Below are 65,629 nucleotides of genomic sequence, written 5' to 3'. Positions count from 1 at the left end.
TGATGTCTTGGAAATCTACCAGCGCACTTGGGACAACTTAGACCATGATGACCCCTTGAGTCTACCGGTGCACCGCAAATACAATGATGCTGCTCACATATGTCGCAGCCGAGCCTTAATGCTACTGCTATTCTCAACGAGTCATCGTCCAAGAGGGTGCCCATTTGAGGAGACGGCAACGCGTGAAGCCAAGAGCCCGATTCAGGTTTTGATGAAGCCCTCACTCTCGCCAAATCTACACCTATACTGCTCTCCATAATTTTGTCCAAAACAGATTTGCACAGAACATCATCCCAGGCTTTCTGGACATCAAGGTGATCAGGCAATTCTTTTCCAGGACATTGAGCTTCCCAGCCCTCTAAAGCCTCAGTAACAAAAGGCAAGCGGAATCCGTCACCATTAATCGATAAGATCCGAGTGACAAGATCCACTACGCCGTGCGCCGAGGATAGGAAAGCCGAGAGACCGGTCTCTTTGACTCGTCTTATGCCCAGACCACCGTGTCTGATCGGTAATGCTGCTTGTCGCCACTGATCCCCCTCCAATTTGATGTTAAGGACTTGCTCCAGGACATTTTTGATACAGTTATCAATATTAGCTATGTTTGCTGGGAACAACCAAACTGGAGAAGTCCTCAGAGCATATGTCAGCTTCGGCATAGACAAACAGCAGCGAAAGATTGTAAGCGCAACATGGGCCGGTAACTGCTTCAATCCACTCACTGTCTTGTTGATTCCCTCCCTTTTGCCATCAAGTAGTGGTGGAACACCTTCAGGAAAAATAGGGGCTCCCAAGACAGTAAAGTTTGCCTTATCCAACAGTTTGATTCCTGGGACTAGATTTGTTATGGGGGACAAGTTGGGGATATTCGGGCTGCAACAGAAAAGTTCACATTTGTTACTATTTAATTCAAGACCCATTTCCTTAAACATGTCTATAATAGCTTTCATGTCTTTTTCCACCGTATCGATGTTTCCACCAATTGTCCCGTCATCCAAATACCACACATTCAATGGGGAAGCTAACGATTTAACGACATCATTAATGGCTAAGCTAAAGATTAGTGGTCCTAATGGGTCCCCTTGTTGCGCCCCAACCTGTGACGATATGGACTCAGAGTCATAGAACAGCTGGCTGGGCAACGAGTAACACTGGCTCAGAAATGGATAGAGAGTTGGAATGTGCTCCTGTATTTTTGATAGCATTCCATCTCGTTCAATGCTGTTGAATACGTTTTTCAAGTCAACCTTAAGAATAATGTCATTAGATGCATTTTCACAACCTGTCATGGCGAAGCTACGAGTGGCGTGAATTGCTGCCTCACATCCCAAAGCAGTGCCATACCCAAGTTGATGAGGTTGTAGAAATACAGACATCTCCGATTTAACTGCTCGACCTCCAACCTTAGCAACCAACCGGCGAAAAACCGATCCTACTGCAATCGGCCTTATTCCTCCATCTGATTTTGAAAGAGCGCACAATGAGGCTCCATACAAGTATGGACGAACTTCCAGGTTTAGCATTCCCTTCAGTAGAAAGTTGCAGAGTCTAGTTAGAGATTCTAACAATTTGTGCCCATTATCACCTGCGGACACCGAGATCAGCTCCTTCTGCTGTGGACGCAAGCCATCTAAACCAGCAGCTGACCCACTGTAAAAGGAATCAACAGCATCAGCAACATCAGAAACAGTGACGGATAAGAAGGGTGAAGAAATATTTGGCTCAGGCGGAAAAGATAAGGGGCGCGAAGGTGTCGGGTGTTTTCCTTTTAATGCAGTTATAGTTTCAGGAGTCCTGGGAGCCAGAGAGCTATCGGAGGTTAACAATCTGACTGCCCCACGTAAATCCCCATCATAGACTTTCGCTTCAATTGCTCTGTAAATTGAACCCTGTCTGTGTGTCAAAAAACTGTCGTCAACTATCGGTTCAGCAGAGCCGTTAACATTGTCCTTAACTTTAGCTGTAAGAGATCGCTGATCGACACTACTGGGAACCCTCAAGGCTGAATAAGGAAAGGTTAACAGATCATACCACTCCTGTCTGCCGTTACTTTCAACACAAAGGTCAATAAGATGAGACAACTTTCCAGCTGCCATACACCTTGCACCTTTAGGTATGTGTTTCAGCACCCGGATATTTCTCCTCATAGAAGCGAAGAGAATAGTATGTTATCGTTAATTTAGGATACGTTACGATATTCATATTCATTTGTATCCTCAGTATAGAACCCATCCCATAAGAGAGTGAACTAAAATCGCTTAGATAATTATGGTAAAACGCTGTTAACCATCATCATCAATTAACAAGTGTCCATAAATTTGGATTTAAGCCTTTCCTAAGCAGGAAAATCTAATAACACTTGTTGTCGCAAATTCAGCAGACAGACAAGGTTTTTTTTTAAATCACACATATTTTTTGTTCACAATGAATGTCACGAAACTCACGAAACCACCCTTGATAAATTACAAAGTGTATTCCCGTGACAATAAATGCGACACCCATTTATTTTCACTCTTATTGACAGTTTGTTCGTAAAATTACAGCCGAAATGTATGCGGGTCAAATAGATATACTTTCTTTTTCATTGCCTTAATTCGGATTTCCTTTACCGAACTGCTTTGTATGTGTTTTTTACGCTCACATACACACACACACACACACACACTCACGCCTTGTACTACTGTACTCCCTTGCGGGGTAGGCAGAGGTGCATTGCTGCACCCACTTTTCGCCAGTGTTATGTTTAGTCCCAATGTAATAGGGGGCGAGCCTATTGCCATTTTACGGGCACATCCAAGACCCGAGAACAAATATCTGTGTTTATACAAATATCTGCCCCAGCCGGGAATCGAACCCGGGACCTTCAGCTCAGTAGTCAGGGTCACTAACCACTACGCCATTCGGCCGTCACACACATACAATACGAATTTAAAGCGTAATGTTTTGTTTTCGGTACATTTTTTTAGGAAGATAAAATACTTACAGTTGCAGAGATTATATTTAGTATGCCCAACAAAAAGTCGCGACTGTTACAGAACTTAATCGAACACATAGGTACAGAATAGATGACCGTCTTATCGTTTTTTTTTCTAATTTGTGTGCACTAATTCCTATAATATAAACTACTAATGCTCGAGCTTATAAAAAACTAAGTTTCGGAGCGCTGTTTCGCTAAACCACTACTCAGTGTTGTATTAAACATGATAGAGTAACCCTCCAGTACTAATCTCGAAGTGATAAATGACCAGCTCAATTCCCATCTCGCCCGATCAATTCCTCCAAATGCCTCCAATCACTATTGTTATCTGTGTCCTGACTAATGCACTGAAAATGAGCTATTAATTTGAAACAACATCTAGATTGGACAGTGATGGAGTGTTTGTCGACGGGTTTAGTTCAGTTTCAGCTAAAGATTTTGTATTTTTTGTTGTTGTTTTACTTGTGATGACAAAACCTGTGGCTCTTGAATTTTATTCTTAGGTTTTTAACTGTTTAAAGTGATACTTATGTAGTTACGTTTTCAATCTTAATTTTGTTACAATTACATGTGACGATAAAAATGTCGTGCGCCTGATTCCAACATCGAAAACGTTATCTCCGGGATAAGTTGTGTGCACCCTTTTCCGCTTAGTATACAAATTTTGCAACACCCTGTATAACTATAGTATCAAAATGACTGTTGTAAATTTAGTTATACATATTTACAAGTAATTACGAACCTATATAATATAATGTACTCATTCCAATATTAACAGGGTAAACTAGCCCAGCCTATGTACATATAATCTTTACTCAAAGAAATTTTCTGTTCAATTTTCCAAGCTTCAGTGTAATGGGAAATAAATAAGCTGTCAAATGGTTTATCGCTGGTATTGGAAATATATGAGGTGCTTACGAAATTGAAATAAAACGCTCGAGGAAGCAACGTATTGAAAATTACATGTAATGAGAAGGTACAATGGAAATGTGAATTTAGTAATATTTTTAACAAATGCAGATTAAATACATAACGTGCTAGGTACTAAGACTTTTTTTCTAATTAAAACCAACAAGATACAGATATTAACAGTAGGTTACAGCTCTCGTTTGTTCGTTTTTCGTCAGTATAGACTAACTGGTGCCTACTGTAGCGTTAGTTCGTAATGAAGTAAGTTTTGCACCATTACTAGACCTAAATCAATACTAGACACAGTTTTCGCTGTTGAATTTACCTGACGTCAAGGCAGCAACTAGGAACATTCATCTTGTGGTCGGCAGTTAACCCCTTTACCTGAATCTTGTAACGTTCGACCCTTTTCAAAATGACGTTATGGATTATGCCCCCAGCCCGTGGTCTTGTTATAAAACCTCAGAGCTTTATCCACTGCCGCCGTCAACGATGCGCCGAGTTTTGATAATACACTTGCTAGCAATGGAAAAGTATAACATACATAATGCCGACATTAAATGGCCTGAATTGTTTAATACATTTAATTGAAATTTAAACACAATATTTACCTTTTTGGTTGGTAATTTTCTGATGCTCTGATAAATAAACTTCAATAGTGCAGACGGCGTCACTTTCCACTAAAGAAATTTCTTGTTATATTGTCACTGAATCTTTTTCATGAGTCGCGAAAGTTCATATTCTTCTGCTCAGCGTGTCGCTGACAAGCAATAGAGCTGAACTAGGGTTTGCCAAAGTCCTCCACTTTAATCAATGAAACATTAAAAATACAAAGAATGTACAAAGGCGGGCTTATTACCAAAAAGCAATTTCTTCGAACATTAGCAATTAACAATCCTTAAGCATTTTATTAATACATTTTATTTGTTTTTTTCTCTTTAAAGACTAACTTTATATATTTTTTTCTATAGCGACAAAAAAGACGATATCGCACATGACAATCCGAACCGTCATATCTTGAAAAACGTAGTTTCGAGATATCGCGTTTTGAAAGTTTGGTGTCTCATAATTTAAAGAATAATAAATATATTCCTTTTGTGATTGGTAGATTAACTCTTTGCCAATAAAAACATATAGTTTAATTGAGCCTAAGTCATTTCATTTTATATCTACAAGTGTTTTTCTGAGGCGGTCCGAAGATACAACGGTCTTGCCTGTCAAAATTTTCAATTTTCATATTTATGACTGTATAGCCCGTTTTTTTGCTTACATACTTGCTGGTAATTTGTCATATGTCGAGATAATACATACGGTTTATCTTCTTTTAGGGAAAATTCAATAATAAAAAGCGATTGATATATTTTTTTCTATGGAAAATCGGTCCTTTTATTGATTAAACACGAATTTTAAAAACAAGAAATCTCACTTTTAGAACAATATTTGATATTTTTAGACTTAATTACAAAAAAAAACAGAATTTAAACCTTTCATTATCTAAATACTATGTACTCTTTCAATGAAATTATTAGGAACTTAGTAGAGTGCATAGTTTCTTAAGCCGTAGCGAAGAATGATACAAAAACAATTTTATTATTTATTGCTTTCCATAATAGATGATAGAGACAAACTATGAAAGCAAATTGTGAGTAAGATTTCGTCAGAATAACAGGCCCTCACCAAGCGTATAAAGAAGCTGATACGAAAAGACCTTCGTTGCTACAATACACTAGTTATAGAAGCAGCTATAGAGCTAAATCGCGGGTGAAAGTATTCGTTCAGCAGCATGGGAGATCGTCAACAACTATCTACGAAGTATCATACGAAGACACTGACCGAACACCATCACCAATATCGAGCTCTGGAAGGTTACGAAACAAAAGCCTATAGACATAGACGTCCAAGAGCGAAAATGGCGATGGCTGGCCACACACTGAAAAGACCTGATGATCATATCCCGAAAGTGGTCCCCCAATGGAAACCCCAGGGCGGTTCAAGGCGACCCGGTCGACCAGCTCATACCTGGAAGCGGTCCATATTCAGCGAGGCCCAAGAGAAAGTGAAGTCGTGGCCAGAGCTCAACTTGCTGGCGCACGACAGAGAAGGATGGAAGCGCCTGGTGTCAGCCCCAGGCTCCTCGGAGAAGTAGCGGGATTGAAGAAGAAGAAGAAGCATGGGAGAATTTGAATAGCCCTTGAGCAGCTATAAATCAAAAATAATCCTGGTGCAGACAGCATTACCTCATAGCTTCTGAAACCTGGAGGTATTACTAGTCTCGAAGCCTCGGACAGCTCAAGAAGTAGTGCAAGTCGGTTGCTTGTACTGGTATAACACCGAAGGCATCGTACGAGAGTGTCGTGGTATTTTTTCAACAATGGTAAACGTTCTAAGGAACTTTAAATAAAAACCGTTCTATGGAACTATAGACCGAGGCTATATAAGTGAGATTTATGTACGTTCTCAAGGATCATTTAGAACCGTTTCACTAATTAGTTTGCCGAATTCTTAATCACCATAGATCATCAAACAGTAAGGCTAGAAATAGTGCTCGACCGATGGTCAGCGCTGACCGTCGCTTGACGTAGCTATATCTATGCAAGTCTATGAGTGCAGCTACGCTGACGGTCGGTGCAGCCGTCGGTCAGGCTCGTCGGTCAGCGTACGTGTCGGTCGACCAACGAGCTATGAGCTTTTAGGGACGCTTTCAGTGCTTCGCTGACGGAGCGACCGACCGCGTGACCGACCGCATGGATTCAACACGTATCTCAGGCAGATTATACAGAAGACCAAAGATTACAATTAAACTTGGTGGCCTTGGTTGACCAAAAGCTTTGGATATTTCATCGAGACGTGGACACTTCTGGAAACCATGCAGAGATGTCAAATTGAATGTCGCTATATCGATGTGTTGAGGTATCTGTAAAACGCCGCTACTGGCACAGCATCGACTGTGTGCTTGTCTAGGACCACAAATCATGACTGAATTGCAAAGAGTAATTCAACAGAGGGATTTAATATCGCCAAAACTGAACAGAAGTGCACTGCAATATGTATTTAAGAAATAAGTCTTATTTAATTGAATGCTTACATTTAACCAAATTCGGTGGTAGTTGCATGGGAAGCCAAAGATCAAAGTTGCTCAGGAATTTGTCAGTCAGTTATTATTATTATTATTATTATTATCGATGTGTTGAGGTATCTGTAAAACGCCGCTACTGGCACAGCATCGACTGTGTGCTTGTCTAGGACCACAAATCATGACTGAATTGCAAAGAGTAATTCAACAGAGGGATTTAATATCGCCAAAACTGAACAGAAGTGCACTGCAATATGTATTTAAGAAATAAGTCTTATTTAATTGAATGCTTACATTTAACCAAATTCGGTGGTAGTTGCATGGGAAGCCAAAGATCAAAGTTGCTCAGGAATTTGTCTAATTTGGGCAATGGGCAGACTATTAAACTAGGCAGAAGACAAGCATACTATAAGTTGACCTGCATAAGGTTAACTTCGTCACACATTTACCTTGACATTTACCTTTCTAAAGTCTGAACTCAAAGGTCTTCAATCAGTGCACCCTGCCAGTGATGACGTCTGGTTCAGAAACGGCTGTGACTGTTGGACTCCTCCAACGGATTAAAGTCGCTTATCGAGCAATAGAAACAGCTATGCTCGGCGTTTCTCTGAATAACTACATCAGAAATAAGGTAATTCATAAGAGATCTCAACCAAGCTTTTAAAATCTTCCTCAAGCTGAAATGCCAGTGGGCCAAACATTTAAAGCAAACATCAGACTTCAGAACTGCTATGGGCATACTCGCAATGTTGCTGTTGTTGCTCTGGAAGATTCGGAGAACTTGGACAGAGTCACTATTTCTTCGACAGGTTTATACGTAAGTAGGGTCAACCAAATCATCGTCAAAGTCATTGTCTGGAGTCTTAGGTTCCTTAGCTGCAATACCCTTCAGGTTCAAAGCCTTTTGTTCGGAGGAATTACCGTCAAAACTAGTTTAGCAGCACGTTTATGTAGCTTCATGATTTTACTACAACTCAAATATTCCATGAATTATTACATTAAAAACCGTACAAACCGTATTATTTCTCTTATGACATAGAAAAATTATTGATTTAACTGGACAAACAGTATTATCTTGACGAATCCCATAGCTAAACCGTCACATAAAAACATACAACAATCAAATTAGTAAAAATTCAATAATAAAACAGGCAAGATAGTATTATCTAGAAATAATACAATAAAAATTCTACGTGCGAAACAAGCAAAATAGTATTATTTACATTATAATACGTTTTGATTCATCACATTTTGCGTATTTCGTAACTAAACTTGTCTTAACTTAAGATAAAACGACCGGAGCCCGCGCTTCAGACATGATCAGCGTATTAATCTAAAATATGACTGTTTGTCCATCGACAATGCGTGTGCATCACAACAGGCAAGACAGTCGTATAGGTCCATATCTCGGCCCAGAAATGAGCTACAGATATGATTGTTTTACCAGATTGTAGAGCATGATCTGTAGAATGCAAAAATGTAATAAAAAAAAATTGCGATTTTGCAAGATATGACGGTTCGGATTGTCATGTGCGATATATTTTTAGTGTTGTAAGAATTGAACTGAACCTATGTATGTTTACGCCTTTACGGTAGTGGTAGAATGAGGAAGGCTGATGTTTGAGTGTTGTTGAGGCTTTAAGGTAAGCGTCCACCTATCGCATCGCACGCAGTATTCTTTATACAGAAATTCACAAAAGTGATCGGCATTGCCGACGCTGTTTCTCCATAATTTTTATGACAATCCGTTTGCTGTGATACGTACGACACCGATAGGTGCGATAAGTGGACGCTTACCTTTAAGTGTAGATGATGATAACTTTGACCGCTAGTACAAAATTAATAGAAAACGAGTGTTACAATAAATCAGATTTCGTTTGTTTATAAAATTAGATAATTAACTATAATGTTACTGTGAAGTCCCTATCCTGGGGGATATATTCCAAATAAAACCAGGGAGCTGATGTTCACCGAGTGCACTTTATTTCCAGAATGAATGACACATATGCTACCCTCAATCAATATTCGTAACTCACTAAGCATACCCTACAATACCCCCACACCAATTACACAACTAATTCTAAATTTAAAGCGTTTGTCTTATCTTTAACAATAACAAAGGAATGCATTAACAATCAAACAAAAGACGTAAGTTAATCCTATACATATATATAGCATTTAACATTCGTAAAATTAAAAACATAAGCAACGTTTGTAGTTATACTGGGCAATACTGATTACCTATTTATTTAACTTTAGTTGTTATCAGTTACACAATAATCTAAGAACCAATAAAACACATAATTACATGTAAGTATTCTTCGTCTATACACGTTGAACATAGCAATAACAATTGACTTATTCTAAAATCTATATTTAGGGTTTTTATGCAAATTGCAAGTACGTATAGGACGAGACTGGGGCGGCACACTGGCGGGCGATGACTCCGGCGATAAGAACTGATCAGCTGATTCTTCCGGCGAGCCGGACGGAGTTGCCGGCGGAGGGGCCTGCGCCCGCGCCGGCGTCACGGACCCCGCGCCCCGCTCCGACTGAGCCTCCGACCCTCGAGGCGAAACGCCCACCGTTACAACATCTGCTGTGTCAGAAGTGTTCACAACGTTTGGGTTCTCTTGTTTATCTTTTGCTGGGAAAACAAGCGAATTCCTAGATCTCCGTCTTAACTGGTCTACGTGCCTATGAACCTGAGAACCATCTATGCCCCTAACCTCCATGTTTTTAGGACCTAATTTATTAATGACCTTTCCCGGTTCCCACTTTTCGCCCCTAAGATATTGCCTATACCACACATCCTCCCCCGCGTGTATTTCGCGATTGGCCGCCCCCGAGGCGGCGCCCCCGAGCTGGCGGTGCTGCAGGCGGCTCACGCGGCCGCCCACGTCCGCCCGCAGCGCGTCCAGGCGCGTGCGCAGGCGCCGGCCCTGCAGCAGCATGCTGGGACTCTGTCCGGTCGTCGCATGTTCCGTATTTCTATAATACAATAAAAATGTGTGCAAAGCCCTATCTATCGACTGTTTTTCATACATGGCCTTTTTGACAACTCGTTTGATAGTCCTAACTGCGTTTTCCGCTGCCCCGTTGGAGGATGGATGATACGGTGCCGCAAATATGTGATCTATGCCGTATGATCTAGTAAACTTCGCAAATTCGCTACTAGAATATGGCGGGCCGTTGTCGCTGACCAACTGCTTAGGAATGCCCCATCGTCCCCATAATTCAACGAGCTTGTCTATCGTCCAATTGGCTGCTGTGCTAGGTACCGGAAACACCTCGATCCATTTGGAAGTGGAGTCTACAACTATTAAATAAGTCTTTCCGAATATTGGTCCCATGAAGTCGAGGTGTAGCCTCGTCCACGGGCGCGCCGGCCACGGCCAGGGCGAGTGTGGCACCCGCGGCGGCGCGTCCGCCTGCGCCGCGCACACCGCGCACGCGCGACACACCCGCTCCAGCGCCTCGTCCACTCCTGCCCACCACACGTAGCTGCGAGCTATCGCCTTCGACTTCACGACGCCCATGTGGGGCTCGTGTATCATATTTAATACTTTTTCCCGACATTTTTCTGGTACTACTAGCCTGTGTCCCCACATTACGCAACCCAACTCCTCATACAACTCGTTTCGCCTATTAAAATAGGGTTGCATACCCACTATGTCGCAACTGTCAGGCCAACCGTTGCGAACATAATTTAGAACCCGACCTAGAATCTGATCTTTAGCAGTTTGACATTTAATTTCATTATATTCTAATAACAAGGCTTCCTGAGCAAAATGTAAATATGTCTGCTCCGGCAGTATACAGTTTTTACTATTCTCACTACTAGACACGGGTAGTCTCGATAAACCATCAGCACCATTGACGTCCGTCCGTACGTATTCTATATCGTAATCGTAAGCTGATAGAATAATAGCCCAACATTGCATTCTACTCGCGGCCATTACCGGGATACTGGCGTTGGAACCGAAGATAGAAACCAAGGGTTTATGATCGGTTCGCAGAATGAAATGACGCCCGTAAATATATTGATGGAACTTCTTCATACTGAATATTATCGCGAGCGCCTCACGGTGTATCTGTGAGTAATTTTTTTCAGCGTCCGTGAGTGTGCGTGACGCGTAGGCCAGCGGCCGCTCGACCCCCCCGCGCCCCGCTGCGACAGCACCGCCCCCACCCCCTTGGCGCTCGCGTCGTACGTCACTATCAGCTCAGCTGATGGGTCGTAATGTGCTAGTACCGACGAACTGACCAATAAATTTTTCACTTCTTTAAATGCCCGCTCACATTCCGAGCCCCACCGCCACTCACGGCCTTTTTTTAATAAATCATATAACGGTACTAAAGTAGCACTTATGTTTCTGACGAATTTTGCATAAAGGTTTACTAGACCTAAAAACGATCGTAATTCGGAAACGGTTTCCGGCCGGGGAATCTTAGTAATAGCTGAAACTTTAGCAGGATCCGTTTTAATGCCGTCTTTTGAAACAATATAACCTAAATACGACACCTCATCGGTTAAGAAAATGCATTTAGACTTTTTAAGTTTTAATCCTTTACTTTGCAACCGCTGGAATACCGCCTCTAATGCTTGTAAATGCTCCGCCTCCGTCCGTCCGCCTATGATGACGTCATCAAGGAAAACTTCTACGTTTGGAATACCGCTTAATAACGTCGACATAATACGCTGGAATATGCCCGAGCTCGATGCTAAGCCGCACACTAGTCTATTGTACGTGAATAAACCTCTATGAGTGTTTATTACTGTGTATTTCTTAGTATCATCGAGTTCTACCTGGTTATAAGCCTGACTCAAGTCAATTTTTGAGAAATATTGCACCCCATTGAGTCCTACGAGTACCTCATCTATCCTAGGCAACGGATACCTATCAACCAGTAAGACGGGGTTCAAGGTCGCTTTGTAATCAGCACAAATTCTTAACCCACCATCAGCCTTTGTAACGGGTACCAGAGGAGAAGCCCAGTCGGAGCAGTCGGTGGGCTCGATGACGCCGGCGTCCAGCATGGCGTCCAGCTCGCGGTCCACGCGCTCCCGCAGCGCGAAGGGCAGCGGCCGCGCGCGGTGGAACACGGGCCGGGCGCCCTCGCGCACTCGCAGCCGCGCCGCGCCGCCAGTGTACCGACCCAGTCCGCCCGAAAACAACTCCTTATACCTGCCCAACAAAACACATATTTATTTTATAGTCTTTATTCAAAGGCTGTGAGTCACCGCTAACATTGTTACAATTGAAACTAGGTATCACTACACCTAGTTCTGCCAGCCACTGACGACCTAATAAAGACGTTGTTGCCCCTTCGATTACGAATAAATCTAAGATAGTATTTTCTTTCTTTCTTCTTTCAATAAACTTGAGACAAATATTATTTTTCTCAATTTTTCTATGTGAAAATAATTCCTCATACAGTTGTTTACTAATGCAGGATATAGCTGTTCCTGTGTCAACTTCCATTTTTACAATTTTGTTGTCTAAACACATAGGTACACTCACCGCTCTGTAATCGTTTAGACACAAGCTGTGTAACGCCTCCTCGAGATCGGCGCCCTCGCCGAGGTTCTCCTCCCAGGAGTCAGGTTCCGCGGCGGTCGCTCCGTAGTGCACCCGGCCCGGGGCGCGGCCCCCGCCGCCGCCCCCGGTCCGCCCGCGCCCCGCCGCACGCGGGCACACCCGCCTCAGGTGGCCCGTCTCCCTGCACCGGCTGCACACATAGTCCCGGAAACGACAACTATTCTCCGAATGGTTGCGCGCACCACAAGCACGACATGCCCCTCGGCCGGGCCCTGCTGCCGTCACTGCCTCGTGGCCCCGCGATTGACGCCAACCGTCGGCTCCATTGAACGCCGCTCCACCCGCGCCGCTGCTGCTGTAGCTACCAGCGCCCCGGCTGCTGTGGGGACCGCCGCCCGCGCCGCCGCCGCCGCCCCGCTGCGGCCCGCGCGCGCGCCCCTGCTGCGCCAGCTCGAGCGCATGCACCGCGCCCCCGGAGCTGGCCGCCCCGCCGCCGCCGCCGCCGCCACTGGCTCCCGGCGCCTCCACCGCTGCCGCGTTTATCTCCGCCGCTTCCAGTGACGTGGCCAGCTTCACCGCGTTCGTGAACGTCAATGTGTCGTCCTCGGCGAACAGGCGCTGACGAATGACGTCGCTCCTCAGCCCGCACACGAGCTGATCCCGGAGATTGTCGTTCAGCTTATCTCCAAAGTTGCAAAGACGTGCCGCCTTTTTGAGTGCGGCCACGTAACCCGAAACGTTTTCTTCTGCGCTTTGCCGCCTCTGTCTGAACCTGAACCGTTCCGCCCACACCGACGGGGAAGGCTGCAGATGGTCACGTAGTAGGTCACACGCGGCCTCATAGGTTATGTCCGACGGCTTACTAGGACATGCCAAGTTCACCAGTAACTCGTAGGCCTCATCACCCATACTCGCAATTAATATAGGTAGTTTTAGGTCGGCACTTATTTTATTCACTTTATAGTACATTTCGAGTCTATCTACGTATGACGACCACGTGCCGCCACGCACTTGGAACTCCGCTAATTTGCCGACCGACATTGATTTCGACGCGAATTTTTTTCGTTACACGCGCACAAATGTCCCGGCACCGATTTTTCTTCGTCGCCACTGTGAAGTCCCTATCCTGGGGGATATATTCCAAATAAAACCAGGGAGCTGATGTTCACCGAGTGCACTTTATTTCCAGAATGAATGACACATATGCTACCCTCAATCAATATTCGTAACTCACTAAGCATACCCTACAGTTATGTATTGAACAAACAGAATCCCGGATAGTCTACGCAAATCTGCGTCTTTCTAATCTCTGTTGGTCGGTGTGTTGTCGGTGCGCCTCTAAACACGGCTTCGCAACATCGATAAATGTAAACTTTCAAATTGGCTATTTCAAACTTGGTCCGCTACGCTTTATCAAGGGGAAAAGTCTGCTATTTTCTAGCTGCGCCATGACACTATGCTAGTGCCTCGACGATTCGGAGTCTTGTCAGAAAAAAAATACTTATAAAAAACAACACAGTGCGTCGACGCACCGTAGCAATGGGCCCTCGCCCTTACTGTCTATTGGAAGTTTAAGGCCAAGATAAATAGACGAAACTAAGACGGAGTCTTAGCTTAAGCACATGCTAAGAACACGAATTCACTAAAATAGACACTACTTGAGCACAGACTATGCCAGTAAGTTCGCACTCTGACTTAGCCGAGTTCGAGTTCACATTTGTCAAGACTTGGCCCTTGCTTAGCATACCCAAGTTGTCACATCTGCCACACTCTCAGGAAATTATTATTCTATGCTCTCAGGCTATCCACAGACCACATTTATACCAAATTTGCTAAAAAACTACGGAATGAAACCATGACCACAGATAAATTAATATATATTTGACGCAGATTTGACATAACAGGTTCTAAGACAGTGACTTAGCCGAGCAAACGCTAAGTAGTGTCTATTTTAGAGACTCATTGCAACTCGACTTAGTTCAGGTGAAGTCGTACTTGGCTAAGCATTAGTTTGAGCAAGTGCTAAGCAACGACTATTTATCTGGGCCTAAATCTTTTTAGTTTTGACCGTTCAATACGTATAAATAAATAATAATTCATTTAATGAGCCATGCAAATGTTTTTCATACAATATTTTTTTTACTTCTGTGGTTTCTTAAATCATATATTTAGTAGACTAGATCTAGGTGAGGCAGAGATGTAACATGCAAGCCTACAGAATTGTTCCTAAGTACTACTTTCTTGGATCAGGTAGGGATGGGTAACAATGTTTAGTATTATTAACCACGAACAAGGTCAAGCCACATTCAGTTAAGTCTGTAGTAAAAAGTACTAAGATAGGGTGAGGTGACCAACAGTTGTAAGTTTTTCAAAGCGCCATGCACATTAAATTTTTCTTAGTTCAGCTTTCTAACAAAAACTTAAGTCACACTAATACATCTAATAAGTTTTTACTGAAATAATAAACCTCCAAGTGAAGTAAGTACTTTTTTAGTTATAAAGGTTTAACTTCACATAGGTGAAGACGGTACAGTGTACAACTTGTGCACACATTGGATCATTGTTTCATCCTAAATAATATTATTAATGCGAAAGTAACTTTACTGTGTCTGTCTGTTACTCATTCACGCCAAAACTACTGAACGGATTTGAATGAAATTTGGTATACATATTTATGGTCTAGACCCTGGGAAAGAACAAAGGCTACTTTTTATCCCGGAATTCCCACGGGAAAACTTTTAAAGGCGAAGCGAAACGCAAGGGAACAGCTAGATAAAGATAAAGATAAAGATAAAGATAAAGATAAAAATTAGAGTTGTAGATATATGTACAAATAAGCAGTAAATCACAGTAGAAGAAAAGAAGGACAAACAACCGAACTTCACAATATTAATTAAACTAATAATAATATAACAAAGGGATTAATTCCAGTAAGCATTAGTAATGCTGTCTGTTTCTATTGTTCACCTGTTGAATTGATAATTAAGAACACACTGCCTTTGTCGTTTCTATTGACAAATGACTTATTCATTGGTATTGTAATACAGCTTCAGGTTCAATGATAAAATCATTTGATGGAGAATCGTAGATGACTGCTTTTAGCGTTATTATTTAATCCAAAAATAGAATATTTATCCTGGGATAACATAGGTATCTGAAGGGAGTTTGTTTCACAAAGTAACGGTGACAAGATTGCTGCAAGAAAAATAAATGTTTTTTTTATGGTGGCGGAAACGTACCGAATTTTGGTAAGTAGGTACTAGGTACTAAGATCAAACAAAATTTGCGTTTAGCATTCTATTAGTTTTTACTATCAAGAGACATTTTTTTGCGAATTTCCTAAAGTGGTTAGTAGATCAAAAGTTCTTGTTAATGATCCCATTATACGGCTTAGTACCATTACCCTTTTTGCAACACAGACACAAGGAGACCGTATTTACAAATACGGTCTCCTTGTGTCGGTGATTAATGCTAGTACTCTAGCATACGTATATTTGTTTCATTACAGCCACCTAGCACGGCACCCGGAGGTTTAGTCTACAAGTGACGGAAAACGAACTAACCAGAGTTGTCGTGAAATTGGCAAGTTTAATACCACGAGATATATATTCTAGAATATATATACCTATATATAAATGAAACTTCCTTACCGAGTAGAAAGTAGATAAAAGAATTAAAAACTATCTCATAAAAATTACCACTCTTCAAAAGGCACGGACATAAAGTCTGTGGAGTGATAACAATTTCTTAAAAAAAAAAAAAAAAAAAAAAAATACCACGAGATAGAGTCGCTGCTCGCGCAAAAGCGCTCCACAACTCGGTTTTTCATCATAGCCATTTCAGCATACATGTAGAGTGGCCCTCCAGTTGATGTTAATAAATTAAGACGACAAAGTTTGCGGCGAATCTGTATGCACGAGTGACCTTGACCCAGAAGTTCATCTGCCGTGGCTTTTGGAGACTAAATACCAGTCTCCGTGAACGTATTCATAATTATTCTGAGATTTAAAAAGAGGCTATATAATTCTTAAATGTATACAAGGTGTTACAAAAAGGCTATTTGTCCAAAATGTCCCCATGAGTCAACCCCCTTCAGCTTTTTGTAAATTTATACCACTTTTGCAGCGACCTACAGGTGTAAAGAAATAAAAGAGAATTGTTTAATTTTTAAAGTACTTATTTAATTTATTATATTTACAATACTTAAATATAATTATTAATTTATTGTTATCATCGATCACCGGTATCTTTATTGTCTTTACTGGGGTCTGGCAAAAAGAAAGACAGAAATGCAGCAACTGAAAAAAAACTCGGAAATTTTATAAGTTAAAATGTTTTTTTTTACCCTCTAAATCTCTTTATTAAATTGACTTTAGTATGTCCTTGACATGCAATTTTTTAAAACCATTGAAATTGTAAAAAAAAAGTATTTGTAGTGAGTATAATGCTACACCAAAATAAACAATGAACGATGAGTTATAAATGCGTGATTCAGGAAAAAGGAATCAGTCAATATACCTACATACTTTCATTGTTGAATCTTTTTCATCAGATTTGTTAAATTCTTACCTCCGATCCCAACAGTCAAAGTAGTAAAAGGCACAATGCATCGGTATTGGATCAACAGAGGGAACACAATATTCCCCACGACGGAACTCAATCTACAGAAGGTAAAGTTTACCGCCACAGCAGAACTTCTGCAAAGATATTTAAAAACAATCACTTTGATGCTCAGAGTGTAAATAATAATAATTATTATTGATGTACTTATATCAACAAAGAAATAACTCAAATCCATAATAGTTAACAATCATGAGCTATGGTTTAACAATAGAAAATTTCGTTTGATGCCTAAACTAGGCAAATTAATACTTAGGCATAAAACGCCCAAATGAATATTTTAAATGAATGCAATGAATGAGGTTTATTTATGGGGGGAGAAAGATAAAGCCATATATATTAATAAAAGCCTGATACACTGACGACCTTAGACAGGTGGTCGGTGATGGCTAGATGAGGAAGGTCTTAGAATTAGTGTTATGACGCTCCTTGAAAGAGAATTCTTAAACAAGTCAGCAGTAAGTGACTAGAATGATAATAATGATACCAAAATAAATAAACAACTTTACCTGATCGATGTTGGAAATACTCTTATAGTAATATTATTTAAAAAGCTAAACGCTGCGATTGATAAACTGGTAGTAAACCCTAAAGTAGCGGCTATCATTACAGAATATCTTATGAAATGAAGAGCCACTGAGCAAAACACGCATAATGTTAAAGAAACTGATATCAATTGCTTTTGAGTGAAATATTTCACTAGAAACACGCAGGATCCAATTGATAAAGTTGTTATTGCACTGATTAGTAGTATATTTTTGTATGTACTTGATCCGCTAATAACCTGAAAAGAAAATTTATAATTATTTTAATAACTTGATTCCTTTGACGGTCATGGTTTGGATGTTTCTAATTTTAGTCAGTGTAGTTGCCAGTGGCCAACAAAAGTGACGACGCACGTTAGTAATTTAACAGAAATTCTTAGTACTTACGTACACTAATGGACAATGAAAAAGTTACACTTACAAAAAATTTAAAACCTTTCATTTAGAATTTGAGACTTAGGTGGCGGGACGACCTTGTTTAATGTTTGCCAGATTGGGAGGTAGCCGCATTGGATTGGGATTAGTGTAAAATTGAAGGGGAGGTCTTTGCCCAGCAGTGGGAAAATGCAAAGACTATAAAAATGATTTGATCAAAATATTTACGTTTTTGGTGGGTAATATTGTATGGCAGACGGCGTCATTTCCGTTTAGGAGTAATTTTGTGCTATTATTACTGGAACTTTTTCATTGCTCGTGAGTGTATAGTTATACTCACTGAGACACAGGCCTCCTCTACAATATTTGTAATATTACTGGTCATCACTTGTGAGTTCTTCTGAACATAATATTCATCGATCATTACACAAAATCTTGTAGTCTCAACGTGTGTAGATTCATAATTTTCGATAATTGTTAACATCTGTGGATTCCACATTCTGATTGTGCTGAAACTGAAATGGTTTACATTATTAAAAGTATATTTTTAAGATACTGCTTACTGCCATTTTCAATAACTCTATCTTCCGATCTTAGGGCGCACGCGCGCCAACAGAACTAGGGGTCGAAGTGGTCGCCATGGCCGAAATCGGTCGGACCAATCATCATCATCATCATCATCATCTTCCGATGACTGGTAGTTACTTTCCTATGTTTTTGACAAGTTGTAACTTTTAATGTGTCAAAATAGTATGAAAGTAACTACAGTCCAACTAGGTATAAAGTCATGACAATAAAGAATGCGATTTTGCGAAGACTTTTTATAATTATCAGTTGTATACTTACATTTACATGCATTTTTAAAATAAAATACCGTTTAATAATGACTTTTTAATGGATTTGTCCTTTGATAAATATCAAACACGGCCTTTAACAATAAGTTAGGATCTACTTCCGTTTTCAGGACTTTATAGTTTTACTGTACCAGTCATCGGTAGATAGAGTAAAGGTCTTCGCACATTATAACAACTCCACGCCAACGCGGCAGCAACTCTACTCACACTCTCGATGAGTAGTCAACTAGTTGATCCACCCAATGGTCACTAGTGGACAACGCGGTGTCAACGAGTGGACAACGCGGGAAGGCACGGGGCGGACGGGTGGGCTGGCAAATGGTTGCCCGTCACGCGTCAGTCGCAAATGCATAGTCGTTGCGTGGACAACGTGTGGTCGTTGCGTGGACGACGTGTGGTCATTGCGTGACAAACGTGTCGGGGTTGACCTTTAGTGTACGATGCGTAGGCCACTCGTTGTACACTACTTTATAATCATTTTTTGAAATTAAACCTTGAAGATATATGACACAGAGCTTAAATATCAATGTCTAGCATAGAGTTGAGTCGCCGGTGAGTTGTTATAATGTGCGAAGACCTTTATTGAAACTGACAGTTAAACTCGCATTCATACTACGAACAAGAGGCTTGCAAGTGTCATCGTCGATAGGCACTCCAATTAAGACTTTCTAACACATTACATGATGACGCAGGTCTTTTCAGGGGTAAATCATTGAGAAGAGAGAGAAATAAATATAATATAATAATACTTACAACGCTGTGACCATAGTGTTCATGAGACAGACCAAACATAAAATTCCGACCAGTGGTTTTCTGAACAAATATTTTATGTTAAACACCACCATAGTCAATTGTTTTGTCACACTTGCCTTTACCACTGTATCTGTTTCTCTCATTCCAGTAAGAGATTTTATCTTAAACAAATATGAAGTAGGTAATTGCGATTAAAAATACAACGAAGTACACACTGTTTTAGACTGTGTTTATTTAATTACGATGATATAACATTGTGAAATGGGTGCGATGAGGTGATATGAATGAATGAGATGTGAAACACAAATATCATTATGTTTGTTAGCGCCGTTACCTAACTTTTGCTTATAAATTAACTACTTATTAGTTTAATGTATTATATTCTTCATATTGATATAGTAGCAACCAACATATGGTGATAAATCCTAGACCTGCATAAGGATTTCTTCGTCATACTGTGGCGATAGGATTAGCCAGTAAAATTAGTAATCAATCGCTCACTGACTAGGGGGTACTGTGCTACGACTACGAGTAACGGGAACAATTAAAACATAACTTCCTGAGGCTTCTTTCACGCACCCAATTAGACTTAATATCTACCCCATAAAAAAAAAAAACATTTATCCCAATTTTAATACATACCGGAAATGTGTCTTTGTCACTGCCAGTATTTTCTGAGAAAATCTTCTTAATAATTTCCAGTGCCTCCTCTGGCTTGTCTTGAGCCAAAGTATACTTTGGGCTTTCAGGTAAACAATAGAACTGTATGGAAGCCAGCAGTCCCCATATTGTGCATGTGAACAGGAATAATTGCCAAGAGTGTATCTCTGAAACAAGGCAGTGAAAACTGTATATACCTCAATTATTTGGACCAAGTTTGATATTTTATTCGACTGATTGATATTATGTGTATTATTGAGTGCCTGATTAGTCTATGCCGGTGCCTAGTTTTTGAAGTTAATAAGTTCGACAATGTTCAGTTTTGAATCACCTCTGATCAGAATAAAATAAATAAATAATAAATAACTTAGTAAATTTATAAACTTACCAAAATAACCCTTCCATAAAACCACGTCTAATTCGCGAGGCAAAATGGCCCAAGCGAACAAAACCACAATGATCTGTCCCATCGGGAAGAATGTGACGTACGCCACCATGATGCGGTCTCGGACATTCTTATTTGTGCACTCTGCCAACATCGTACCTACCAGGTTTATGCTGAATCCTGAGCTGAAATTATATTGATTAACTATCGTAAGCGAAATCACTTAGGATTATAAACTTCCACCTCTCGGTATCGTACGTATCGCAAGAAAAGGATTGTCATAAATGTATGGAGAAACGGCTTCGGCAATACCGATGAAAAGGACGCGCTTGTGTGAATTTCTAAACAAAGAATACTAAATGCGATGCGTAAGATGCCAAAAGGTTGACCTTTAATCTGTAAGCTGAAATGGCAGTGGGCCGGCCATTTATATGGCATAGAAGGCGATGATCAGTAGAGTAATCGAGTTTTCGAATGCAGACCAGCAACAGCCAAACATACTATAGTGTGGGACGTAAGTTGGACCGACGACCTTAGACTTGTTGACTAGTTGAGGAAAGACGAGAACAGAGTGTGGTGATGCAATCGGGACGCTTAATACAACGAAATAGAGTCGTGGTTAGCGCTGCAGTTTTGTTTTTCCGAAGCTTTACGCGGTTCTATCTAGCTGTATTAAGCTTGCCGATTGCATGACAATACTTGCTCGTGTTGCTTGACCTTGATAGTATTTAAAACATTATTTTATCGCTTACGCCATTCCTTCGCCAAGCTTCATCAACATGAGCATCCAAAATGACTGACTCAGCCCTTGAAGTAAACAAAATATTGCCATGAAGAGATTTCCGAATATCAGGAAGGGTCTTCTGCCAAATGCATCCGAAGCTATGCCTGCCAGTGGAGTGGTTAACAGCTGTCCTGAAAAATATGAAACACCGTAACTAAGTTAAATAGAATCGCTTTGCCCAAAAGAGTTTTCCTGTAGAATATCCGTGGACCGCATCAAAATCCGTTGTGTAGTTTTAAAGATACCTATAATATAGACAGACGCGAAAAGCGACTTTGCTTACACTGATAGTGATTCAAATATCTCCACAGTTTTTATAATTTGTGGCGCACAAAAAAGTTAAGACTATCTAAGACACATGTACTTAACTGACAAAACCGAAACTTCACGACCAGGATTCGAACCCACAGGAAGTACACACAAATATTAAACTATGAATTAAATTAATTCAGTTACTCAATACATACAGTCTTCTAAGCCTATCGCACTACTAATCACTTTCTCAGCATCACCAAAGGTTAACTGGTAGATGTAGGTTATGACTCTAGTATTAAGTTTGCCGTTGTATCAATTATTTGTGCAATAAAAAAACAATTAGGTATTTTATGAAATAGTAAAAATATTACCAAAAAACGATGTCGAGATAAACAATCCTTTCTCAACATTCCCAATTCCCAATTGGCACTCCGCGTTGGTCACAACATAAGATGCGGTGGTAGTGGCTACTGTGGTCGCCATATTAGAAACTAGACACACCAGTAGAAGCCTTAAGTGAAAACGTCCGAATTTACACAATACTAGCGCATCCTCCAGCTGCTTCATAGGGTCAAGTACATCTGGCCCTGAAAGTAAATGATATTTGTAAAATATTTCAGTTATAATGCTTGGATGGAAGAAATCGATTTAAGCGATCAGACCACCGATTTTGTAAATTCGTCCTGTTGAACTTCTTTTGAATAACTTTGGATTTTAAACGCATTTAACACCATAAATCATAGGAAAACGTGGACTCGGGTGTGAATGCGTATAAATTATTTACTATGAGCTGCCACAAGTTAAACCCTTTGAAACGGTCATCTCAATAAATCATTACCTTTCATGTTTTACCACAAGCTATTTACGTATCCGAAAAAAATAATTCAAAGTCAAATTTTCACTTCACAGATTTAACCACGCGCAGAATAATTTAGCATTTTAAATACCATTAACTACAGCCTCAAATATCTACGACTGACAGATAACAACACGTAATAAGTAAAGCATGTTTTAATAAATCTCTTATCTGTTATCAGCCTCCGTACATATTTACCTGAAAAAGATGATTAAATAATATAATATTATGTGAGTTTTCCGCAGTCTACAAATGTGATTTGTTTCATAAGATGCTCACAACTACGACTGTAATCCCTGAAGAGGTAGTCAGAGGTGGCTCGCAAGCGTGCCGCTTCTTGTTGTACTACATCTGTACTTAGGTGATAGGTTGCGAGCCGTCATTAATTTATGATTATCATGTAACCCATAATTTTATAAGATTTAGCAAACCATATCGGATGGAGTATAGTTATAGTAGAGCGACATTCTTATATGTATATTTAACGAAATCATTTATTCAAGGTCATAATATAAATTAACATTTAACTAATGAAGCCTAACCTAATTGTATATTTAACAGAATATATTCAACAAATAATTATTTTAATTTGAATTTACAAAAATGGCAACTTTATATACTTTAATAAATTTTTAAATCTGCGCTGTGACCGTTTTGTCACTTAATGTGACTATAAAGTCCACAATCGGCTTTTATTAAAGTGTCACGTATTTACGAGGTTTTCGGACATATTTATGTATACGACAGTAACAAAAATATAACGGCCCCATCCTTCCTTTTGGTTGTAAAACGGACATTCTAGATAATTCGAAAGCATAAACATAAAGATAACTTTTATTTTTATAGAGAGAATCATTTGTGGGTTGGATGAAACAGATAGCCATTGGTAAATATAATTTTAAATGAAATTTAATTATTAAATAGGACGTCTTCCATGTGTGTTTTAGTACCATCAAGTAATTCCTTGACACAAAATAACAAATTGCTCTTTTTAGTCTGTTCTTCTTATTTCAAATACATTGAGTACTTACTAATTATGTACGGTGGCCTGCGCCTAAAAGTATACAGGCGGAGTTTTTAAAATAGCGATCCCTGATGATAAAGGGACCACCTACATCTGTTATAAATCCGGGGACGTGTTGTGTGTGATGTGTGTAGCAGTGGTGTTTATGTGGATGTGCTTGAGCAGCACGTGAGCTTGAGATCGCAATTTTAAAAACTCTGCATGTATACTTTTAGGCGCAGGCCACCGTACGTACAAATTCATCGGGTGTTATATTTCATTCTGCTCGATTGATAACGTTCACGGAAACAGCAATGTGTATTAACCGATCTGTTGATCAGTATGTTACAGCCTATATTATGGTGTGACTTAGGAAAAAAATAGTTGTTCATATAGATGTTCATGTTGGTATAGCTATATTTTTTCAACATCTTGTATTTTCAAGTTAAGTATACAATACAGTAAATATCTATGTACACAATACAATCTAAATAACTTATTCTAAACTTAAGAAAAACTTATGACTATAGGTACCTAGCCTAACTATAAACAAAAAAAAAAAAACTATGTGTCTTCGCTCCGGAACGCATCCGACGCAAAGGTCCCTAAGGCGCTGGCAGCGTTGCCTGTACAGCCAGAGAGATCCTCTGCATCAGAAACGCTCCAGAGCGGATGTCTAGCCCGCAGTCCCTCATGCGACGGTCTAGGCTTTTGATAAATATTTTGAGGCATCATGATAGATTCCCGTAGTCTCCGGAGCCACGGGCACAAATATGTAATTATCCATGCGGCCGCTATATTTGGCTATTTTCTGTTTTGTATTTATTTTAATCTATTTTGTACATAGATATTTACAGTTTGATTAAAAGTAAAAAAGTTTATTAGTGAAATTGTAAAAAAGTATACAATACATACATCTTAAAAGGATGGGAATAAGATCTATTTAATTTGTGCTTTTTTAATTTACCTAATCGATGTGTCTGTTTTTGTTATATTGCAAATTAAACAACATTACTTTATACTTACCTAAATTACAGACACACACATTATCTGTAATTTCCAGTTAAATGTAAATCTATACCTACGTTTGTATTTCATGATGCATGAATAACATGATCAATAAAATTATACGTAACCCGATTTACGAGTATTTGATCATTCAGTGGTTTGGTTTGATCCGAAGATGAAATTTATGTTTTTTTGTGATTATTATTTAGTAAGTTCAGACTCAGACTGAGTTTTCAATTAAAAATAACTTATTTTAATTTTTTTTTTGTTTTACAAGAAAAGTGATAGGAGTGAGTTTCGTTAAAATGAGCAGTATTCCAAAAATATGTCTTAAATTGAATTTGGCATTTTTTATCGCGAGTGTTTTTGGTGAGTTATTAATTTAATATGTTCATGCAATATTATACATATGATTCTACCTTTTTTGGCATAAGATTTTTTTGCCTAATCTCGTATTGCATAGTAACGTTTGGTCAAAGTCTCGTTACGCCGAAAATCGTATGGCATAAATCTCGTTTAGTAAAAAGTTATTTGGCATAACATTGTTTAGCCTAATAATTATTATTATTTATTATTATTAAACATTTATTTCCAGATATATCATCCATAGTAAATTAGTAAAACATGTCAAAAAAATTGTTAGTCAAAATATAAAAATCATAAGTACATGCAAAAATTAAATTAAATCAGATCAGAAATAATAAATAAATATACTTCAATGTCATTTTAAATATGAAATAAATTGGATTAAATAATATGAAATAATAAATTGAATAAATTAATTGAATTAACAAATAAATAGTTAAGTACATTCATTTCTTATTTCGGTCAAGGTGTACACCTACGCAATGCCTCACAATTGGACTATCCATCCTATCCGCCAACACACTGAGGATAGCATTCGAGCTGCTCCGCGTACGTGATAGTAAGGAGGCTGCTCGCTTACGCATGACGGCAAAGAAGTCATCCACTCTGGCTTCAGCGAACATACCTGATGCGGAGCAGAATCTCGGCAGCCCCAACACGATCCTCAGTGCGTTATTGTACTGGACGCGCAGCGCGCTGTAGGCCCGGCGCGTGTAGTTGACCCACAGGCTGCACGTGTAGAAGGACTGACAGTACGCTCGGAACAAGGTCAGCTTGACTTGTCGAGTACAGCGTGCAAACCGGCGAGCCAGCATGTTGCACCTGACCGCCAGCGCCCTGCGCTCCCGCTCCATGTCCAGGTCGTCTTCGAGCGTCTCCGTGACCACGTGACCCAGGTACTTGAACTCGGTGACTCTGTTTAACTCTACTCCTCCTAAGTAGACTGAAGGAACCAGTCTCTTTTTTAATGGTATGGCCAAATCTTGAATAGCCTAATAATGCTATGGCATAGGTTTATACAAAGTAATAATATTCGTTTGGCTTTAACTTTGACGGAGCGTCTCCCTACATAGCGCAAACTGGTGCCTTGTATTGTTTCCGCTGTTTGGAAAACGCTCCGCTTTGGTTTTGATGAACATGTGCACCTAACACGCTCCTCCTCGCTTTGCTCGTCGTCGCACCTATTTGTAGGTTTCGATCTCATGGGGTTTGTAATAATTATATTGGTCGTTAACTTTCGATGTTTTGATCATACAATATCGTGATTTTCGGGATGTAGGAGAAAAATACCACAATTTGTACATTTACTACATACTTAATATATTATTTATTAAGATAACATTAGGAGAAACAAGATTATACATAGGTTATAGACGAACATAAATTTGAGCAAACGAAACTTATGTGTTTAAAGATTGTGCCTAAAGAGTTTTAGACGAAACGAGCCTTATGCCACATAAGTCTTGGCAAAGTGATGGTTCGGCCAAAAAAGTTTAGACCATACGAGTTATGCGAAATGAATTTTGGTCAATAAAGATTATGCCAGATGAGCGGAACCCTATACATATACATACCTAAGTATATCGATTGTGACGATTCTATAGTGTTATTTTCATGTTTCCAAGTTGGTGGACAAGAAAAAAATATGATTGATGGTGTCGTTATAATAGGTGCCCATCGTAATATGAAAAATATTTTTTATACTTACTGGTTTGTCCAGTATTTACATTGAACTGTCTAAAGATCACTCATATCCCTGAGCCGTATCTGAATTATGGATCAATAAAACATCAATTTCAATGTATGCATCTTCTAACCTTTATTATTGTAGGTTCAATGCTCCCTCCTGTTATGATTCGACACCCAGAGGACGTTGCGTTGAGCACAGATGAATTAAGGACAGATGAAGATGATCACTGTTATCTCTTTCCTTCCTTCACTCTTCACTGTAAGGCAGAGGGAGAAATGGTAAGGTGAGACAGAAAGAGTATTTTAATAAATTGTGAAGGGTATCTTAATTAATTGAATTACAGTGTATATGTCGCAGGCATCTGGTTTAATCTCCTGTTTGATTGAACCGCTAGCCCGTTCATTGGATGACGCTGCTTAGTTGTATGACTAGGCCGAACGTTGATTGTACAAGCGTCACAAAACGTCCAACTAGTTAGCTGACTTAAAATCAGTCAGGTGGTGAACAAAACAAATATGGCGTCTAACAGCTAACAGCTGACACAAAAAGCACCTATATTGTTAGTTTTTTGCAAATAAATTAGCTTTAAAGTGCGTTATTTATGTTAAAATATTGTGACAACATGGATTTAACTATTATTACGCCGCGGGCGGATAGTTTCAACGAAAAAATTGTGGTGAAACTGGATAATTATGGACAACAATATGAAGGTACGTTTATTGTTATTGTTTAGTTAATTTGTGAGATAAGAGCTTTGTAAAATAGTCTTTTTGTTGACTCTTGTCTGGTCATGTTCACCCTAACCAGACATTACAAAGTTGCTATAGGTACTATATCCCATTCAACGACTTCGCTGAATGACGTTCAGTCAATACGTCGAACGTTACAATCAACGACTTGACTAGTTGTCCTTTAGTCATACAACTGAATAGCGCCATCCAATGAACGGGCTAGTGGTTCAATCAAACAGAAGATTAAACCAGATGCCTGCGACATATATATAGCTTTAATAGTGTATTTTGTTTAAATAGAGTATAGAATGTAAATATTATCGGTTGCTGAATCTAAATCTTATTGCATACATACAAACGAAACTTTGAAAATATTTATTCACACATCTTTATGTCCTTGCAGCTACACCTGGACAAAAAATGGTCTTCCTTTTAATGTTACGAATAAACGTATAATCACAGTCGCTGACAAAGGCAGCATAACGTTTAAATTGCCAAATGACGGTGATGCTGGCACATACAAGTGCTTTGCCAATAACACCTATGGAATCGCTGCATCCAATCCTGCATTTGTCAGAAAAGTGTGGATGCAAAAGATGACAACCAAAATTCAACCAAGATACATAACTCAGAACCAAGGTTATATTTTGCCATGCATCAAAATCAAGGGCTGGCCCCAACCCGAATATTACTGGACAAAAGACGGAGGCCAAAACGCTGAAAACGATTATTTTCAAAGTGTAACTAAAAACGACAACGACGATTTAGTATTTTCATTCGTGAATTTACCTAAATTAGATAAACAAAAGAATAAAATATCAAATGGATTGTATGAAAAAGAAATAACTGATTTGAATGTATTTAACGTTTTCACTTGCGTTGCCAAAAACGATTACTACAGCCAAGATGTCGCCACATACAGCTTTCATAAATTAGACGACACCAGATATCTATATGGGTAAAAGTACAAATAATAATAATAGCAAAAACCTTTTTCACCAATGTAATAATGTTTAGTATGCATTTATAACTTACGCTCAACATGATCAAATATATTTAATTACTTTTCGGCGGTAAGCACTTAAGTTCCTTAACCTTGATAGTGTAAAGGTAATTTATATCATTAATTTCAGAATAAAAAAAATGGTATCAGATGCAAAACCCAGACTCCTATACTTCTCCGGCGAGCAAGAATACGCTGTAAAAAACCAAGAATTTGATTTATTCTGCATTTACTCCGGAATGTAAGTAAAATCAAGAGATTTTTTTTACAATTTCAGTATATTGTTCACTTCAGGTTTATCCTTATGTAAATATTTAAAAAATACTTTTGCTGCGGCTGTAAATCAAACCGAAAAACGTATCCGTATTATTATTAACTAACGCTGAGTTACATAAAGGAAATTTAAGCTAATGCTTTGAGTTTATTGCTGCATTGCTTTGACAGTATACGGACAGAGAGAGACAGACATAGATTTAATGCCGGCATTAGCTTAAATTTACTTTCTGCAATTTGGCATAAGAATGTTTCCTATCACATCATGATTATACATACTCTGTATTTTTTATTCCAGGCCCCTTCCACAAGTTTCCTGGTACAAAAACGATGAGAATTTGATTGTAGACACTCCTCGGATGGTTCTAGATGACACTGGAAAGAAATTACATTTCACAGAAGTTCACCTCAAAGACCAGGCTAACTACACTTGCCGTGTGAATCATACGTTTTATGGCAAATGGATGAATGAGGAACAAAGCCACAGTACTTTTCTTTTTGTAAATGGTAATTTAAGTATTTATAGCTTTATTTTTCACCACAGTCGCTTAGTTGAGATACAAGGTATATCAGAGAGCAGTGCAGACTCTAAAGAATTATTGATTGCTTATTTTCGATTATGGTACGGCTGCTGCTAACTTCGCAATTTCTTTTTAATACATAGTAATTATATACCATCTGTTGAACCAATGATTGTTGTTTCTGTTACAGTGACTCCAACATTTAAATTAAAACCAAAAAGTATTAATATAACTGAAGGGAGAACTGTGTATCTGACTTGCATAGTCAACGCAAGACCATTGCCAAAAATAACTTGGTCGTTTAACGCAAATGATTTGAATTATGATTCCATTCATAATAGCAGCGATTACGATTTGAAAACTTTACAAAAAGAGGACTCTTTGGAATCGGTGCTAATTATCAGACATGTAAATTATGGGCATATAGGAAACTATGCGTGTAATGGTTCCAATATTCTTGGTTATGTATTCGATGATTTCTACGTTAACGTGAGTGAGTAAAATCATATTATTCATTTTGAAATAAATTAGTGTGAGTGTTCAGAATAAGTTCAAAGTTTTTATAACAATAATAGTCAATGATCAGCATAATTTACTTCACTTCATCTTCTTAATAACATAGCATGTGAAATTAAAGTCACGCAATGATCTGTGAATGAGTCTGATATTTTCATGTGTTTGTTACAGCACCAAGAAGCTCTGCCAGAAAATATGTTGCGCTTGTTGCAGCAGTCTTTACCTTCTTCAGTATTTATTTCATCATTTCTTCTATAAAAATAAGTCATCATAAATATAAAGCGTTACTAGTAAGTTCTTGTCCTTGACTTTGAAAAATCATAAAACATAATAATATATTTAAGTACCGGACCTATTTATTGTATTGTATTAGGAATCGTTCGTGTGCCAGTTCTACAAACGCCTCATGCCCGGTTTCATCAATATTTGTTTAATATTATTATGTTTTTAGTTATCGGATGGTTTTATCATTGATGTGGAATCAACAGAGACACGCCATTTTGACCGGAAAAATCTGGAACTTCAAGAAATTATTGGATCAGGCAACTTTGGCAGAGTCCATATGGGCGATGTCTTATTGCCAGGATTGGGTAAACAGTAAACCTAACATAACATCATTTAATGTGTAGTATAAATTATAACTTTGGCTCAGTTTCTTGCGTAAATTTACTTAATAATGAACTTACGTCGTAACAACAATATTATCAAACATAAGCTCGACGTTCTTTTCTTCAATTTGATGTCTGGTTTGAGGCTAACACTGATGAGATTTTTTAAATTATAGACAAACAATCTAAGATAAAAGTGGCCATAAAGACCACACAGGAGAACGCCAGCATTAACGCTCGCTTGGACTTGCTGCACGAACTCAGTATCATGAGGAAGCTTGGTTTCCACGACCATGTCATCAAGTTAGTTGGGGCGTGCACTGGACAGGTTATTATTTATATATTATCTTTGTTATAGAACCTTTAGCATCATAAAAATAGTTTTATTACGACCAAAATGTTTCCTAAATAATTTCAAAGGGCTTTAAACCCTGTTTAGAGTTAAATTTGCAAAAAAATATATACCTAAGTTATACTATCAGAAACTTGTTAGTCAGTACTCGTAATATAAGGTGTCTGTTTCTCGACACTTAGCAAGTCTTTTCAAAATATCGCACAACCTTTTCCGTTTTTATTTGTTAATCATTGATTATTTTCGGCCAACACCTACTTGCATAGACTTAATAGGATTTGACTATATTTCATATTTTTTATAATATAAAAGACATTCATAATGCATCTGTGATTTTAGTCTCCAGTCTATGTCATCATGGAATTACTGAGTGGGTCGTTACATCAATACCTAGTAAAGGCTAGGACCAGCAAACATTACGCCTTGCCAGTAGAAGATACTAGATCCATTACATCACAGAAACTAATGGGATTTGCCAAACACATAGCGATGGGTATGGCACACGTTAGCTCAAAAGGAGTAAGTGGTATAATGACTATAATGTATGATTACCAATATACCTATTATATTTCCATTGATGAAAATTCTATGAATCGAATGTAATCATATTTTTCGAAATATTTTTTTTGAAAAATATTAACAATGTTTTATCTAAATCAAAGTAAATTATTTAAACGTTCACAGTTTACACCAATTTGCGTGCCTTTACAGATAGTACACCGTGATTTGGCGACAAGAAATGTTCTCATAAGTGAAGAAATGATTTGCAAAGTCGCTGATTTCGGACTTTCCCGTGATATTTCTGAAAAGTCAATTTACATTCGTCATAGCAACACTCCACTTCCTATCAGGTAGAATAACATAGCCTCAAAATCATACTTAATTACTTGTAAAGTAAGAGTGTAGTAGATGAAGTCGTGTAGTTCAAAGATTAAAAAGTTAAAATCTATGTACTATTTCCAAAAATACTAACGCGTCACTTTCTTCTCTTCGACGAGACGCTTCTAATTTAGCTTTAGGAGCTGTCACATTACACTAGTCAAACAAAGAATTGAAACTTACAACACCCCTTACTTCTAGATGGATGTCTCCGGAGTCACTGTCGGTTGGAGAGTCGAGTGTGAAGTCGGATGTGTGGAGCTTTGGGGTGCTTCTCTGGGAACTGGCCACGCTGGGGGCTACGCCGTACCCCGACAAGAGTGTGGGGCAAGTGCGGCAGATGGTCTGTTACCAGGATTCTTTTATTATTAGTTTAATAAGTTGCGTGTTATTTACTTATTTAATGCGTACGTTTTCATGAGCCTTCATGAAAACGTACGCCTGAAGCCTATACATAAATAATATACCTTTTTGCATTATCCCCTTAAGATCTAATAGCTGGGACCATTTCCCACCACGCTGGTCCACTTTGGGTTGGTAGGTTCACATATCTTAGTGTGCTAAATCTAGATGTGTAGATTTCCGCACATCATCACGGTAAATATCAGCATTGGAACATGATTCGAACCAACGACCTCACGAATGAAAGTGAAGATCTTATCCGTTGCACCACCACGGCTCAGCAAAATACAAGATATTATAAATTAATATTGATGCTTTACTTTGCGCATTCACAGATTGGTGATGGTGAAGTGATGGAACGACCAACTACAAGCCAAGCGGAGTTATACGATCTCATGTGTGATTGCTGGCAGTTCAAACCAACCAATAGACCTGGATTCAGTGCTTGCGCCACTACCATAGAAGCCTTATACCAGATGAATAAAAATTATATCCGTTTGGATTTTTTCCCTGAAAATAAGTATTATCATCTCACAAATGTTGAAGGTGAGATTGTTTAGTCGGTTTTATATTGAATTTGAAAGGGCCTACTAGTGTTGGAAAGTTTCGTTGGGAAATTGTGTAATACAAACTTACTCATTTTACTAAAAATAAAATTCTTAGACGAGCACGTGTTGTGATTTCTAAACATTATTATAAATCCGCTTATGTGCGAACAAAAGCTAACGGCGCGACATAAAACGCCTGTTTACGGAAAACTTTAATGATTGTGAGTCGTCATAATAATTTATCATTTTTAATATAAGTACTAAAGGAAATATAATCGCTAAGAGTATCTAAACAACTTTTACTTCCCCTTTCTTTGCAACTCTATACATACATTAGAGGTTCTTCAAAACATTTTGATCAGGTCACGTAAGAAAACAATAAGTTAAAACAGTAAAACTAGAAAGTATCTATAAAATATTTTTATTTCAATGTGGATGGCGTTCACTTGGCTTGAAAAGGTCACGTTTCAAGACTACTAGCAGGTCTGAACTGGCCAAGTCACCCGCTTTTTCTTCTCACCTTTAACTCCTAGGGAATAAGGTTTATTCCTGAGTGTTGATATTGAAACATCTCGTTTATAGGACAGTAAAGACGTTAGAGTCAAGAATGAGAGTTCTGTTTGACGATACGTACGTTTCAAACGTTTTGTGGGCGTGTTTTTAAAGTAGGTGGTAAAGTTTTTTTCATTTATTAATACTAATTAATTAATATTATAATTTAGTTTATACACTGGCTAGCAATGAAAAAGTTCCACTTATGAAATTCCGTCACCAAATGTCCCCGATGCGCTGTTAAACGTTTTCTTCAATATTACAGATGCGTCATCATTAAGCCAACCTTTTTCCGTTTGGGAGTAATTTGGTGCTAATAGTAACAAAAATACAACGAGGCTACCTTTTCTTCCAATGAACGATCGAAGTACACAGGGCAGAATTTATTAGTGGTTGATTCGCGCAAGGCAATACACCGAGAACTTATTTAGATCTACCTAAACAAGATATTTTATTTCATCATTCAGTACCAACAAACTTCACTCCTTACTTCAATAACAACCGGTGCGGTGGATGACGTAAAAAACACATCGCCAACAATTAAAATATGTAAATGCACTTAATACATAGTGGAGAACATTTTAGCTGGAGCAGAACTTCTAATTAGAGCAAGTGGCGAAGCTTGAATGTTAAAACAGGGAGCGAACTGATTAGTTCCGACAAGACTTTTCAGAATATTCTCGAAGAACGTTCTAGAAAATTCCAGGATGTTCCGTTGAAAGAAACGAACCCGGTGCTCGATTAGTTCCTCACAAAGGAATTAGTTCGGTTTCCCCGTTTAGTAATTCATGCTAGATTCGTTTCATTAGGTGTATTTGAAAAAACTAGTGGTAGTTTTTTAACCTCTGCAAAGAATAGTTGTAGTTTCTTATCCACTTGGTGATAAAGACGGGTGTTATAATTTTGAGTAAGTATTCGTGTGTTTAAGCAAAAGAAAGTGACGGTCTGAATGAATAAGGTTTTTTTAAAATTTTGTCCATTCAAATTGAACCTGCTGTATCATAATAATCTAATCTAATATCAAACTGCAGAAGTACTTACAATTAGCACCAGCTTGCTTACCTAGCTTGTAAAACTTGCCTCCTGTAGCATAGTCGACTGTACTACCAATGGATGGAATATCTTTTCCGTTTGTGAAGTTAAAACTCCTGCGATCCGAAAGCATGAATGAAGTGTCAGTGTGTCAAAAGACGTGATCAGATAAAGCATTCAGAGACGTCCTAAGCGCATTTAAATTGTAAAAGTTTGATTTTCCATATTACAAACGTAGCCTTCAACATGGAAATTATATAGGATGATATAAAAAGGGTATAGGGGGCATAAAACTTGCTAATAATTGAGTAAAGAACTCGCCAATTTTCAGAAATAATGAAATTATTCTATCCACATCAAGCTATTTTACGGCATGTCGAAACTGCCAATACGTTTTACAGAGTTCATCATCATCTGCAATCTCAGCCAAAAACAGCCTTTATTACGTAGTCTCAGGAGTCCCGAGGCATTCGAAAACCTATCTATCTATGTCGTGATCGTATTTGTCAGTCCTCTGGCACAAAGCTTGAGCTCCATCGGTGGTGTTATTGTAATTAGCGAGCGCCGGGGCGGAAGGGAGGCCGCGATGTTGCGTGAAATTAAACCAACCGACACTTTTGTACACACACGAAAGTTAGTGTATTGGAACGTTTCTGATTAAGGTAGCACTTTGGTGGTTCTTTAGAGTTGCAGTTCGTTTAATCATGCATAAGCTTAATCAAGTATTTACCAATTTTTGGTGGGCATCGTTATAATAATCATTCCGCCCACTACTAGAGTCGAGGCAACGTCGTGGCCACCAACCATCCACGATCAATCCATCTGAACTTTCGACTATAACTATTGTACCTACATAAAAATATGAAAATAAGTTTTACGAAGATAATGTGCTCAATAATTTCCATACATAAAGCTATATCATTTTAAGCCCTCTAGCTTATCTTAAAATCTACAGTAAATAGCATAATAAATACAAAGTAACTTCATAATTTTTAATACCTGTCTTCCATGTTGCACTTAGAACAGATTTTCTTATTGACAAATAAATAAATGATACACTCCCGGGCAATGAAAACATTCTACTCACAAAATTCCGACACCAAACGCCCCAATTTTTTCAAAGATTTAATTTAAAATTGGAATAAAATATTGTTGTTTTTAGTTGGTCCTGATGGTCTGTTAATTTTATTGTACTTCAACGTTACAGAAGACGTCATTAGGCTAGCTTTTTCCGTTTAGAAGTAATTTGGTGTTTTTTTCGGTGGAACCTTTTCATTGCCCGTGAGTGTACATAGTTTATGTGTTTGTTGAACTATATGTTTTTCCTAATAACTAAACACAAGCGTTTGAGATCTGTATTCTTCCATCGACAGCGTTGACCAGGGGGCTGTTCTTCTCTATGTAGTCGACGAGGATCGCGTAGTCCACGCCTATGACTTGCACGTTCCTCTTGTTTTCAGATATCATCTGGAAATTAATTTTATGTATATTATAAGTAGTTAGGTAGTAGGTACAGTAAGGGGCAGAAAAACCTGACCCCTCTCAGAAGCATTGTTACTATGGGAGGGGGGTCAGGTTTCTCTGCACCTGACCGTACACCGCCCTCAAATTTTCTTTACTTTTATCTCTTTATGTTTAAGGTTGCCTGTAAGAGATCGCTCTTAGCGTATTGTTCATTGATCCTAGTTCATTCGTTTTCTTTGTATGTTTTAATTTGTGGTGACCAATAAAGATATATTGTATTGTAGACCATCAATCTTAATCTACATCCTAGCTAGTTAGTTACAAACGCGATAGCAGAGGAGTCTATGGTGCAGGAGGAAAAGTCCACACTCCACCAATGCAGAGATAAGTGGAGATGTTCAAAGAAAGACCTAACAATCGCGAAGTCAAAACGAGAAACGCAGTAATAAAATTAGTGTCAAATTCAGTACGATTTGAAACCAAAATTCGTTGTGAAAACAAGTTCGCGATAGGGGACAGGATGAGCCGTATAGTTGTCGTTAAATTCCAATATACCAAATTAGTAAAAACATGTGAACCTCTTCATAATTTACTTCCATCAGTGCACTCTGCATATTCGCACGGCGAAGTTGGGTATGCTTTTCCCTCTGATGTAACTCACTTTTCTCTCACAAAATTAAATATGTATTAGTTCAGTTTCCCTTCATGAGCAGTTTCTTACTTCCAGGATCTGACTTATGTTTCAAAGAGAAGCTTTCAAATAAGTATAAGTAATTAAAATAACTTTCGAATTCATCCACAGCATCTTCAGCACATGGAGGAATACGGTGTTTTTAATTTTTAATAAGTTTTCCAATCAGGTAATAGATTTTGGAGTGCTGAGGTGCACTTTGACTTTAGCGAGGTAATGAATCAATCTTACCTAACTTGGAATAAAATAAGCTTTTCGATACGATTGTACCTCTATACAGGGTGTTGCAAAATTGGTATACTAAGCCGAAACCTACATGTGCAGCATGGTATATCTAAGCCCGAAACTGAAATCAGATTTTGGAAATTCGCGAAAAAAAAATTTTAGTTTAAGAGTAAAAGTCACGTGACCAACAAAGTTTCTATGGAAAATAATTATTTTTTTTCGCGAATTTTCAAATTCTGATTTCAGTTTTGGGCTTAGATATAGTACCAATCTGCACATGTAGGTTTCGGCTTAGTATACCAATTTTGCAACACCCTGTATAGAGGTATATTATTGTCACTTGCAGTAATAGTGAATAATATTTGAGACTTTAGACGTTTTCGGCTAAGATCGCATTCCGTATGCATGGTTTATGTATGTTATTGCCTATTAAACAAATATGAATGTGAAAAGACGACCGAATGGCGTAGTGATTAGCGACCCTGACTACTGACTCTACTGAGCCGATGGTCCCGGGTTCGATTCCCGGCTGGGGCAGATATTTGTTTAAACACAGATATTTGTTCTCAGGTCTTGGATGTGCCCGTAAAATGGCAATAGGGCCGCCCCCTATTACATTGGGACTAACATAACACTCTGGCGAAAAGTGGGTGCAGCAATGCACCTCTGCCTAACCCGCAAGGGAGTACATAAGTACAAGGGGTGAGTGCGTGTTTTTTTTTTTTTTTAATGTGAAAAGCTGTAGATAATTACTAGATATTTCAGCTATGTACAATTGTACAATATCCTCTAGAAATCTTACTATACCTACAAGAACTACGTTATTTATTTTGATATAGAAATAATAACAATTTGAGTAGGAAAATGACAATGTTTCATTTCAATATGATTCACTAAACTGCACTGTACAAAAAAAACTTAGATTACCAATATACAGACAAGATGGAGTGTCAGTGCAAAAGAAAACGTAATTTCGTATAATGTAAATCTAAGGCTCGGCGCAAATTGGGCCACCGACTACAGCCACCGCCTCTTACGTGTATTTTATGTGGACGCCACCGCGCACCGGCCACAAGTGTGCAGCGTGTCAATATAAAATACATGAAAAAGTTTGTAAAGTGGCGGTGGCGGTGGCCGGTGGCCCAATTTGCGCCGATCATGAGCCTAAGAAAACAACTAAACACAAACTCACACTAAAGCCGTCGCCTCCACTCGCCATAAACTCTGTCGTGACCATAGAGTACCAGTTCTCAGGCACCACAGGCTCGTACCGCGGCACATCGCACGTTACACACCGTATCGACGCATTGACGACACGGCTACCGACCGGCAGAGCGCCGTCAAGCACCACCCGCATACCTGAAAGTTTTCTTAATTGAGAAACTTGTTCAATTTACAAGTCTGAGGTATTTGGACACGGTGTTGAGTTAAGATGGAATGCTGAGCAAATCGTTCATTTAATTAGGAGAGTTAACGGTTATTTTAGATTAATTTAATTGAAGATTTGCTGACACTAACAATCTGATAGAAGTAATCAATGAAAAACTGACTGCGCCTGTCTGACTTAGACAATGTTCAATCTAAGGTTTAATTTATAAATGGTTATAATAATATACGTACCAATGGGACTTTTTTTGCACTAGCTGCATCACCCCATGGTATATAACAGTGAATTATATATGACTAATTATTAATACTACACGCGTCAAACACTACGCCGAACGCCTAATGTGTATACTCGCCCTAAGATAGAAAAGAGTCATACCCTACGTAATAGGCCTTATTGTAGTACATACTGAGCCGGTGCCTTTTTGACGCTCTAAACAGCAACCTTTGTTTGTTTTACTATAATTTTCTGTATATTGTTGTTGCTTCGCATCATTTTCTGTATTTTATTACTTTCAGTGTGTAAACTAATATTTCTTTCTATCTTACCTCCCACTTGCACCATGTTGGCCCCCGGGTAGCGGTCGCCGGCGAGCGCGTGCTCCAGCATGGCCAGCACGTGGTCTCCGCGCAGCTCGAACAGCTCCACGTTGTTCTCGAACGGCTGAGCCAGGAGTAGGGACTCCATGGTAATTACTGGAACAAGAATAGAGGGATATGGATATTGATTGGATATAACGTACATGGGTAAAATCATGATTTATGCTGAATTACTGACACCAAACAGACCCATTGTTTTGAAACAGTGAACAGTAGTTGGAAATATTCTGATGCGCTGTTGAATGTACTTACTGAAGTATGTATGTATGTTACAGCGAAAGAACCAATCGCGAAATCAAAACGAAGAAATAGTTACGAAGTAATTAGTGTCGAATTCAATACATTTGAATCCGTTTTTTGTCAAAAACAAGTTGTCGATAGGAGGGAGAGGGGGGGTTCTGCTACTGTTACAGCCAGTTCTCCCAAGTTGTACAAATGTACTGTGCGACCTGTGAAATACTGGTAAAGTAACAGCATTGAAACTGTCATTCTCTTTCCGATTCTTTGCACGTCACACATCGTAGCCTTATTCTGTTCGATGAGACGTATCTGAAATAAAATCGACTTACAATCAGATATTGCGCATTTTTTCAAAAAAAATAATTTGTGTCCCACTGCAAAGGTCTCCTTTTATTATGGTCTAACGATCGCGACCCTCCGCCACTTCAGCGCATAACTTTTCTAAATGTATCGAGGCCCAACTATCGATAAGTGATAGAGTCATCGACATCGTTGTCATTAGTAAATGATATTTGAATTATTTACCCTGAGTTGCACAAAGAAACTTTAAGCTAATGTCTAAAATGTATAGCTACCTTGATTTGACAGTATACGGACAAAAAGCGACATAAATAGATTTAAAGCCGACATTGGCGAATGTTTCTTTCTGCATCTCGGTATAAAACCGATCATTTAGTGATTGTAATAAATGAAATTTAATATTCATGATTATTGGCATTACACGGCAGTAGCAACGTATAACCTCCTTATTCATAAAGAAGTTAGTGGACGGAGAAGTTTTTTATGAATAAGGGAGTAAGTTATCAAAGTATGGGTTAATTCCGGTCACCATCACCTTCAAACAACCGCAGTGTGTTCTATTTATCGTTATAGGATTTGAAGCGAAGCGGGACTGTAAACGCTTGATTAATACGCTGATTATGTATTTAACTGATCTTTTATTATACGATAAACAATATGCACACACGTCGGTAGGTGGGTATAGAGAGAGTGTGTGTTGCAAGACGACAAAATACATAGTAAAAATATACATTTGTGTTGGTGTTGCCAACAGGATTGTTTCTATGAACAAGATAGGGAAGTTGGAGTTTGTTCTTCTTTTTCCTTGTCATACGATATACGATACACAACAGTGTGTTTTGTGAGAGTAATGAAATGTCTTATCTTTCGATTCGTTGGAAACAATACAAGTTTGATAGCTTTCTTGTTTGTACGCGCAGGAAATGTGGTTGTTTCATAGAAAATGGAAAATGATACTGTTTTCAGCTCTAAGTGACCCATTTAATAATTTTATTGTATGATGTATTTCTGTCTTTGTAGTAATTACAGATATTTGCTTGACTAATATAGCTGTATTGTATAAGCTCATTGCTCACGTCTGTAATCCCCGAAGGGATAGTCAGAGGTATCTCACAAGCGAGCCATTTATTTCTTAAAAAATAATTGCTACATGACAGGATTCGAACCCACGTCATCACGAATAAGACACGCGACCTTATCCACTATGACTCTTTTAAATAATCTTATATCCTCTAAGGAATTTCTAAATCATTATAATATTTTATATGGTACCAAAAAATATTTAGGCACCAATTTGTAACATTCTACAAAGTATATAGAGGTATATCATTGTTCAGCACCAATCAATAGACTATTATTAGGCCAATCGATTGAATACACTGCACTGTCTATTGCGATACGGCATTATTAAATGAACTGATTCCTGTAACAGTGTAACAAGTTGGATTATTCATTGCAATAATTATACCAACTCACTTATGAGTTTCAATTCATCGGGAATCAAATCACGCGAGACTAAAAATCTTTAAATTTGGACCTCCGAAAAAGATATCGATTAAGTATATTTATTTTTGATCTCAGTGTTTTCACGTAAAACCGATATAAACCGAAGTAACATGGGGTGTAATAAATATAACGTTACTGTGTAATCTGTGTATGGTCCCAAACATCTGAACGTATTTTCGATTCGTTTAGTTTTCAGGCGAAGTAATTCTCTCAGTGATAAGTTCAGATAAGTTAGTGATAAGACAACAGGCGATAAGGCTTACCCCCCTGAGGCATGTCTGTCCGGATGCCGCCCTGGTTGATGGCGCACGCGTGGGCCGCGTTCCACTGCTCCGCTTCGGCGTATTCCATGGCCTGAGACAATAGAAAATGATTAACTTAACAGCTCTAAATAAAATGGTGCAGTCATGTCATGTGCATTAACATTAACATTTATTATTTATCGCACACAGAAACATCTCTTTCTAAGAATTTTAACGCCATCTTTAACCATCCGCATCGTTAACAAATAAAATATCTAACATTAGAAAATATTATTAGTAAATTGTGGGTGTGTGGTACAGTACAATATAAGTTAAAAAATAAAAAAACCTTGCGTAATTTCCGCAGCCCAAATTGATTCTCCATTTAATTGGATAAACAAAATGGTATCACACTCTGAAAAGATAATTATTAATGGACATTTTGCTTAATTCCCCATTTCCCATTACCTACTTGAAAGCTGCCTCTACTGAAAAGCTATTAAAAGTTAATGCTTCATGGAATGTTTAGTATCGGATAAATTGCTTTAAAATGGTTCGTAATAGGTTTATTATCAACTTCGCAAAGTACTGTAGTAACTCCTGTAAACTTCAGATTTTCAGTATCCCGTGGGAAAATTACGTGTGCACTATAATGTTACCTGTATCAGAAAACTACAGTAACAAACTTTCATCCTTTTAGCTTCAGTATTCTGATAATTTTGACTGAAGTACGGACGATTTAGAAAATACTATCTACGCCTGGGAACAATTTAGGGTGAATAATATATGATTAGAATTTATATTTTTAGAATATTTACACAAATAATATTATACTATCAAGGTCATAGTTGTAATTTATAAATAGAAATGGTAAACATCGCATCATGAACAAAAAATAAAAAACTATCAATCTGCGCAAGCTTCACTATTGTACGAATGCGCAGAAAGGATTCTGAATGCGTTCTCGCTGCAATAGACGAATAACCGCTGTGCGGCATAGCGCGCACCAATGGCGTCGCGCAGTTTTCGCTCATTCCACTCGCGCCCCACTCTCTCATTGGGCAATATGATCGAACATCATTTCAACTCACGGCTTCCAGAAACGCGTCGCATATCATATTCCCGAGATTGCACTCGCGGCAAGTGCAGGTCGCCGACAGGTACACGCGGGATGAGCCGAGCTCCTGATTGGCCAGCACGCTCACTATTGGGAGGTACTCGTTTATCTTGGTTAAGACGTCTGGGGCTGGAAGAAAATGATTACGTTGAATACGCGAGAGGTATCACTCACGGTCGATCAAGTTTCAACTAAAACAAGTTTTTTTTTTTTTTTACGTAGCCATATTAGTGTCCCACTGCTGGGAAAAGGTCTCTGTTATCAACCACCTGACGCCAATCAGGCAAAAATCGCACGCAATTATGATTAAAAAAATATCTCTCTCTGTTTTTAGTTTTTGACATGATGAACTGGACATACTAGCTTTTAACGAACACACAGGGTCACAGAGGAAGTAGTCTGCTGCATGTAATCATAGAAGTATAAGTTGCTTTCTATGTATAGTGTGCAGGATATACGGGAAGTAAGGGATTGGTGGAATAATCATTTATATTCCACCAATAACAGTAACCAGCATTGTATATTTTGAAATATTTTCATGCTATACTAAGCTTACCTTGTATGATTTCGTTTCCCAAATACCGTGCCTCGCCGCTCCAGTCAAAAAGGTTTCCATTTTCGTCGAATAACAGCCTGATTTCACCCAAGTACTGAGTGTGGGCTGCCGCTTGCACTATCAGAACCTGAGAAAGGGTAAATAAGTCCACTCAAGAATAAACAGTCATTTTCTTCTTCATTTGTATATTTTTTTCCGCTGAAGAAAAAATACCTAATTAAAGGTAAAACTATGTTATAACGTAGGTACCTAACTAAATTATAAAGTTTAATTCTATTATCATGTACATATATTACATAAATTTCAATGTAATTAAATACTTCTTAGTTAATAAGCAAAAAGCTTCTATGTTTTTAGCCCCCGATAAATAGATGGGTGTTGTTACTCATAGAAGTAATAAAACTAACGTAACTTTATGGTTTTACTACACTAGTACACAAATGCAGTCTAAAATTTTTTTTTGCACATCACTTAAATTTCACACATTTACTTTTGCTTTTCGACCAATAAGCGAGAGACTTTTATTCAATTTGTAGTCGAAAATACACAATTGAGTGTTATTTATTGATTTAATAAGCGGCAGTAGAGCGATCACGATCCAACAACACCTATTACTATGTAAATTGTTTTCCAATATTCCAATATTAAGTGCCGCCCCGCTGCTGAATTCTTGGCAAGACAGAGACAGTTTACATAACTGAATCATAATATTTGCACATTGCAGCTACGAATGTCGGGTGAGAACTGAACTGTCGATGAGTGATTGGAAACAGCGAAACAAACAGTGGGACGCCCTCTACTTCGTTGGTACTTATAAGGAAAAGTCTATTTTGTTAACGTAAAAAACTTTGTGGCGGAAACGACATGAGATTTTAATGGTACTGGGTATAGGCAGGTAGGTTCTAAAAACGTGGCAGTTTTGGGAAAAAAGCTTTTAAATGTCATTTTGTATGTTTTTTTTATTCTACCTAGTTGAGTTGAGCTTACACTTTATCTTAAACCTTTTATTAAATCTTATCGAGCCCCCGTGCTACCGCTACAGACAACTTTAAGTTTTACTCACAGATTTCCCGTCTTGTTCCACCACCACAGGGTAAGAGCCGACAGGCTTGAAGCTTGAATCTTGTGGAGGCTCTCCGTTGAAGAGAAGGCTGTGGCTGTGTCCGCCGACGATGATGTCTATGTATGGGCCCGCCTCTCGAGCTATTACTCTGAAACAAAATGCCATTAAACTTAAACTTCACCCATCACCTAACCGAATCGTTAGAAAAAAACCGACATTCAACTCTAAATGTCGCATAACTTTCGAATTGCTGAAGCGATTTTCATGAAACATAGCTAAGAACACTCGGGGTAACATTACCTTTAACCTTAAAATATCAAAACGAAAACCCATTCAGCCTTTTGGAAGCTACGCTACCACACACATAATACACAATTTTTTCCTTCAAGAGTCTAATAAAACAAGTGTGTAACGAGCCGTTACAAACCAACCGTCCAACACACCTACCCTCACACCGCAGCCACAAGAGCGCCCGGCGTGTGCGAGACGAGGCGGGGCACCACACAGACGACTCCGGAGAATACAAGGGGCGCGGGGTGACCCGCCTATAAATAGCCGCCGGACCGCCGCTAGAGCACCATTCGCCACCTCCTATTCCGACGAGTGATCATTCCGTTCCCGAGATCCCTCCCCGCACCCATATCTATTCAAGTAATCTCTATTCACGCACACTAATCTCACAACACCGGTCTCCCCGCGAGGTAGGTTGCTCAACGGACCGAGGTCTCTCGGATATATGGATGCCTGGGGTGCCTAGTTTAAAGCATCCGTATACCCGACTAGACCCGACACAGTGGGCTGCCTAATTAGCGGGCCGAGGTTCCCCGGATACGTACATGGATGCCTGGGTTGCCTAGTTTAAAGCATCCGTGTAAGTACCGAACTACACAATCATCGAACACACACCGGCCTTCAGCCACATTCTTGTCGACACAAATACACTCCACAAACCCTGGAACAAATCTACACGCACCACCGGTATTCGCCCGACCTCCTGTACCCTGTATCCTTCCCCTTATTAAGATAGGAACCTCCGCGTAGGCCCCTTCAGGGCCCGACCAATATAAATATCAATAATCGTGATAAGTATTTGTGCATTTGTGTAGTGTGTTAATATTAAGTACGTAAGCTGTAAGTACCCTAGATATATAAGTTACTTGATTGTAAATAAAGCGGGTCCAGTGCCGCCTCAATTGTGTTACACTAATTAATCGGCATTATTAATTATCACCCCGTACACCTATCGAGGTTATTTCCCTCCCGGGGCCTCAGGATCAAGATCAGGATAGCTAGGACCGCTTCACGGTCATTGTAGATCCCCCAGGCGACCAGGCACTCCTTCAGAGGCCGGCGTCAAGCTGAGCTAGTCTAAGACCGCTTCCCGGTACATATTAATTGAGAGTTATTAGGTAGATACCAGCCCTAAGCACTAGGGACGTTAGTCATAAGGGTAAGTATCACATTACATTATAGCACCCAACCCCTACTCTCGGGGGAGGCCAGGCAGGTCGATTCGCCCAGGGGTCGCTCCCCGGTGATCCAGACCAGCTCCTGCCGAGCTGCTACATTACATTTGGCGCCCAACGAAAAATCCACATATTCTCATTAATATCTAATACTATTTAGCCCCCCGTAATAACACGTAATTCACTAGAAATAACCAACCGACTGACTAACCGTTCAACTTAACTATCTACCCGTAATCATTCTAAAAATAGACCGACAACCGACCGACCGACCCCGTTTAACAAAAATTACAATTCAAAAGTAAAGAGCAGATAATTTTTGTTGGTCATTTTTATTTAAATTATAGTAACCGATTACAAACTGGCCCCGTTTTATATTAGGTAAATATACAGCATCAAATGCCAACTTCTTGGATTTATAACCTTAGTAAAGAGGAATTAATAAGGGAAAGTAGGGAGAGGAAGCTACCGACCGTAAATTTAACCGTTGACAAGCTGAGGAAGCAGCTGTCCGACCACATCAGAGAAGAAGAGGAGGAGACCTTCGAGATGACATCCGAAGACCAGACCAGAACCGCGAACCAGCTGAACCTGTCATCCATCGTGAGGGAATGGAATATTTCGTTCGACACCGCATGCGACCCGGTTGAGTTCATCGAGCGTTTGGATGAACTGACGTCATCAGGTGACGTCCCGCAGGACCGATTACTCCAGGTACTACCTAAGGTACTAAGAGGTAAACCGCTATTATGGTACAGAAACAACTCAGACAACTGGGAAAAGTGGGAAGACTTCCTAAAAGAATTCAAACTATTCTACTACCCGGCGGGATACGAAAAGAACCTGCTCGAGATGATCATCGCACGAAAACAAGACTACCGTGAATCTTTCGTCGATTACCTGACCGACATACAGACCCTGATGAGAAGGTACGGAAAAATGACCAAAACAGAAAAAGAAGAAAGAATATACGAGAACATGACCGCGAGTTACAAGTACTACATCAAGAAGCAAGACTTCACCAGCCTCGGGGAATTAATAAAACAGGCAGCCGAGTACGAGCAGATCACAGAAGAATCCTCACCTCAACAGTGGAAGCACCGACCAGACCGACACCGTCAAACACCGAAAGTTTATCCAGAAGCATCACCAGAACCGCGTAAAATACATGAAAAATACGACAAGACCACATGCTGTTGGAACTGCGGCAAAGCAGGCCACTCACACAAGGAATGCCGGGGCAGGCAAGTACTATTCTGTAGCCAATGCGGAGTTCTCGGGAGACTTACGCGCAACTGCTGCAGAAGAGAAACCAAGTTCGGAGACACGAACATAACCGCCGAAGAAAACCGACCGGAACAACGAATGTTTGAAGATGTAAAAATAGGGAAATTGACATACCGAGCATTAGTTGATACAGGCTCCACCAGATCATACATAAGTAGAAACATTTACGAAGAGAACTCGACAAACGCCGACAAAGAAACAGTAACAGGGATGCGAGTAACCGTCGCAGACGGCAGAGTCATGGACGTGAAGCTCAGAATAGACCCAGAAATCGAGATACGGCAGAGAAAAATAATACACGAACTCTTCGTGCTACCAGCTTATTCACCGCCAAACCTAGTTATCATAGGGATAGACCTCCTAAGAAAGGCAGGAGCCACAATAATCTGGAACAACAACACCGAAACTACACCGAAAGTCACCGAAGTCGTCACACAAGAAACAACACCACCGAACAATAATAAAATTACCGGCCCTAGAAAATCAAAATCCCGCAAGCAAAAGAAAAAACCTAAACAACAACATCCACCAAGGTATCCCGACACAGCGTCTATACAGGAACGAAAAGAATGGTTCGACCGAAAAATGTCTGAAACCCGAAAATCACCTCAAAATGACCCAACATTCGCAATTAAAAACGGCTCACTCCAAAAACGAATTGTAAATCCGGCGTACGGGGTCAAGATCAATGCACAATCGCAGTGGAAATTATGCGTTCCGACACTGAAGAGAAGGTCGATTATCGAACAACACCTTAATGAACCGACAACAACAGGCTACGTGACCACGGGAAAAATCCTAAAAAGCATTGCCGAAACATATTATTGGCCCGGGATGTACAAAGATGTTATTCATCACATGAAAAAGTACAAAGAACGCCTAAAATCATTGTCATCAAACTCGCCGCAACCGTATTCCACCGAACCGAAGCAATAAGATACCTACCGATGACGTCATCACCCATCGCCAGATGTGCCTAGCCGCGGTACTCATGCGATGCCGAACGAACCGATTATTCCAAACCTACCCTCAATCATCAACATAATGAAGATTGAAGACAAATAGCCATAAAAAGTTTAAACATTTTTATATTTATGACCTAGTCATTCCGTACCGTACCGTATAAATTTTATTATGTTTAATTTGTAATTTAATTATAAATATACAACTGAAAAACCGCAATCTATATTAAAAATATAGAAATAGGTAAAAATGTAAACGCAAATGCACACATTTTACACCGTCCGTCCGTAGTATAATATGATATAAGTAAATAATAGACACACAGACATGTTAAACGTATAACATCCACCTTATTGCATCAAAGTCGCAAGTAAAATTTTGCTCAGACTTAGAATAAAGATTGTAAATTTTTGAACGCAGCCCAATACGTTACTCTGTGAACGTACACAGGTTAGAATTTTAGTTGTCAAGTCAATGTCAAGTGTCAAACCGACCGAGTAAATTTCAGCGCAAGGGCACATGCCGTATAAATTTTAATTTATTTGATATGTAAACAATTTAAAACCGTAAAGCTGAAACCGTATACCTAATGTAATTAACAGGAAAATGTATATCAGTACACAATAAGTTATATACACATAGCCTACAATGTAAGTAAAATCAACCATGCATTTTATCCTTGCTCATGTCTTGTAAAAAACAAAATATTCACATCTTTTATGTAGAAAAGAATCCCGAATATAATATACCGTTTCCGTCCGAACTTACCGGCACCAAGCAGGGATGAAATGCTCATGGACAATACCGTGTAACTTTTTTTTACCAAAGTTAATAATGTTATACTGTGTAAAATTAACCTGATATAAATATCTAAGTAAATAAAATATATCCTGAATCCAGATGATAAAGTAGGAACCCATTTGTAAACAAATGCACCAGTACATGCACCGTTCTCTTAATTTTTCCTTGTATGTATCTACATGACCTGTGAATTTTTAACAGGTAAAAATTCTTCTGCTGAGGGGGGAGAATGTAACGAGCCGTTACAAACCAACCGTCCAACACACCTACCCTCACACCGCAGCCACAAGAGCGCCCGGCGTGTGCGAGACGAGGCGGGGCACCACACAGACGACTCCGGAGAATACAAGGGGCGCGGGGTGACCCGCCTATAAATAGCCGCCGGACCGCCGCTAGAGCACCATTCGCCACCTCCTATTCCGACGAGTGATCATTCCGTTCCCGAGATCCCTCCCCGCACCCATATCTATTCAAGTAATCTCTATTCACGCACACTAATCTCACAACACCGGTCTCCCCGCGAGGTAGGTTGCTCAACGGACCGAGGTCTCTCGGATATATGGATGCCTGGGGTGCCTAGTTTAAAGCATCCGTATACCCGACTAGACCCGACACAGTGGGCTGCCTAATTAGCGGGCCGAGGTTCCCCGGATACGTACATGGATGCCTGGGTTGCCTAGTTTAAAGCATCCGTGTAAGTACCGAACTACACAATCATCGAACACACACCGGCCTTCAGCCACATTCTTGTCGACACAAATACACTCCACAAACCCTGGAACAAATCTACACGCACCACCGGTATTCGCCCGACCTCCTGTACCCTGTATCCTTCCCCTTATTAAGATAGGAACCTCCGCGTAGGCCCCTTCAGGGCCCGACCAATATAAATATCAATAATCGTGATAAGTATTTGTGCATTTGTGTAGTGTGTTAATATTAAGTACGTAAGCTGTAAGTACCCTAGATATATAAGTTACTTGATTGTAAATAAAGCGGGTCCAGTGCCGCCTCAATTGTGTTACACTAATTAATCGGCATTATTAATTATCACCCCGTACACCTATCGAGGTTATTTCCCTCCCGGGGCCTCAGGATCAAGATCAGGATAGCTAGGACCGCTTCACGGTCATTGTAGATCCCCCAGGCGACCAGGCACTCCTTCAGAGGCCGGCGTCAAGCTGAGCTAGTCTAAGACCGCTTCCCGGTACATATTAATTGAGAGTTATTAGGTAGATACCAGCCCTAAGCACTAGGGACGTTAGTCATAAGGGTAAGTATCACATTACAATATAGCACCCAACCCCTACTCTCGGGGGAGGCCAGGCAGGTCGATTCGCCCAGGGGTCGCTCCCCGGTGATCCAGACCAGCTCCTGCCGAGCTGCTACATTACAAGTGACTTACTGTAGCGGAGGCCAAGACTCACTTTGGTTCGCTGAGCCAACGGAGTAGTGGCCAGTTATTTGATCCGTGGTCAACTTTAACCATAAGTCAAGTCTCGTGTCGAGCATGATATCTGCATACGAATTTTGTTGGTCTTTAGCTAATGGTTGCCATTTTTGACCAATCGTTGAGTTAACTACGGATCACCAAACCGGAGTAAGTAAGTAAGTGACTGTAGCTCACCGGTCAATTTCGATCCCGCAATGTGACAAGACCACGATGATGTCCACTCCATCATCATGCAGCAGCTGAGCCTCCCTCCTGACTGCCTCCACCTCGTCCGTGAACCTCAGGTTGCCTGTTGCGGCTAGGATCTGGAGGACAATTGAGGATTGAAAAAAAAGCCCTGTAAAGTTATGAGCAATATTTGAAAGTTATGATTTATCATTATCATTTTTAGTTCAAATACAAGCTCGAATATGAGAACGCGTGCCTACGCAGTAAGAACAAATATAACGCATCTAGGATGGCCTTTCACCTAATGTTTGTTTCTTTAAAATTAAATCTTGTACCCACATCGGACTTACAAGTGAAATTTATAACCATGTCCTTATTTTGCTATCACGGCATCTACGTAGTAAAGTATCTAAAGTTTAAAGTTGAGCAAGCTTAACGACAGAGGTCTTGAGATGACAAACGGTTCAACACTTTTGAAACGATCTGTTGCCAATTCTGTAATATTTAACCATCGACTGAAATAGTAAGGTCGTATACGGTTATACGTTTGCAGTATGTATCTCAGAGTATTTGCGTATTTGTGTGTGTGTGTGAGGCACACACAAATACGCACCTACTAATTTTTAATTTCTTTTTAGTTAAAATTAATTATTTTTCCAGTTCTATTAACAGCAGTTTTAAATTTCAATCAATATTATTATAAATAAATTAAATTATTTACATAAAGAGACTTATTTTGTCAAAATTATAATATGTTAATTTCATTGCAATCGATGTACCTTTTTAAGACCCAACTTCATAAGCATAGATCACCGTTCTAGACGTTCACCTATCTCAAAATTTGATAAATTATCTAAACCTGCCAATAACTTTGTAATAGGAGCTTGCCACAGAATCAAGCTACGGCAGATTGCACAGAGTTCCTGCTTCAGAATAGCTGATGATAGTGAAATTCAACAAGCCAAAGTTTCCATGCTACCGTTCATGATTTACACCTTGTTAAAGTTTAGTTGAAAGTTTCTCGAATGGATAATATTATTTTCTGTACGAGAAAATAAAATGAGGTGATTCATCGGTTATCGACAAATTTTACAATTATGTGCCTGAGGTCCAGACTACTCCAGATACGGTTTTATTTGTCGAAGAACTGTAGCATGATACTTATAGCCCTTGTTGTACAAAGGGTGGAAAAAGAATGGAGGAAAATTACCAAACTATAATCAAGTTTTCACGCCTGACTAACAATTTATGTCTGTAGTTAATAAGTAGTTATAATTTTTTGCACGAATATTCAAAAGTGGAACTTAACATGTTAAGAATGACCCCCTGATTCACTATTTCAGATTACACTCTCTTTGCAACACTATATATATCTAGCATGCAACTTTATACAGCATAATTATAAAACTTGCCATTAAGCAAGACCCCGTTTAAACCCACCATAACCTAAAACGCAGTTCAAACACGGCTGAAACGCTATCACATTCGGACGCCGAGTGGGTCTAATTTGCGGGTCGTAGAATAGAACGCTGGCAACACTCCAAGACAATGCAGGGCTTTAGCAGATAGCCGTGGAAGCGATGGGTAATCCCTCTGAAGAGCGCTGGCTTCGACTGTACTGCTGCCGATACCATTCTGCTAACGTGCTAAGCTTAGATTAACAATATACGAACAAGATGTTGTGTTATAAGTCATAAAATTACAAAAAAAAAACAAAAAAAACTGTCCGCATCATTATACCAATAAAACTAAGGTCTCGGAAAAGAGTATTTGGTGTTTGCCAGTTATAGGCAAAAAAGTACGGGTCAGAAAAAGTTGGCATACAGTGGGGTAAACATGCTTTTGCTAGCTAATCTGCACCATTCACATTTTGTGGAGACTCGTTTTATCACAAGCAGAAATAGCAAGAACTCCGGGAGAATTTTAAAAACTAAATACTTACATTTGTTTTATCTTCATGGGCATGGTCTAAATCTTCTCGTTAGAGAAGTACACTTATGTCCCTAGGTCGAAACCTAAATGGTGGAGTTATCTTAAGACATAAACATTTTTCTTTCTGATATCTTTATCTCGCCACGGAATGCGGGTTGTGTGTAATGTAAACAGCGAATTTGAACTTCTGCTAAGTTCAAATTCGCTGTTTACATTACACACCAGCCCAGATGTTAACACTGACGCCCTATATAGAAAACGAGATACATAATTTTGGGGATACGTCGGAATACTCGGAATTGACGGTATAATATTAAGTCTTCAATTATTTTGTTACACGATTTACGTTACAAGCCAGCATGTAGATATTCGGTGCCAATATCATTTTAGGTACATAAATATAACAAAATACCTACCTAAGGTTAATAAAGTAGCAAATAAAAGGTATGGTATTTTATTTTATTTAAGATATTTTATTTTATTCTAACCTAAAGCGATTTCTTACAGGCAACCATAATTTTAAAGAAATTAGTACAAAGGATACACATCTCAGTACTTTAATCTAATAAAAACATTCTCCTACTAAATTAGGCTCTAGCACACGACATTCATGATTCATGATGTGTTTTCAAAAGGTTTTCAGTGACAAAAGCACCTTCTAACCCTTGTTTTGTAGAGCTTGCCCAATGCCCACGTGTCGTGAAAGTATTATTACGAGTATATGTATATGTATATTTGGCTCTATTTACTAAGTACTAGGGGTCTTGTAACATATTTGTAACGCTGGTTTATCGATACGTCCATATACCTACATATTTTATAAACCAAACTATGAAATGGTCCTTTTAACGGAAAAATATAATACTCATAATATACTCATAAATCCGTTTTTAAACGATTATTCGAAGTGTTAACTTATTGTCTGTATATCGGCTTGTCACTAAAACAGTATAAATTTACAAATTTATAATAAACCGAGGTATTTAAGTCAGTTATAAAACGTCTAGAACTGAAAACGTAGCTATAAATGTACAAGTTGTGAACTAGTTCATTTATGTGAGAATTCACTCTTCATTCAACTCAGTTCTAATGTGAAGCATTCATGAAGAACGCGGTAAGGACCGGTTCTATTGTGCACCCAATAACAATGGGACAAAAGTGTTACCTCGCGTTTGTGTAAACTTTCATTATTTACCACACGCTCGTACATGTTTCAACCTTTTCATATAATTTGTGTAAGTAGGTACAGTCAGGTGCAGAAAAACCTGACCCCCTGCATTTCAAATAGAAATTCAAACTACGCAAAGCCAATTTGTCGGTGTGACGTATGTTGCGGTAGTGCTCGTGTCTATAGACAGACACAGAACTATTTTACTATTCTCCTATTTATATCCATCATTTAGATTTTAGATAATATCCATCATTTACACAAACTAACGAATTCATAGAACAATAATATTATGAAATACAAAATTTAAATTATTTTTGTTTTTCATCTGGGCTCGAACCCGCGGCCCAATTATTCGCAAACCAACCATTTGCCCGCTACGCCACGAAGCTTATTGAACTCGTTTGCAAAATAGTGAATATGTTTCGGTTCATTAGCAAAAGTATAGTCTATGTAGTGAATAGTGATAATTGTTTACAATATGAAATATTATAAGCGCAGAGGGTATTTTGAATTTATTTCTCATTTGAAATTGTAGACTTGAAGAGAATGTTTTGTTGCATTGAGATGGGTTTTGTTAATTCCATCTGATTGATCTGATTTATATTTATACCTATAATATAATCAAAATTATTGATTTGTAACGATGACAAACGAATTTATTAACAAGGTCATCATTATTAATTGAGTTAAGTGCCAGGACAACATTGGGTTCGTATTTTCTCTTTATAATTTTATTGGTTACTTTATATATTATTGGCTTTCATTTATTTTACTTATAGATTATCATAATATACTTTTTACGCTATAGTAATAATGTCACAATTATTATATTCATTAAGGCATGATCAAATTATTGTTTTTAAAGGTTACCGAAGATGGATGTCCTATAATGGGCCCTGAAGAACTGTTATAAAATAGCTAACGCATGACAAGATTTAATTTGAGAATTTTAAGGATGATATTATGGTTGCTGTTTGCATTGCGTGAGAAATATCTTCTACACGATAACAGCACAACTCGCAAAGAAGAAATGGAACATTATAACTATGTTATTATACGTTTAGTAGGTATTTAACGGGTCCCCAGTTTAAAAATGAGTAAAATTTATTTAGTAGTAAGATAATTATTTGTTCATACTGTTAAGATAATTGATTACATATTTATAAGTAACTACTTAGTAATAAAATTGTTGCTTATTTATAATTTAATTGTAGAAAACAACAAGAGATGTAAATTGTGAAATTTAGTAACATGTTGGTTCTCATTGTTGTAATTCTACAATTTTTGAATTTATTTACTTTTGTTCATAATTATTCTGCATACAGACTAATAATATTTACTTGTTTAGTGAAATAAAGTTCTTTTTCTTATATATTATGTTTTTATTTTATTTCCTGTTCATATTGATAAAGATAGTCTAAAATAACCTATCTATAATGATTAACAAAGTAAAACATAAAAATAAATTTTAAAAGTCACACCTCCCAGAGATTTGAACTCTGAACCTCCATATTGAAAGCCGAATACCTTAACGATTACACCACACCGTCAAGTAGTTAAACTGGTGAAAAATGCAATCACTTCGTATCACACTGAGCTGGCTTGCAATAGTTAAAAGTGAACAACACAGGTTTTAACATTCTGGCATGAACTTTATGAAGCTAGTTCCAATATTTGATTTAAGATGGCGCTTAAATTAATAAAAGTCGATATTTAGCGCCATATTTTAACACACATACAGAAGTCTTAGTAACGAAACAAGGTGTATGTAGTTCAAGGTTATTTTACATAGGTGGCGCCTATGTGGGAGGGTTGTAGTTATAGCTATATAGGGGATCAGGATTAATTGCACTTGACTGTACCTATTATTTGTATTGCCGAGTTTCTTATTCGAGAAAATCTACCATAGCTTGAACTTCTGTCCTGCTCAATAGCAATTCAGCCACGCATCTGCCCCCGTATTTTGTTACTTTTGAGAGTTAGCAACCGGTGATAATTGGTATCAACTTAGAGACTTATTAACCGAAAACACCAAAAATCTTAGTGAAAAAAATATGCAAGAATCCTACCAATATATCCTTAAATTCAACATAAACGTTTGTGAAATCAGATAAGACAGTAAAAAGTTATTAGGTAATTAATAATGTTCTAAGTTGTCAGTCATTTTATACCAACCAACCCCACTCGGAGTTACATAATACGGGGGCTGGTCCCCTGTTATGAAATTGTTTAACAACTATTTTCGGATTCAAATGGACAACATTTCATTTTCTTTACCCTATATTTTTATTAGCTATTCGTAAAGTTTATAAAAAATTAGAGGACCCGTATTTTTTTATTTTGTATATACATTAATTTTTGCATGTTATTTTTAACTTTAAAGTTAATTATTTTAAAACTGGAAGTGACGTTACATAGAGTCTGGCTACCCAATGCGTGTCCTGAAGAAAGCACAGATAATTCAAAAAAATATATGTGGTATCACTGTCTATTGAAGGGAGGTGTAGTATAAAAATGATTTGATACTTGAGTATTTTTTACACTACGACTGTCCATTTGACAATGATTTACTCTTACCTAATAGTTTTGAGAGAGCCATAATTAATAGCCATTTATTCTTACTTACTACACATAAAAGAGGATATATAGGTATCTGGGTTTGATTCGATGTTGTTACCTACTGTTGATTGTTATATCTTGTTCTTATTGTGGTTTAAACTATTTACCTACTCATCTATTTGTACCTAGCTTTCTTGTATAAATTTAAAAACGCTCCGTGCGGCTATACTAGGTACTCATCTACTTATTTTGTATCATCAAAATTCAGTGTGTATGAAGTTGGTTAGTTAGTTGCTAATAAATCATCGTTGCTTAGAGACGTGTTTTCCTCAAAACCTGCACCTATACAAGCGAAACTCAACCTTATACATATACGTAACACCTACTTATTCCCAATATTTGATGGGGAACAAAAGCGCCAACATTTTTCGATGGAGATAAAGATCCGGATCAAGCCATTTTGCGTAAGCATCTATTTATGAAACCTGTAGTTTGTTAGTGGTTGAACTGTTTTCTTCCACGTTTGGCAACCATAGAGGAGGGCGCTCGTTACGCACGGGTGTAACAGATGGGTCTTAGTTTGGAGAGTAAATACGGAATCATTTACTAATCATTTTGAAAATCCAAATCTTTATGTTTATCAAATCAAATAATGAAAATTTAATATCGTTGATATCTTTAATGTTTCCAAGATTATCTATTAACATAAGAAAAATAATAAATAACTACCTACGTCGAATCGAATAATAATCCTTCAAAGATCAAGATTACACAGTATTTCTCTCTAACTATACCTATAATATCTGAGATCGCCTGTAAACATTGTTGTTTTTCTTTGTATTAAACTTCTTTTTCTTCTTGTTTTTCTTTAAACTTGCTTATCATCATATGTAGCAGCTTTCGAAAGTTACTTCTTGTTCTTCTATCCATATTTTACGGTGTTAATAAACTATTATTGTTGAAGAATTTATTTGTTTACAAAATACTGACATTAGCTATCATAGACTATGACAGCTAATTAGTCTATGATAATGTGGCCATAAAAAATTAAAAAGAAAACGCTCAAGTCGGAGATATCCTGGTTCTAGTCTATTAGCCTCAATTTTTATTTTTGTCTATTGCCGTAGTCTCGAAAAAAAACATAAATGACACTGACAAGTGTCATTTAAACTTTGTTTACATGCCAACCAACAAATGGGTCATTTTCAAATGACATTGATATTTCTGATGATACTTATCATGTAAAAAAATAAGCAGAAGCATTTTTTAAGCTGTGTAGGCGGTGGCATGCTCTGGGACATATTATATAGAGGTCATCTATTAATATGTACTAACCATTTTATATGATAAATTAAAAAAATTGTCAGAAAGTGTCAGAACAGAATTTATGAAAATGACCCAAATAAACAACAACGTCACGATAAAACGTCAACGTCAATCAAAAATGAAAGTGACAGTTACTTTGTTTTTAAATCTATAGGCTTTGATCATCAAAACGCATCGCACCTGATGCATGACGTCATCAGCACTTATTTACTATTTCATGATTTTCTCGAAAATGATACATCCAAAAAATACAAAAACATTTTTTTTGTGGCCTTTAGAGCTAAATCTCGAAATGGTTTTCGATTTATAGCAGCTTTAGTTTTTTGAAATGTTGTCCATTGTATTGATTTTTATTTTATACTAAAAAGTAGTAGAAGTAGTAGTATAACTTTATTGTACATAAAACACTTAAAATAACATTTAAGACATAAAATCTATAATACAGTAGCCGGGCGGCCTTATCGCTAAAAGCGATAAATTTTGAATATCAATGAGGAAGATGTACTAAAATATAAACAAGGGAAAGGAAATTAATACCTTCTTATTTTTTAATTAATACTTAAATACATACATTAGGTACTTCGTAAAATGTTATTTCGTTTTGACGTCGCGATAGAGTCCCTGTTCTCAGTTGTAAAACGTTACTTTTTAGTTTTTATTCTAATTTATGCACACATAATACTAATTTTTAATAGGTAAATTAAATACCAGTTACGTGTAAAACAATGCGTACTTGGATGATTACGAAAGATCACACACGTGAGTGTTATCTTTAGATAAAAGTACCAGGGCTGCATGAATAGCTACGTGCATTGTAAGGCAACATCTGTGTTCACATCAAACCGTAGTTTTTGTTACGTGTTTTGCTTGAGCTCTTTGCTCCCGGGAATGCTTTAGTATTCCGAGAGAGCTCTCAGAAATCTTTTACATTAGCTTCTGTTTTAATATCAGAAACTTTTTGTTTCCATAAATCATTTTGTAATAATAAAACAGTTACAAAGTTGGCTTCTGTGTGAATAGCGAACAGTTGTAACTAGGGAATAGATAAGAATTTAAGATACTTACGCTTAGTGTTGCCCAAATGCAAGAACAAGACGAGACTTAGCCAGTCTTGGTCTTGGTCTTGCGCCAATACACCTGGTCTTGGTCTTGGTCTTGCGCTCCCAGTCTTGGTCTTGGTCTTGGTCTTGCAGCAAGAGTCTTGCAAGTCTTGCAATTACCTATTAGTCTATTACTATTTATTAAAGTTTACTTTTTGATTTTAATAGATATTTTTTTATTCGCTATGTTTATGGTATTAGTCGTAATGCGCATAGGTCCAGTTTTTCATTTTCTTTGATACAGTTTTTTGCATCTCATAGAATTCCTAAGCGTACTTACCTATACACCGAACTGTTACACCTAACTACTCAGTGAAATAGCGCTCTGCAAGACGCAAGAGTCTTGCAGGCTATGTCTTGTTCTTGCTCAAGTCTTGCACGGTCAGTCTTGGTCTTGGTCTTGCTAAAAATACGCGGTCTTGTTCTTGGTCTTGGTCTTGCAAAAACGCAAGAACAAGACCAAGACTGCAAGACCAAGACTGAATTTGGGCAACACTACTTACGCTATTGTTAACTACAAAGAAAAACGTTTTTGTAATAGATCGTTATCAGATAAACTAATTTTGATTTAACTACTTATGAAAAATTTCCCTATATGAACAGCTGCTACTTTGATGAATCGTGACTATAAAAATGAGTACCTACTAAGTATCCGATGTGTCGCTACGCCGTTATAATAAACAAATTAATTTACAGGCCAACAAAAAGACAGACCGATATGCACATTACAAATCAATAAACCCTCAATTTTATGAGACCATAGGTAATTTATAGAATAAAGTAGAATAGAATATGACTTTATTAGTACAAATAGCATATTACAACATATTAAAAAAAAACTTATTAACTAGGAGCAATAAACATTAAGTAATCTTATATAAAGAAATAAAAAGTTTATACTCACATTCGTACTAGCAATAAGCACGCCGATAATCCCCACTCTCCGTCCGTTTTTCGTCACCACAATACTCGGCTGGAACAGACCCTGGATCGTCGGCTCCTCATCATCAAGGATATTGGCTGCCAGCATTGGGGCGTCCAGATTTTCAAGGTACGGGACCACCCCGTCGATTCCGTTGTCAAACTCGTGGTTACCGAATGCCTGGTGATTGTGAATTATGATAATGAAGATTGCTAGAATAGTGTCATTATTTACTTAAGTATGAGGGAAAACATCGTGAGGAAACCTGTACATCTAGATTCAAGGAGTATTCTTTGTCAGCAGATCATACACTCACGAGCAAAGACACAGTTCCACTTAGAAAATTTCGATACTAAATGGCATAATTTTTTTCAAATATTAGGTAGGAAACTTGTTAAAAATATTTGGGCGAGCTTTTAAATGTACTTCAATATTGCAGAAGGCGTCATATCTAGACTTTTCTGCTTATGAGTAACTTAGTGATTTTGCCACTGGAACTTTTCCATTGAGTGAGTGAGTGAGTATAGGAAACTACAGCTTTTCCAAGTGAAATTCACATCGCCTTTAAAAGCGCTCCCGTTAAATCCGGCATAAAAAGTAGCCTAGGTATAGCACTCTCGGATAATACAATCGGTCCAGTAGTTTTGGAGCCTTTTCAACAAAAACAAAAAATCTAACCTTTCCTTTTCATACCACATATTCTTGTTTACGTAGATCTATGTTACATCATAAATCAAAACGGTGCAAACATTCATTAGTTGTGCGCGGCAGAAAAGTGTGCGCGGGGACAAGTGGCCGCCCGCCCCCCTATATAGTCTCCGCGCTACTTTTCTGCCGCGCACAACTCACAAAATTACGCTCGTGTGGCCTCACCCTTATAACACTTACGTGAGCAGTGTGCGGGATCATATTCATGAAGTCATAAGTGACGTTCCACCTCAGCAGATTGTACCATATGGTGCCCTGGAAGCTGTCGCCACCATTGAGCACCAGAGACTCTGGGTCCTCGGCTAGACTGTCCCGGATGGTCGTGGCGAGGCGCGCGAAGCCCCCGATACAAGGAGCGACGGCTGGGTTGCATGCGCCGCCGAAGGGACTGGTCTCCACGAACCTTGGGATTATGAATTATATTATGAATCATCATCACGACCCATCACGTCTCCATTGCTGGGGCACGGGTCTCCTTCCAATAAAGGAAGGGTTTTTGGCCTAGTTTTTAGCCTGAATTATATTATGAATGAAATCTTATTATTCTGTAAATCCAAAGAGATAGCTTTAAGTGATAAGAACGCCTTTTGTACCCTAATTAAGTCTCAACGTTAAGTACCTATATTTTGTTTTGGTGTAGAAATAAAGAGTATTATATCTGTCTTTCTATGCTTCAGGGAAAGATTATGTTAATATGGATGGATGCTGAAAGTTTATAGGGAATTGAAAATTAGTTAGCTTTTGTGTGTTTGAAATTTAATAGAATTGGAAATTAAAATGCAAGGGATCATGCGTCTGCGTATGTGTAATGGGTAGTACCCATTATCAACGGGAAAATACCCATACCCATTGGGTAGCTATATTAGTTTAGTATTTTTTACTTTATTACTTGCTTGCTGTTATCAAAAGTAACTTCGGACATAAAATAGTTGAATTAATGATGTCAGGTAATCAGGTGACCTGATAATAATTATCTAGATTATCTAAGGTCTTATTGGACCAACGATAACATTTTGTATTGCACCCTTTGGCTAAAGCTGATGACAATGGAACTAAAATAAATTAAAGAATGATGAAAAAAAAAATGCAAATGAATTTCAGTTTAAATCTAAAATACAAAAAGCTTCTTACCTTGCATGAAAGTCATTATAGTGTATAATATTCAGCTCGTACGCACTTTGCGTGGTATTCCCCTGCGCACTCACACTGGCACTAAAAACCAAAATAATTAAAAATATTATATTCAACATTTTGAATGCACGTTCAACGTGCAACTCAACTATCTGAAGGTAAGTCATAAATTCTCTTTACATACCTCTCTTTCACCTTTGATTAGATAAATAGGCGTAAGTACATATCTAATCAATTGGGCATGATGCGACCAAAACATTGTGTATTATGTTTTGATATCATGTAGCGAACATCTGCTGATAAAACTTATTAGATACTCTTCAAAAATGTATAATATTATTATGTGATAACTACTTTTATCAACTTTTAATACTGTCAGAGTACCCATAAGTTATTGTTTGAATTATGTTGAGGAAAACGCAGCTAACATTTTCTCGCTGTGACATTACTATCACATAGGCGGGCGGGACTAGGTATCCAAGTCAAAAAACACATAATAGAACCAAGAACTTTGTTATAATACAAAGTCCTTGAATAGAACTAACTTATCAAGCTATCAAGAATAGCGCAACAATAAATGTCTGTCCCTTTGAACAGACGCTATGACTGCACTATGCAAAGCTATTTGTACCGAACTTCAAGCCAGAGCCATGTTCTAAGCGGTATCTAACAAGCGGAGAGAAGTAATTACCAGCAATATCACGTAATAGTAATATAATAGCAGCCATTTTCCGATGGGGAACCCATTAAAATGCCTTTGTGGGTTCAACTTTGCGAGTATAACTAGACTAGTGCCGCTCAGTTGGTTCCCGGAAGAACTCAAGATTGAACCAGGGCTTAGACACTTTGTGATATATTATATTATTATTATGTTGTGTCTTTACCATCACGGGACCATGGGGTCCCGGGCATTTGGAAGGCGTGCATGGGGCCGAAGCCAACATGTAGAGGCCCGTTTGACAACATTAATCTATATGAAATGTGACACCAACCGACGATTTTCCCTGTGTAAACTATAGAGTAAACCCAAGGAAAATCCCCGGTTAGTGCAGAACTATGGTAGGATATGGACAAAACTAATACAGGGTTATGGAAGGGGGTGCTAAATGGACTGGGTAACTGGGACTATGGAAGGACTATGGCCCCTGCCTGACCTATATGTTTCACACACGGATAAAAAGGCAGGGGGTGACTCGCACACACAGTAAATGGGCCCCCCAAAACAGTCGCTAGCACATAACAGTGACGTAGCAACAAGGGGGCAACACGGCATGAGGTGCTAAGGATGGAGAGGTATTCCACGGCTCTCAGGACAATCGCGTTATCGGTCAAGATCCCTACAAGCACCTTACTGGGTAATACATCCTTCCTCGAGCATTGCTGCTCTAGCGGTACACCACTCAAGCCAGCCAATGAAGGCAAGCAAGAGGTGGGAGATCCTGTTCCTCGTCAGTGTTCACTCTGGACAACCAATAAAGGCAAGCCAGGGATGAGCAACAGGGGTTCTCCCCGGCATCGGGTGGGTGGGGTCGCTAATGCCCAACAGCTCGCCACAAGCTGCCCTTATTTATTATAAATTCTTTATTGCACATAAACAAAAAATACTGTACAAAAGCGAACTTAATGCTACTAGGCATTCTCTACCTTTGGTGATGTCTCGTATACTAGTTAAGTTTAAATCTCGCCATCCTTTTTTGTTGTACCCAATACCCATGTATATTTTGTATATTGTATACAATAAAGCATTTAATAAAATAAATAAACTATACATGTGTCGAGGGTGTGTTACCAAACTCCTCATCAATATCATAATAAAATTATCATAGAACTTTGATCACTATCGTGAAACACACCTTTTTATGAATGTTATCAAAGTCATGTCATATTATAAGTCCATTCAATTTGAATATCAGATTAAACAGCAAGGGCCTTACCACAAAAACTTAGACAGTATTTAACAGATGTTTAGCGCTGTCAAACGCCTACAAAATCTGTCAAATTTCGTTTTAAACACTAGCTAAACAGTGTTAAATGTATGCAAATACCTAAAAAAGATCCCGACGAATTGAAAACCTCCTCCTTTTTTTGAAGTCGGTTAAAAAGTAGTTTTAAAATTCTCTAACGCTAACAGAGAGGCAGACCGAGACAGAGATGGCGGGAAGACCTGGACAGTTGGACACATTGGTTGGCACAGAATCGAAGGGTGTGAGAGGCTATACAGGGTGTTGCAAAAAGGGTATACTAAGCCGAAACCAGCATGTGCAGCATGTTATATGTAAGCTCGAAACTGAAATCAGAATTTCTAAATTCGTGAAAAAAATGGTTTCTGCTTAGTATTTATACCCTTTTTGCAACACCTGTATAATCATCCTCACCAGTACTCACTCGTAAACTGAACATAGCAAGAAGCGGCACACAATTCTATCATCAGTCTTTCTCAACCAGCCACTACCATCTTTCAGGCTTGTCTGCGGCTTGCCTCTGTCGCCTTGATGATATAATATTCATGCGCTTATGTGTTTTCTTCAACTTTTCTTGTTATCATCTAAGTGCCGTAAAAGGCTGGAACTTATCTCATTAGGGCATTTAGTTTAATGCCTAGTCATAAAAACAAGAACTAATAAGCTGTAAACTTAATTAGTTGGGAAACTTCATTAATATTGAATTAGAAAATGAATGTAGGTAGGTACTAAAAAAATATGCATATTTTTTTTTGTTGTTTGTGGTGAATGTATACTTCCTATTTATTCCGTTATGGTAAATGTGGGTTCTGATAAATATGAAAATTCACGTTTTTTATATTTATCAAAATCGGCTTAGTCGTTCAAATGTCGGGTGTTTTTTAAGTTGGTAATGTTATCTATAGTCGTATGAGCGACGCAGCTAGAAGGAGACGTGGTCAGAAATCCATCTTACTCCACATTGTGAGTATTGTCACTCTGTGTGAATGACAATGTGCAGGATTTCAGTTATTCAGGATAAACAGGATGATCCGAAATGAACATGTAAAAACCATACCACCAATTTTTATTCCACTCCTGGGGGGGTTACTCTATCTATACCGAGGAAAAACGAACGATCGAGAGCTGTCGTGCAATCGGCATGTTTAATTTAACGAGATAGAGTTTGTGCCAATTTCTCCATAGTGGGTTATCTAACCAACCGGGATTGGTTCATCAATTATACGTCATCTCCATAGACAGAGATGTGTCAAAAGTCAACCACTAATACCTGGTTATGCTCTAACCGACTATGGAGAAATTGGCACTTAAGCTTGTATTTATAACAGTACCTACATCCTACAACAACTATAATCACTGACGAAAATGGTACTCATAACATACATAATACCCCCCACTTGCTGGCTAACCCCCACTTTCTGGGCAGCGGTTGGTAGAGCGAGGGATACGTGATTCGACAGACAAGAACTAAGGGGTAATTCTCATGCACTAAAGAATTGAATTCTAAATCTAGTCTCAATCTTGTATTATAGTCAAAAAAAAAAAAAATCAAAAATGTATTTATTGTTACAAACAAATCATTAACAAAAATGGCAAGGGCCCTTGTACTAGGTGGTAACCTGTATTACTAGGTACCCCGCTCTTTCACCACGACAATAATTATTTTAAAAGTAGCAGTATATTAAAACAAACACTGTACGCTATTAATTTAAGTTTTAGAATTGTAGGTATATATATTATTATAGGGTTCCGCTCATCTGGCATAATCTTTATTGACCAAAACTCATTTCGCATAACTCGTATGGTCTAAACTTTTTTGGCCGAACCATCACTTTGCCAAGACTTATGTGGCATAAGGCTCGTTTCGTCTAAAACTCTTTAGGCACAATCTTTAAACACCTAAGTTTCGTTTGCTCAAATTTATGTTCGTCTATACCTATGTATAATCTTGTTTCTCCTAATGTTATCTTAATAAATAATATATTAAGTATGTAGTAAATGTACAAATTGTGGTATTTTTCTCCTACATCCCGATAATCACGACATTGTATGATCAAAAAATCGAAAGTTAACGACCAATATAATTATTACAAACCCCATGAGATCGAAACCTAAAAATAGGTGCGACGACGTGCAAAGCGAGGAGGAGCGTGTTAGGTGCACATGTTCATCAAAACCAAAGCGGAGCGCAGCGAAGCGGAGCGGAGCGTTTTCCAAACAGCGGAAACAATACAAGGCACCAGTTTGCGCTATGTAGGGAGACGCTCCGTCAAAGTTAAAGCCAAACGAATATTATTACTTTGTATAAACCTATGCCATAGCATTATTAGGCTATTCAAGATTTGGCCATACCATTATTAGGCTAAACAATGTTATGCGAAGTAACTTTTTACTAAACGAGATTTATGCCATACGATTTTCGGCGTAACGAGACTTTGACCAAACGTTACTATGCAATACGAGATTAGGCAAAAAAATCTTATGCCAAAAAAGGTAGAACCATTATTATAACTATCCGAGTTGGTTAGTAATGTAAAGTGTGTGTGTGTGCGTGTGCGTGTGTGTGTGTGTGTGTGTGTGTGTGTGTGTGTGTGTGTGTGTGTGTGTGTGTGTGTGTGTGTGTGGTGTGTATGTGACAATGGGCTAACATTTTAATTAACAAGATTCTCTGTTTCCTTATAGCTAAATTTTAACAATAGATTAGGTAACTTTCTTTTAATTTCGTTAATAGTCAAAGGATAAATTTGAATTATTTTATTTACTTTATTATAGATTGATGAACACTGGATCATAAACTGTTTTTTGGCAAATTTAGTGTTAAATATGGAAGACCTACAGACAATGTCATTTCTTCTTTTGAGCATATGTTGTTTGTCAAATGGTAAGCTTTTATGTTTTTTTAATATAATATTTAAAATATACATTTGCCGCGCAGTCAGTAATTTATATGTGTTATGCAATTCATAAGTTGGGAACCGTATCGGCTTAAATTGCATAACTTTTATAAGGGCTCTCTGGGCTCTCTCGATGGTTATAAAATGGGTCTTAGCTGCTCCACCCCACACAGTTATACAGTAACATATAACTGATTGGGCGAGTGCTTTATAAGTAGTTATTAGAAGTTTAGCATTTGCGACATGTCTTAACTTACTAAACACCCAGATCAGCTTTCTTACCCTATCAGATGTGTTGTTGATATGTGGTTTCCATGTAAGATG

At 38.4% G+C, this 65,629-nt stretch overlaps 5 protein-coding genes and 1 long non-coding RNA gene across 8 annotated transcripts; 2 read left to right on the top strand and 4 right to left on the bottom strand.

The window, feature by feature from the left end:
- Positions 1-9,322: 9,322 nt before the first annotated feature.
- LOC105396463 (uncharacterized protein K02A2.6-like) lies at positions 9,323-10,570 on the bottom strand. Its single transcript, XM_038106496.2, has one exon. The coding sequence runs from the start codon at positions 10,568-10,570 to the stop codon at positions 9,323-9,325; it is 1,248 nt and encodes a 415-aa protein (XP_037962424.2).
- An 829-nt stretch (positions 10,571-11,399) lies between these two features.
- Positions 11,400-13,411, bottom strand: LOC125488806 (keratin, type II cytoskeletal 2 epidermal-like). Its single transcript, XM_048622291.1, has 2 exons — positions 12,485-13,411; positions 11,400-12,148 (listed from the first exon to the last, which is right to left on the bottom strand). Exons 1-2 carry the CDS (start codon positions 13,409-13,411, stop codon positions 12,143-12,145), a joined length of 933 nt encoding a protein of 310 aa, XP_048478248.1. The 3' UTR covers positions 11,400-12,142.
- A 3,250-nt stretch (positions 13,412-16,661) lies between these two features.
- LOC105389256 (synaptic vesicle glycoprotein 2B) lies at positions 16,662-29,045 on the bottom strand. 3 transcript variants are annotated; one of them, XM_038106671.2, is made up of 10 exons: positions 28,943-29,045; positions 22,105-22,320; positions 21,447-21,609; positions 20,698-20,879; positions 20,292-20,476; positions 19,650-19,810; positions 18,383-18,557; positions 17,632-17,906; positions 17,072-17,199; positions 16,662-16,800 (listed from the first exon to the last, which is right to left on the bottom strand). In XM_038106671.2, exons 2-10 carry the CDS (start codon positions 22,298-22,300, stop codon positions 16,733-16,735), a joined length of 1,533 nt encoding a protein of 510 aa, XP_037962599.2. In that variant the 5' UTR covers positions 22,301-22,320; positions 28,943-29,045; the 3' UTR covers positions 16,662-16,732. The 3 variants fall into 3 exon arrangements, with proteins under 3 accessions (XP_037962599.2, XP_037962598.2, XP_011558649.3); XM_038106670.2 differs by lacking the exon at positions 28,943-29,045 and adding an exon at positions 26,784-26,896; XM_011560347.3 differs by lacking the exon at positions 28,943-29,045 and adding an exon at positions 22,572-22,729.
- Positions 24,774-33,410, top strand: LOC105389258 (fibroblast growth factor receptor). The gene is made up of 13 exons (XM_038106668.2): positions 24,774-24,969; positions 26,798-26,939; positions 27,791-28,345; positions 28,521-28,631; positions 28,962-29,170; positions 29,375-29,677; positions 29,872-29,990; positions 30,152-30,290; positions 30,485-30,636; positions 31,000-31,179; positions 31,372-31,511; positions 31,741-31,882; positions 32,277-33,410. The coding sequence occupies exons 1-13, from the start codon at positions 24,906-24,908 to the stop codon at positions 32,499-32,501; spliced, it is 2,481 nt and encodes an 826-aa protein (XP_037962596.2). The 5' UTR covers positions 24,774-24,905; the 3' UTR covers positions 32,502-33,410.
- Positions 33,411-35,051: 1,641 nt separating this feature from the next.
- LOC105389271 (apyrase) lies at positions 35,052-60,618 on the bottom strand. The gene is made up of 11 exons (XM_038106669.2): positions 60,451-60,618; positions 59,500-59,722; positions 58,594-58,791; positions 49,608-49,738; positions 43,464-43,611; positions 42,401-42,527; positions 41,819-41,973; positions 40,749-40,839; positions 38,389-38,535; positions 37,646-37,812; positions 35,052-35,540 (listed from the first exon to the last, which is right to left on the bottom strand). The coding sequence occupies exons 1-11, from the start codon at positions 60,615-60,617 to the stop codon at positions 35,406-35,408; spliced, it is 1,689 nt and encodes a 562-aa protein (XP_037962597.2). The 5' UTR covers position 60,618; the 3' UTR covers positions 35,052-35,405.
- LOC125488714 lies at positions 46,818-48,219 on the top strand. The gene is made up of 2 exons (XR_007266434.1): positions 46,818-47,829; positions 48,182-48,219. It is a non-coding gene; the product is annotated as an uncharacterized LOC125488714 (long non-coding RNA).
- Positions 60,619-65,629: the final 5,011 nt, after the last annotated feature.

This window comes from Plutella xylostella, chromosome 7, assembly GCF_932276165.1.
Source record: "Plutella xylostella chromosome 7, ilPluXylo3.1, whole genome shotgun sequence".
In the NCBI taxonomy this organism is placed as follows: domain Eukaryota; kingdom Metazoa; phylum Arthropoda; class Insecta; order Lepidoptera; family Plutellidae; genus Plutella; species Plutella xylostella.
This window is presented reverse-complemented; position numbering and strand designations above follow the sequence as displayed.

Coding starts and splice junctions, on each gene's coding strand:
- LOC105396463 (XM_038106496.2), bottom strand. CDS start 10,570: ATGTGGGGACACAGGCTAGTAGTACCAGAAAAATGTCGGGAAAAAGTA.
- LOC125488806 (XM_048622291.1), bottom strand. CDS start 13,411: ATGGGTGATGAGGCCTACGAGTTACTGGTGAACTTGGCATGTCCTAGT.
- LOC105389256 (XM_011560347.3), bottom strand. Junction 21,610..22,104: donor TATCTCGACATCGTTTTTTG/GTAATATTTTTA, acceptor CATATTTTTCAG/GACAGCTGTTAACCACTCCA. Junction 17,907..18,382: donor TAGAGGAGGCCTGTGTCTCA/GTGAGTATAACT, acceptor TTTTCTTTTCAG/GTTATTAGCGGATCAAGTAC.
- LOC105389258 (XM_038106668.2), top strand. CDS start 24,906: ATGAGCAGTATTCCAAAAATATGTCTTAAATTGAATTTGGCATTTTTT. Junction 26,940..27,790: donor GCAGAGGGAGAAATGGTAAG/GTGAGACAGAAA, acceptor ATGTCCTTGCAG/CTACACCTGGACAAAAAATG. Junction 29,991..30,151: donor ATAAATATAAAGCGTTACTA/GTAAGTTCTTGT, acceptor TTATGTTTTTAG/TTATCGGATGGTTTTATCAT.
- LOC105389271 (XM_038106669.2), bottom strand. CDS start 60,617: ATGACTTACCTTCAGATAGTTGAGTTGCACGTTGAACGTGCATTCAAA. Junction 58,792..59,499: donor TGATCCCGCACACTGCTCAC/GTAAGTGTTATA, acceptor CACAATCACCAG/GCATTCGGTAACCACGAGTT. Junction 40,840..41,818: donor GCGACGCGTTTCTGGAAGCC/GTGAGTTGAAAT, acceptor CTATTGTCTCAG/GCCATGGAATACGCCGAAGC.